The sequence below is a fragment of the Delphinapterus leucas genome, chromosome 9 (genome assembly GCF_059928025.1).
Source record: "Delphinapterus leucas isolate spDelLeu-1000000601 "Yukka" chromosome 9, BTC_Dleu_Yukka2, whole genome shotgun sequence".
Classification (NCBI taxonomy): domain Eukaryota; kingdom Metazoa; phylum Chordata; class Mammalia; order Artiodactyla; family Monodontidae; genus Delphinapterus; species Delphinapterus leucas.
The window spans coordinates 45,302,493-45,371,970 of record NC_143137.1 but is presented as its reverse complement, the minus strand read 5'-3'; the positions used below and the strand labels follow the sequence as shown (position 1 = coordinate 45,371,970).

General features: G+C 54.3%; 1 protein-coding gene across 2 annotated transcripts; it reads left to right on the top strand.

Annotated features, from left to right (window-relative positions):
• The first annotated feature begins 27,080 nt into the window (after positions 1–27,080).
• ADCYAP1R1 (ADCYAP receptor type I) lies at positions 27,081–66,322 on the top strand. 2 transcript variants are annotated; one of them, XM_022583933.3, is made up of 16 exons: positions 27,081–27,146; positions 28,638–28,743; positions 39,034–39,141; positions 41,167–41,187; positions 42,428–42,469; positions 45,010–45,119; positions 45,752–45,849; positions 46,330–46,462; positions 47,310–47,463; positions 47,896–47,956; positions 48,568–48,637; positions 52,580–52,671; positions 59,583–59,666; positions 62,836–62,965; positions 64,374–64,415; positions 65,619–66,322. In XM_022583933.3, exons 1-16 carry the CDS (start codon positions 27,096–27,098, stop codon positions 65,805–65,807), a joined length of 1,491 nt encoding a protein of 496 aa, XP_022439641.1. In that variant the 5' UTR covers positions 27,081–27,095; the 3' UTR covers positions 65,808–66,322. The 2 variants fall into 2 exon arrangements, with proteins under 2 accessions (XP_022439641.1, XP_089773670.1); XM_089917544.1 differs by lacking the exons at positions 41,167–41,187; positions 59,583–59,666 and adding an exon at positions 55,685–55,768.
• The last annotated feature ends 3,156 nt before the right edge of the window (positions 66,323–69,478 follow it).

Sequence of the window (69,478 nt, the reverse complement as noted above, 5' to 3'; positions counted from 1 at the left end):
TGTACTGACCTCTGCCCTCCTGAGCTGTGGGTCCCTCCTGACCCAAATGATACAGGCTTTTCCCCTTCTAGACTTTCACTGAAGTCAGGTGCATTCTTCCGTAAGCGCCCCAGGGGCAGAGGTCTCCTTCCTCTCTCTGCCTCCCTCCTCGCTCTGTCTTCCACCTGACCCAGAGAACAGCAGGGGTAGAGAGATACAAGGTGTTTCATAAATCCTTATAGTTTTATTACTGACCACTTTGATGTTTACCAAAAAACCTTACCATTTTGGTACGGATGAGTAGGGTTATTTTATTTTTATTTTTTAATTTTTTTTGCGGTACGCAGGCCTCTCACTGTTGTGGCCTCTCCCGTTGCGGAGCACAGGCTCCGGACACGCAGGCTCAGCGGCCATGGCTCACAGGCCCAGCTGCTCCGCGGCACGTGGGATCTTCCCGGACTGGGGCACGAACCCGTGTCCCCTGCATCAGCAGGCGGACCCCCAACCACTGTGCCACCAGGGAAGCCCGCTTACCTCTTTTTTACATAAAAGTGTGGGTAGGAAATGCAGGGCTGGTGTGGCCACTCCATAATCACGGGGGGCCCAGGCTCCCTCTCAATCACGTGTCTTTGCTCTCCTTCATAAGCAGCTTTCTTCTCTTTGCCCAAGACGGTTTCTCTAGTTCCCACCGTCACGCCCCCATTCCAGCCAGTGGGAAGGGGCAAGGAGGAAGGGGAGGTCATGGCCCTTCCTTTAGGGCACAAATTGGATGTCATTCACATCACTTCTGCTCACATCACACTGAGTGAACATCACATTGACCTGAACTTAGACACAGACTCATACCTGGCTGCAGGGAAAACTGGGAAACGTAGTCCTATGCATTTCATCTCCTCAGATGGTCTCCGGTTCTTCCACTTCCTCTTCCACCATTCCCTTAGCCCAAACCATAATCTCCTACCTCACCTACTGCAATAGCCTCCCAGTTGGTCTCCCCACATCCTCCAACCTGGTTTTTCCTTTGCATCCTGAGTGATTTGGTTTAAATGCAAGTGAGACCTGATCACCTGTTTAGCAGCTTCCCGCTGTCTCAGGATAAAGCCCCTCATGATATGACCTGGTCCTCTGGCCTCAAATCAAGCCTCTCTCCCTTGCTGTCTGTCCTCCAGCTGCACTGGTCTGAGTCCAGTGGGTTGAGTGCAGGTGGTTCCATGCCTCCATTCATGGTCTTTGCTCTTGTTGCTGTCTCCGCTGCAGTATCCTCTCCCCACCCGACTCCCCACATCTCCCCACTCCCAGTCCCATCAGATCTTGTCCCTCAGATCTAAGGTAAGTGGACTCTTTCTCTGGAAAGCCTCTCTGACCTATTGGATAAGATCAGGCCCCTTGTTATGTCGACTTATGGTACCTTTTCTTTTATTTCAATATCACAGGTTGGATTATGTTATTTGTGTGATCATTGCTTAACTTCTGTGCACACCATCTGACTAAGCTCCAGGAGGGCAGAGACTGTTGCAGCCCCCATGCCTGGCATGGTTCCTGGCCCATAGCAGGCCCTCACGAAATGCTGGTTGCCCGGGTGAACCGTGAGGCGTGGGAAAGTGTGAAGAATGACTGCCAGGTCTCTGGCTTACCATGGAGATGAATGTGGTGCCATGTGTGCAGACAGGGCCCTAGGAGGCGGGTGTAGGTTGGGGCAGGATCCTGTGTTCAACGTTGGAAATGCTGGGCCAGGGATGTCGACTAAGCTCTTGGTTAGTGACCCTGGACTTCCGGGGAGACGTCCTGCTTGAATCAACTGACATTGGATTCTCCACCTGGCTCAAGGTTATCGTGGGTCAAGGCGGCCAGAAAGGCAGCCATTTGGGGGCTAAAGATAGGGGTCCTGGTCTTGTGTCCAACTTCAGAGGAGAGGAATTGGGAAGGAAGTACCAGAAAAACTCTCTACTGCAATTTTCTTTACCGAGTCCTCTTTTTGGAAGGGACCGTTTGAGCCCTTTGGTTGTCAGGGAAGCTGAGGTTCTGAGCAGCAAGCACAGCGAGCTCGGGAGGGCTGGAATCTGCACTCCCTCACCTGTGTGACGGGGCACACTTCTCCCCCCCCCCGCCCCCCGCCACCGCAACGCCCCGCTCCACACCCACGAGCAGCCTAGTTCAGCAAACACGTACGTGTCGTCTTCTGAATGCCAGAGCCCTGGGGGTCAATCATGATGGTGGTGGCAGTAGCAGGGTAGTGTGGCTGCTGTTTATAGCGCACTCACACCACACACCACTGAGGCACCATATATCGACACACATTTAATCCTTTCAACAGCCCTGTGTGTCATTATTCTTCACATTTTACAGCTGGGGAAACCAAGGCAACAAAAACGTCAAAACAAGATCACAGCTACTTGGTGGCAAAAAGAAGAAAACTATAGCCCCTTTGCTTAAAAATGTTTAGAGGTGTGGGATTATTTTGTAATAGTGAGGCTAGCTATGATCACTACCATTAGATAGATGGGGAAAACGATCTGGTGAATATAACATTTCCTAGCTGCGCTAATTCTCTCTGCCTTTCTCTAGCCCTTTTCCTTTTGTACCCGCTAGGACTAATCCAGTTTTCCTCGGAAGAGACAAAACTAGTTTTAAGAAGACAGGCCACTGATGGGCTGGCTGCATTTCAGTGAAAGGTGATGGGTAACCATTGCCAAGGTTAACTTTCATCACACTGGTGGAATAATACCCTTTCACAGGGCTTGGTAGTTTAAAAAGTTCCTTTATAGAACTTAACCCTGTTAAGTATCATCCATGAGTCACATATGACTCTGAGAGGTTAAGTGACTTGCTAGGATCCTGGGGCTGGTAGGTTGTGGATAGGACAGAAACTTAAACTTTGTTCTCCAGACTCCCTGTCCAAAGCAGTCTGTCTGAAGTCACTTCATATCAATTCCGCCTGCATTACCTTCTCCAAGTGTCCAGATTTTTTCCCACTTAGGTCTTTCATTTTCCTCTTGCCTTTCCCCACCAGGTTGTTTAAAATCTGCGTCTGCTAAGTTTCAGTGGCTCCATGGATGAATCAGCTAATTCATGCTGAAGTGTTAATGACTGATAATGGCACTCGGGAATATATATTCCCTCTCCAGAGAGTTTTACGTTTTAAAACACTGAGTAATAACAATAACAAAAGATCCTCTTAATGGGTTCTGCCTCTTGGAGTTTTCAAAAATAGTTACCATTCATTTATCTTATTTTTTTCCCTCAGATCCAGCCCCTCCCTTTTCCTTCTGTGGCCACTGCCCTAGTTCAGTTCAGCCCTTCGTCATCTGACCTCAGGGCTGCTGAAGCAGGTCTCTAACTACCTACTCAGTGCCTCCTGTACACCCTCTGTCCAGTTGCCCAAATGATTCTGTTTAGCATCCCTTGATTTAAGCCCTTGCCTGGCTCTGCAACCTCCACAGATAAATCCAATCTCTTGCTATAGTTCTTCCTGCAGCTTGTGCTGGGACGTGTCTCTGGGTTGTGAGCTGTCAGTCTCCGCGTCACCCAATTTCAGCAAAAACTGCCAACCTCTCCAGGTGAGGCTTTCCAAGCTCCTTTCAGTGGGTTGAGGTGAGGGGAGTGCCCTTTTCTACCTGCCTTCCCTTGGGAACCCCCAACAAATGCATCCTCAGTAATTTGAGCATCTCTTCCTTACCCCCTCTCATATAGCCTGGAAGTGGTGGGAAGATGTTGGCTAAGCAGGTTTGAGGCTCTTGCTTTGGCAAGTCCTTCATAGACAATCTCTCTGAATAGTTTCTCAAGGGGGTAGGGAGAGGGCAGTGGTGGGAATACACAGGAGTGTTTTTAATGTCACAATGACGAGACAATGCCACTAGCATTTAGAACTGGAGACTGGACTAATGCTTAATGGTCTGAGTAGCAATGGACAGCCTGGCAATAAAGAAGTATCCTAACCCGAGTGCTCACAGTGTGGGGTTATGTGGCACCAGTACGGGTTAGAAGCAGCATTGTGACCCAGGTTAGAATGCAGGTTCTCTCCCCATCACACGAGAGCTCCCTGCACTGTATATTTCCACTTCCCTCCAAAAGAAAATGCATCCCAGTGGAGAGATTTTTGTGCAGCACTGAACAGGAAGATCGCCCAGAGGATAGAGGGCCTCTCCTTGTGACCTCGCTTCCTGTGGGCATCTGAGCCAAGTGAGGCTGGACAAGCTGCCCCTTAGTGGTGCAGCTGGCACAGCCCCTGGGATATGGGTGATGGTTTCTTCTTCGTCCAGGTGATCACAGCTCTGAGAGGTCAGTGGGTCCATCCATCCTTTCCAGACAGGACCACCTTACCTTCCTGGGAGTGAGCAGTGCGTGTGTCAGACATTTTTAAGTGCCTTAGCGCAGGGAAGCCTCCAGTTCAGCTGGGCACCATATTGATGGGAAGAAGACAGCCGTCCCTCCACTTTGGAGATGCTAAAAGGAGAAACAGGGGGCTTCCCTGGTGGCGCAGTGGTTGAGAGTCTGCCTGCCGATGCAGGGGACACGGGTTCGTGCCCCGGTCTGGGAAGATCCCACATGCCGCGGAGCGGCTGGGCCCGTGAGCCATGGACGCTGAGCCTGCGCGTGTGGAGCCTGTGCTCCGCAACAGGAGAGGCCACAACAGTGAGAGGCCCACATACCCCCCCCCCAAAAAAAAAAAGGAGAAACAGGGAACACACAAAGACTCCAATTTATTTGTTATTTGTATTGTTACAGAGCTCCTCCTCCAAAAGCTCTAGGCTCATTAAAGAAAAACAGTGACTTATTCCAAGACACTAAAACCAGCCAAGTCGAGGCCAAGACGGTGGGTGGCAGAAGGGCAGAAAGGAGTGCAGTTGAGGGAAGAGCAGAAAAGTTGGGAGACCCGCATGGGGTATGTGGCTATCACCGGGCTTACAAATATTCATCTATGTCACCAACTCCATTTGCCAAGATCACCGAGGCAAGCATCCCCGTGGCCATCTCCACCTCAGATATCACCAGGGCCACCTCCATGGTCACTCGCCCGACTCTCTCGCTCCAGTCTGTATCTCTATCTCCAACAGCGTCTTGAATCTGGGTCAGGTTAACCCCTGGTCCACTGACCTCCTTCCAGGTTCTCTTTCTCATGTTGGAAAGAGCTCAGGATGGCGCAGGGCTACATCTGAACAGAAGACCTTCCCACAGCAGGGAGGGGAGAGTCCGCTTGCTCTGGGCTTTGAGAGGGATTCAACCCGGGTCTTTGTAGCGCTTCTAGAAGCCAGCAGGCCTCAGAGGTGTGGGACTATTCTACCATTTTAAGGAATCCTACTGGTCTTTGGATTCTTTGAGGTGAATCCTATTTTCAGAGATCTGTGGGCTCATGAGGCACTGTCCGGAAGAATCTGTAGCTGGGACCGGGGCTCAGTCTAGAGGTTAGTTTGTAGCTGGGACAGGGGCGTACTCTGAGACTGGAATTGGGACCTAATTTGAGACAAGTTCAGGGTTCAGTGTCCAGCCCAGGTCAAAGGGCTGACTGGGATTGAGTCAATTTTCAGGGTAGAAGTAGTGTCAGGTGTCCATTAGTTGAACCTTTGTCTTATGTTCAGAATTCTCACCAAGTACCACCATTTTACTCTGGGTGAGTTCATTTTCTTGAGGGATTCCTCCATCCTCTGACCCCTCACCACATCCTCCCTTTAGCCCTGAGTCTCCTGGGGCTCAAGACCCAACCACACTCCTGCTCTAGGGTACGGACTTCAGAACAAGATGGAGCACCATCTGAAACCCAAGCGCTGCGCGGCCTAAGCCTGCTTCTGGAGGGGAGCGCAGAGCCAGGCCTGGCGGCTGGACGGCCAGCTGTAATGGGATTAGGGCCAGCCATGCCCACCCTTTGCCTGTAACCGCAAGCCCCTCCCTCCCTTTCTCTTTCTGCTCCTGGTTAGGAGATTGGCTCTACCTACCCAGCCAGCCTCATCGTCTGCGGCCAGGGCCAGCGCCTAGCAACACTCACAGGGGAGCCCTTTCCCACTGCCATCCTGGCCTCTCCCCCTGCCCCTCAGCTCTGAGCACCAACATCACTTGTGTTTTTTTTCTTTTTTTCTTTTTTGCGGTACGTGGGCCTCTCACCGTTGTGGCCTCTCCCGTTGTGCAGCACAGGTTCCGGACGCGCAGGCTCAGCGGCCATAATTCACGGGCCCAGCCGCTCTGCGGCATGTGGGATTCTCCCGGACCGGGGCACGAACCTGCGTCCCCTGCATCGGCAGGCAGACTCTCAACCACCGTGCCACCAGGGAAGCCCTACTTGTGTTTTTATCTCTGCAAAGAAGCCAACACTGCGGAGCCAGCTGGTCTCACCAGATTCTCCCAGTGACCCGGTTCTGAGAGTCTCTTCTGAAATTCTGGGCCTCCTCTCCAAGACTCCTGGGTCCTAACAGCAATTCTCAGCTTACTTTCTGAGATTCCAGAGTTCCATTCTGGAATTCTTCGAGGCCTGGCGTCCATTCTAGGAATTCATGAATTCTAGAGTTCCAGGATTTTATGGGCTAGAATCGTAGGCTAGAATTTGGTTACTGTGGGACAAAGGGGTCTTGTGGTTCCAGAAATGGAGACTGTGGTCATGGATCAGGGTGACAGAGGTTGGAAGATGAGGAGGGCATGGAAGTTGCGTTTTGATTCTCATTAAATGAGAACTTCTGAAGAGCACAGAGAGAAATGAAACCTCTGCCTGGGAAGAGGGAAGGTGGGATTCGCTCACTTATTCAACAAACATTGTCCAACCCCTTTGGGTGCCGGAAATAGAGCAACGAGCAAAGAAAGACCCTGCCCTCAAGCAGCTTCCATTCTCTTAGGGGAGACGAATATTAAACAAATAGGCAAATAATATGCAACATATCAGATAGTGGTAAGAGCTACAAAGAAAAAGAGGGAACAAAGGAATTATTAACACTTTATTGTATTTATTCTGTGCTAGACACTGTTCTAATGCTTTATTTATTTATTTAGTTTGGGCTGCACCATGAGGCATGTGGGATCTTAGTTCCCCGACCAGGGATCAAACCCAAGCCCCCTGCAGTGGAAGCACGGAGTCTTAGCCACTGGACTGCCAGGGAAGTCTAATGCTTTAAATATATTAACTTATTTACATTTATAATAATGTTAATAAGTAGATGCTACTGTTTAGTCCCACTTTATAGATGAGGAAACTGAGGCACAGAAGGTTAATTATTTGTCCAAGTGGCAGAGCCAGGATTGGAACTCAGCAGTCTGACTCCAAAATCACACGCTTAACCAGTGTGTTATCATGCAGAGTGAGGGTAGGCACAGTGATCGAGTGAGGACGCTATCACACAGCGAGGGCAGTGACATTTGACCAGAGCCTTACAGAAGGCAAGATGGCAATGCATGTGCATCTCTGGGGAAGGACACTCCCCTGGGGAGTAAGCCAGGTTCCATTTCCACTATGGAGGACACATGGGTTCTGTGCTCCGGGGCTGGAAAAAGGCTCCCATGGGGATCTGGTGGGAGGGTTAAGCTCAGAAAGATGCTTGCCTCTGTGGTCGTAAACGACCTGATTGCCCATCCCAGTCGGATTCCCCTGCATCCTCTCCTCCCTGGTCATGCAGACGGGTCCCCTCCTTTCCAAAGAAGTGTCCCCAGAACGCCAAGGAGAGAGCTAAAATAGAAAATCCCATGTGACAGGACTAGTCAGCCTAATTATGAGTAATTAGAAACACCTCCCCGCCTTGTCAGGCCCTGGGTGGCCCAGTGTGAAACAAAGTGATGACTTAATCCTCCCGGGAAGGAAGGCGGAGCGGTGGGCAGAGGTACGGGCGAAGGTGGCCAAGCATCCCCAAGCATTCCCACACACCTGGCCTGATGTTGGTCTCAGTCTGTCCCGCCTGCATACACAGGCAACTCAGCATGGAAAAGGGAGCACTGGGGACACTGGGATCGAGCTGAGTGAGCTTGAGTCCTGGCTTTGCGATCGTGCCAGCAGCATCTTTGGACGAGTTACTTCACCTCCCTGAGACTTGGTCTCTTCACGTGTAAACCTGGGGTATTCATCATCCCTAATCACACAGCTTTATGGCAATTTGAGGAGCTGGTAAAATAACCAAACATGGTGTCTGGTAAACAGTAAGTGCTCAATAAATGGTGGTGCTTATTGTTGTTCCAACTCTGTCATCTGTTGCCTTGGGTGACTTGAAAAAGTACTTTCCTTCCTCTAGCCTTGGCTTCCCCACTTGTACAATGGAGGGAGGAGGTGGTGACTCACTTATTCAATCAAAAAATATTTTCTGAGGACTGGCTTCATACCACGCACTTGGATGGAACGAGACTGACACAGGCTCTGACCTCAGAGAGCTTTCGGTCAAGAGGTTGTTCCCACCCCATCCCAGGTCTCCAGGTGATACGGACTACGGTAGACAGGATTGTAAGGTCTCCTGGGGTACAAGCCCACACAAGCTCCTCCACTTGGATGTGGACAGGACCTAGAAATATAATGGGATTTTACTTTCCTGGTTAGGCTAGTTATGTGGCAAAGGGGAAAGGGATTTTGCAGAGGTTGTTAAAGTCCCTAAATGCATTGACTTTAAATTTGTCAAAAGGGAGATTATCCTGAGAGGGCTTGAGATAATCAGATGAGCCCTTTAAGAGAGGGTCTAGAACTCAAAGACAGAGGCATCAGTCTCTCTCCTGTTGGCCTTAAAGAAGCAAATTGCCATGTGGTAGAGAGGGCCAGATGGGGCCCTAGAAGCTGAGGGCCTCAGCCCGAAAACCATGAGGAACAGACTCTGTCAACAACCTTGGAAAAAGACCCCAAGCCTCAGATGACACCCCAGGCCTGAGTGATACTTTGATTGCAGTCTTATGACACCCTGAGCAGGGGTTCCCCCCCTGCACTCCTGCCCTAGGGAAACTGTGATATAATCAGTGTGCGTCGGTTTTTTTTTTTTTTTTACATCTTTATTGGAGTATAATTGCTTTACAATGGTGTGTTAGTTTCTGCTTTATAACAAAGTGAATCAGTTATACATATGTTCCCATACCTCTTCCCTCTTGCGTCTCCCTCCCTCCCACCCTCCCTATCCCACCCCTCTACGTGGTCACAAAGCACCGAGCTGATCTCCCTGTGCTATGTGGCTGCTTCCCACTAGCTATCTATTTTACGTTTGGTAGTGTATATATGTCCATGCCACTCTCTCACTTTGTCACAGCTTACCCTTCCCCCTCCCTATATCCTCAAGTCCATTCTCTAGTAGGTCTGTGTCTTTATTCCTGTCTTACCCCTAGGCTCTTCATGACATTTTTTTCCCTTAAATTCCATATATCTGTGTTAGCATACGGTATTTGTCTTTCTCTTTCTGACTTACTTCACTCTGTATGACAGACTCTAGGTCCATCCACCTCACTACAAATAACTCAATTTCGTTTCTTTTTGTGGCTGAGTAATATTCCATTGTATGTATGTGCCACATCTTCTTTATCCATTCATCCGATGATGGACACTTAGGTTGTTTCCATCTCCGGGCTATTGTAAATAGTGCGCGTTGTTTTAAACTGCTAAGTTTGTGGGAACTTGTCACCCGGCAATAGAAGCCTGATCTACAAACCCTGCCCCTGAGTGCATGCAAGGCCTTGGGTCAGTGCCACCTGCTGGCTCCAACTGTCTTCCCGGTCCCCGCTCAGGGCCGAGAGCCTCAGTGCCCCGGTGAATTCCTCCCCTCGCAGACAATATGCTCCCGTCAGCCACGGCAAAGGACGTTTCATCAGCTGCCAAGCTGCCCCCGAAGTTGGCCGTCGAAGAGCGTTCCATTTGCCCCACTTTGAATATAATTATCAGCATCATTTGCACGACACTGAGTCAGGGCTCAGCCTGTCACAGGCCCCCGGTTATCCCGAGCTGCTTTCCTGGGAACAGCTGTATCCATGCCTCACGCTTGCCGCCTCCTCCCACGTGAATTAGCTGTAATTTCCGCACCTCCGTGCTTGCTTGCCGAGGTCCTTTGTAAACGCAAGGACTTGTGCTGGGCCGGGCGCACTGTTATTTTCAAGGCGGCCAAGTCAGGCTCTGAGGAAACTGTAACAAGGGCAAGTGGGACCTGGCCTTGACTGTGGGACCAGCAAGTGGGGAGGGGAGCGCAGGCAGAGGGGGTGTGGGTGTCCACCCCAACAGGAGATGGAGCCAGACTGAAGGCAGTGAGCTAGCACCTGGCAATCAGGGGGCAAGGCGTGAGCAATACGGCTCTCGGACACACACAATGTGGCCCGTTTGTAGGATGCCCAGGAGGGGGACTTTCCTGCAGCAGCAGAATTCTGCACACCAACTCCAGAGTGTGCTGAGGATGTTGGAGAGGGTGGAGGTGGGGGAAGAAAAGAAAGCCCTGTGGATAGAGGAGAATTGGAAATGGAATGGAAGTAGCACATTCTCCTTCAACCAGAGTTCCCTGCAGGGTATTCAGCTCCCATGCGTAAACAGCTGAGTCCCCTGGAGCGGGGACTATGGAAGGTGGATGGGAAATGTCTCTCTCTGAGGAGAACTGCCTGACAGCGATGAAGCTCTGCTGCTGCAGAGTGGCCCACTGCCTGGTTCAATTCTGTAAGAGAGAGAACACCTCTCTTGGTAGAGACGATGCACTTTCACGCCGCAGATCTCTGGAAGGTGCCCTTGTGTATGTGCGTGAACACGCTTGGACCCTATGTGAATGTACATTTGGGCATACGTAACGGATGGAAATGCACATGTGCGTGTGTGCAGAGTATAGTCGCGTGCAGCAGTATGTGTATTTGGGTGTATGCTTCTCCGGGCCAGAGGCTGCATTTGAGGATTTATGTACTTGGGGGAAGAAGACAGGGCGTTTGGCTCTTCATATGTATCTCTCACTTTTACCTCTTTTGGTACCTACTCCCATTACACCCACACGTTCCAGCTCCCGGGAAGTGTATCTTCCCTTTTAAGAGTTATGGTTCAGGGGAGAGAACTCAGGACTTGAGTTCTCAAAGACCTGGTATGCAGCCCCATCTCTGCTACTAGTTAGCCTTATAACTTTGAGCCAACCATTCCTGTTCTCTGACCCTCATTTGCTTCATCTGTGAAATGGGGTGCTTAGCTAGTCAAGTCTGCACTTAGAATTTAGGATTCCAGATCCCTGTCTCCCTGGTCCTTTCCCCCTGCTCTGACAATCCTCCCCTTGCTCATCCGTATCTACTGCCGTGCCCTGTGGGGGGCGGAACACAGAGGACTTGGGACTCCTCAGCTCTGTGGAGGTCCCAGGAAGCTCTGAAGACAGGAAGACAGGTCTCCCTTCCTTCTTTACTCCAGGTTTCTGGTGAGGCAGCTTCAAGTATTGTAGAGCTTCTGGAATACAGTTTGAAAACCATGGATCTAAATAGGCTGATGTTCATTGCCTTGGTTTCTTAGAAAATTCCAAGCGTCCTTGGGGTGGCTGAAAAGGCTCTGGAGGGTATTGGTTTATCTGATGAGGGTGCTGCCTCCTGGGGGAGAGGGCAGGGGGCCTACTTCGGGAATGGTGCTCGCCCAGGGGAGCCCAGGTGCTGCTACCTGGAGTGTCCCTGCAGCCTGCGTATCTGCGGGAGAGGGGACCTTTATGAGGCAATGGGCCTGGCCTACGCCCCTTCATGGGGCTGAGCCTTCCAAAGCCTCCCTGCTGCTCACCCTGTTGTGTTTCCGGGCCTTCCAGCGGGCACTCCCTGATGCACCTGGGCCTTCTGAGAGCCTGCCTGGCTGTCTGACTCCAGCACAGATGCAGGAGGTGACCAGAGGGGCTTCAGAATCAAACTTTCCCCAGAGCTGCACAATCTAGAACTCTGGCTCCCACTAGCTTGGGGGAGAAGCGACCCAGGGTCAGCATTTTGCTCCTTCATAGAAAGAAACCCATACTCCATAGACTGCTATTCAATGAATGCCCAGGACATTCCCCAAATATGAATTAAATGGGCAAATGCCCGTAACGCAGCAATTTCGCCTCCTTTTCATGTCCTGGAGCACAGAGAAAACAAAAACGTGTGTACAGCTCCCAGAGAAAGTAGAAGAGGATGTTTACGGTTACCAAGGGCTCTGAGGGACAGCACCTCGGTACGCCTCTCGTGGCTTCTGGACATATGAGCATGGCCGCTTGGGACGTGCACAGGTAAAGCGTTTAGCAGAGCGCCTACGGCAGTGGTTCTGAGCCTTGGCTACACACTACAATCCACCGGGGAGCTTTTAAAAAAATACTTTTGGCCAGGCCTCACCACAGACCAACTGTCTACTGATCTTGGTGGTGAGGCCCAGGCATGGGTACTTTTTTTTTTTTTAAATAAATTTATTTATTTATATTTGGCTGTGTTGGGTCTTCATTGCTGCGTGCTGGCTTTCTCTAGTTGCGGCGAGTGGGGGCTACTCTCCGCTGGGGTGTGCAGGCTTCTCACTGCGGTGGCTTCTCTTGTTGCAGAGAACAGGCTCTAGGGCGCACGGGCTTAGTTGCTCTGCGGCACGTGGGATCTTCCCGGACCAGGGCTCAAGCCCGTGTCTCCTGAATTGGCAGGCGGATTCTTAACCACTGCACCACCAGGGAAGCCCCCATGGGTACATTCTGAAAGCTCCCCAGGGATTCTGTAGCACAGGAGGGTTGAGAAGCACTGGCTCAAGACAAGGTGAACGTTCAGCAAATGTCAGCTATTCACGATAAAAACCCCTTGGTGTCCTTGAATGTGCTGTTCTCCCTGCCTGCGCAGCTGGGCTGGTGTGGCTGGAGAGGGGTGGGGGCCAGGAGTCGCGGAGGGAAGCGCTGCTCAGGAGAGATGAATGCTGGGTAGGGCAGCCTGGCATCCATCTCCCTCAGCCACATCTCAGAAAACTGAATTAAAATCTATCTTTTTCGGCGGCTGCCTGCTTGGCTGGCTGGCTTGTGGAAGCGAGCTGAGGCAGTGAGCACCTCCGGGTAGGGAAAAGCTGTTGAGGAGATGCCCCAGCCTCCCACCCTAGGGGAAAGAAGGCAACTCAAGGGGTCCTCTGGAAGGAGACCATTCCCAGGGGTGGTCCCTCGGCCCCCCGTCTCCCTCAAGCCAGGCAGGCAGGGTGAGGAGGGGCTGGCTATCTTGGAAGAAGAAGGAAACTGTGGTCCTGTCCTTGGGGAGGCCCAGTCTGGGGGACCAGACCTGGCATAGCTCAGGGAGAACCAAGATTGTTTGGAGAGACCAAAGCCATATGCCTGGATGGGCAGAGAACGGTCTGGGGCATGAAAGCCCAGCCTGCTTCAGCATGACAGGGGTAGCCCACTAGGTAGAACTACACTAAATTGGGCATGTGGACACAAGCTTTAGTCCCCAGTCTGAAAAGTGTGTCCTTGGGCTAGTCCTGTGGCCCCTTCGGGCTTGGGCACTTCATGCATAGAGAAGGGGACTAGCCAGCCTTCCTGGATCCCAGCTCTGACGATGTTCATTTCTGTGCCTCATCCAGGCTGATGCTACTAGGTACGGCTGGGATTAGAAGCCATCTACAAGGACTGCAACACCTTGGAGAAAATTAGAGAGGTGCCCTGTCCAGGACCAGCTAGAAAAAGCACCCCTTTTGGTGGACTCTGCATGCCTGGCTTGGTGGGTAGTGGGCAGAGCAGGAGCTGGATTTCCACCCTTACCTGCCCCATGCAGGGAATGGACTGCACAGTGGGGCCTGGAGCCCTGACTGACCCCTAGCTATGATCAGCTAGGTGCCTGCCCTCTGGCTAGGGGCCTTGCAGCAAAGGGAGAACGGGTGAAGGGAAGGGGTGTGAGGAGAGGACCGCGGGTTCATTCCTGTCCACTGGCTGCCCAGGCAGAGAGCAAGAGGTGCCCAACCTGCTCACTGCCCACACCAAGACATACATCCAGGACACAGAACAGAGGGTAGGGGATCCAGAGCCCAGAGAGGGACCTGGAGTATGGAAAAGGGAATAAACCCGGAAATGAAGGCTGACTCAGAGCCAAGGGTCCTCATCTGGCGGCCCGACCACTGACATTCCCAGGGACGGCTGGCCTGCTGCAGGTGACTCTGGTTTCCACCCTTCCTCACACTTCATGTCTCCAGCGTCCCAGGCTCCATGCTCCCCTCCTGACTCAGAGATTGCCGCAGCCCCTCCTTCCCCCTCACGATGTTTCACCGTTTACAGAGCACTTTGACACACAGCATCTCATTTGATCTTCAGATACCCGGGCTGGAGACAGATGAAAGGAGGCTCCCAGGGGTAATGGCAACAATCTAGAAAGGGGTGTACCCAGGTCCAGAGGGAAGTCCTGTCCATCTTGCCTGTCTGACTCTAGCAAGGCACCAGGCCCTCTTCTTTCCAGAGGGGTCTCACCCTATACTGATACAGAGAAGAACTAACATTCTCCTCCTCCAGGAAGCTTTTCTGGACTGAAAGAAATGTGATCCGTGAAGACCAACAGTGTGGTATACAGAGGGGGGCAGGGTTCACTGCGCAGTAAAGAAAAATCATCAACTCACTGAGCGGACCCAGGGAACTCCTCGCATCTTTCCAGATACTTCCTTCAAGTTTTCGTTATGGAGTCCTGCTTCACGCTCCAGTCCTCTCCTCCCCAGTTGGACTAGAATTCCCAAGGAAAGGCTTAAGTCTCTTTCTCTTCCCTCCTCCTCCTTGAAGCTTCCTCAACAAGGTGGCCACACCCAAGACTCGGGCCCACAGGGAGGCTGAACGATGACTTGAATGAGGAAAGACAGAGCCTGGTTGCAGAACTGTGGATGGGGCTATGGAGGGAGACTTGGGATGCTGACACCTGGGGTAGTGACCAGAAACCGTGAGCAGGGGCAGGTGGGAGCAATGAGCTGGCTGGTGGGAGTGGGTAACTGTTCTCTGTCGGGCTTTGGCTCCACCACCGACTGGCTACATTGTCTTGACCTGTTTAGTTCCCCGCATTAAGCCTCAACTTATCCATCTGTACTAGGAGGAGGCTGAGTGGTACTACAATAACAGTAGCCATAGTAATTAATTCATTAGTGAGGAGATAAAATCAGTGAAAACCTACTTTGGGATGTGTGTACCATTCTTGTTTAATGATGTTGTTAAGAGGTGGGGGGTAGGTACTATGATTCCCACGTACAGGGAAGAAGTTGAGGTTCAGAGATGCCCGGTCCCCTGCCCCAGCTCACAGAGCTAGCCCTGGCACAGCAGGGACTGAAGCCAGGCAGTCTGACTCCAGAGCACTGGCATCTTAAGTTGCTGTAGGCCGCCCCGGTAAGGCCCCCACCTCCCTTTTCTGGCCATAGAGGCGTTTTCTAGGGGATCACATTTGAAGACATCCAGGCAGGAATGCCGGAGCTAGCTGACTTTCCCAGGCCAGGGCTGCGTGGGCAAAGAAAATCCCAAGGGGAGTCTGGGACTTGCCCTGTAAGGAAGGCTTCCTGGAGGAGGAGGAGCTGGCTCAGACAGGAAATCAGGAGGACGTGGCAGGGAGAAGGCAGAGGGTTTCTCGCTCTGGGTATCTCGGGAGGGTCGAAAGGAGGGCGGTGAGCCCCGGGGAAGGCCCGGCGGTGAGCCCCGGGGAAGGCCCGGCGGTGAGCCCCGGGGAAGGCCCGACGCTGAGCCCCGGAAGCCGAACTACAGAGGGGAATTGTTGCCTCCGCATCCTCGCCCCCAGGTCTCCCAGCCGAAGCTCTTGCTCCCATGTGCCGCGGGCGGGGTCCCGCTCCACCCCATCCCCGGCCTAACCCCTCCCCCGGGCGCCCATTGGCCTGTACCCCACCCCCAGCCTGCGAAGTGCGCTGGGGGAAGGCGGTGGTCGCTCGCCTCCCTCCTGCCCCCGGCCTGGCTTCGCGGTGGAGGCGGCGCCTCTCCGCAGCCCAGACCCAGCTGGGCTGGCGCGCAGCGCAGGGCGGGCGAGGGCAGGCGGGGGGCGCCGCGCTCGGGCCCCAGGCGGCTACTGACGGCGGCAGCGGCGGCTCCAGGCGAGCGCGGTCCCCGCGTGCGCACAAGCTCACTCCGCCGCGCAGGGACCCACGGATACCGGCAGCCGGCGGACACACGGACGCGGAGACCCGGGCTCGGCGCGCGCTGCTGAGCGCACACGCTCCCCGTCCTCGGGCGGCTCGGGGCGCGGAGTCTGCCCCGGGCCGACCCGCAGCCCGCGGCCCCGCGGCGAGGCCCCGCTGTGAGCAGGTAAGGGCCGCCCCGCCGCCCCTGCCCCTCTAAGCCCTGTCCGCCCTCCCCCGACTCCAGAACCTTCGCCCCTTGGGGACCGCGGAGCCCCTCCTCCAGCTCGGCTGTCTCCGCAAGCAGCGTCCTTCACCGACGGAGAGCGGGCCAGGGCCAGAGCGGGGCCAACCTCCCGAAACCTAAATGAAGCCGTCTCCCGCCGCTGCACCCATCCTGCGCGACTGTCTGATACCCTCCCTCTCGCCCCCTCCCCCGCCCTCCCAATATCTGGGATCGTGCTCGGGGGCGACCGATCCTTGCAGCTCGCAGGGCGTGGGGTGGGCTAGCTACCTCGCGCCCCTCTCCGTGCCGGAAGGGAGGACCAGGGGCAGGGAAGGCACTGCGGCCGGAGGGACCCACAGGGACCTGTCTCTCTACTCCCAGGGCAGACGGACGCGGCTAGGCGAAGCTGGAGGGTCCCCAGGGGGCTGGGTACCGCAGTCCTCACGGGATTTGAGCGGTGGGCAAGCGGCGTGCTGTGTACAGAGTGGAGTATGGGCCGGCGGAGAATGTCCCCCTGTAGTGACACCTTCGGGATTGTTCAGAAGAGCGTCGTCTCTCGGTTTCCCGCGGCGCAGAGAGGCGGGGGTCCGGATGCCTGGGCTTCTGCGATCCCGCGAGGAAACGCCCCACGGGGGCCTGTGGGAGAAACGCGGTGGCCTCCCCTGGCTGAAGTGGGCTCGCCTGAGATGAGACCCCTGCCCACTGCTTTAAAGGCACAGGCTCGTGCTGCAGCTGCGGGAGGCTGGGGCCCACATCCTGGGCAGGCAGGACCTTTGCAGGTTGGGTGGCGGGTGGTCCGAAGGGGCCAGGGTGCCAATGGATGGAGCTAGACGCTCAGGGGAGAGCGCAGCCAGGAGCTGATTGTATTTCACGTGGAGCTGGGAGTGGAAGCTCACCCCTGGCCCGTGCTCAGACCCCCTTTGAAAGCTGCTGGGGGAAGGATGGAGGACCCCTGCTAAATTCTCCAGATGATTTCTATGCTCTTAGTGCAGGTACATGTCTCCCTTATCCGCTCCCCCCGCCTTCCCACACACACCAAAAGAAAATATACAGCATTTGGCTCTTCTAGTGAGCAGCGCTGCATTGGGGGCGGCTGGGGGATGGGAGGGGGCTACACAGTCTGTGGAGGGCAACCTGCCTTGGGACCCTCTTGGGCAGAGGCAGACAAGCATTGTGAAGGTCAGGCTGGAGGCTTTGAGCGGCTGTGGGCTTCTGAAGGGGATACAAAACTATGTATGGGCCTTGGTTGGGGGGCAGCAACGCTCAGATTTTCTCAGGGGGCCAGTCTGAGTTGGTGCTGGGTGCAGGTCGGGTTGGCAGAACCCCCAGTCCCCAGATGAATCTGGGGCCCCTCTTCTCCACTGACTTTGGGGAGGGCAAGTAGAGGTGCCAGTCTGGACACCAGTCAAAATTTGAGTATATGAATTAGAGAAACAACACACTGGGGCAGGCCCTGTCCAGATCTTCCAAACAATTCATCAACAAGTGTGTGTGGGGTGACCAGGGAGGTGAACCCGGTGCCTTCCCTCCCCTGTGGTGGGTAGTTCATCCATGATTCTGTGTCTGGCACAAGACCGTATGATTCTGTTTGCCCCTATGTGCAGTGAGAGGGGTTATCTCTGGGAAGCCTCTTGAAGGACTCTTTCCTACATTCTAAGAACTAATCAGGCTAAAAGTTTCATTAAGGTCCTGTTTTGTGTAAGGTTAAGGCTGGCAGGGCGTTGATTGGAGAAACACTTTGGAATACATCCTTTTTCGTGCGGCCACCCCTCTTTGCCCTGCTCCTACTTTGGGACACTTCCTCAATTTGTGTTGAATAAACAAAACAAAATGGGTGTTTAGAGATCAGTATCTACACCTAAGAGCCTAGGAAAGACAAGAGCTAAGGCCACAAGGTGGCTTTCTTCCTGGGGATGCGGCCTCAGGTTCAGTGTCCCAGGTCTCTGGCCTCTTAGGGGTGAAGATTTCATTGACCCAGGGCTGGCACTGTTAAGCAGAGGATACCTTGTGCTGTCTGCCAGAGGGCAGAACCAAGGTGTGCCAAGCACAGAGCACGAGCTCAGCTCAGTGCCAGGAAGGCCTTGCTTCGCCGAGAGCTACCCAGTGTGGAGCCGACACTTGGGGTGACCGTGGGTTTCCTATCTGGGGAGGTATGTGAGCAGAGGTCCCATGCCCCAGACAAGTGGGACAGGGCCTCAGCCACCTCTGAATGGAGGAATCTACAAGTCCAGGGCCTGACTGGTCTGGGCCTAGTGGTCCAGCTGCCTGGCAACATTCAGGCTGCAAACTCCTCAGCTGTGGCGTGTTTGTACTGAGCCCTGGATGCCGTTAGAGGCACATGGTGACAGCCACCTCCACAGTGACACACAGAGAGGGAGTGACACACTGCTGGGGCGGCATAAAGGTTTCCCATGACACCTGCCAGAGAACTGGGGCAAACATACAACAGCAGAGCACGACATACATACGGACAAGGGGACACACCCTCTCACACAGATCTCGACACACCTGGGGACTCAGACGTCTGCCCAATGAAGATCACAAATTCTTTCTTAATGAGCGTCCAGATGCACGTTGCACTGAGTGGAGAAAGCGTGTGTGTGTTGTTGCGTGAGGGTGGAACGAGGGTGGGTAGGCTTTTTCTGTAAAGGGCCAGATAGTAAATATTTTAGGCTTTGCTGGCCATACACTAGGTTGCAACTGCTCCATCCTGCTGTCATGACGTAAAAGCAGCCATAGATGATACTTATGCAAATGAGCAGGGCTATGTTCTGATCATCTTTATTTACGGACACAAATTTGAATTTCGTACAATTTTCCTGTGTCATGAAGTATCAGCCTTTTAATTTTTTCCTGACCATTTGAAGATTAAAAAACATTTTTGGCTCACTGGCTGTACAAAAGTAGGTGACGGGCCGGATCTGACCTGCTGGAAGGGTTTGTGAACCCCTGGGCTGTAGGTTAGCAAAGAGAAGTGGTTTAAGAGGTGGAAGAAGGGAGGGGCTTAGTCCTGGGGGCCCAAGCCGCCCTAGGGGGGCCTTGGGTGCTTCCCTTCACCCTGCCTGGAGCTCAGGGTGCCCATCTATGTAATGCCTGGCCTCAGCATCCTACCTTAGACAGGCCTCTGCTGTGTTCATGTGATAAATCTCCTGTACTAAGGACACCCGGAGACAACATCCATGCCTGAAAATGAAAGGACATCGTGTCGCTGAGCTCACCAAACAGGTCCTGAGCCCCCATTCCCATTCACCCCGTTTGGCCAGGGGCATGCCCATCTCCACCAGTAGGAAAACCTCAGGGAAACCTGGACATGCCCCTTGTTCCCAGACAGGCTTCAAACTCACAAAGAGAAGGATGAGGCCTGAAACAGCCGAGGCAGGAGTAAGGGGCTCCTCATCTAGGGCTGGTAGTTCTCAGAGGAGGGTGAGGCCAGTGGAGGTGGGTGCAGCCGGCGTGGGCTTCCTGGAGGTGGTGGCAGGAGGTTAGATTGGCCTTGTGGAATATCTGGACATTCTCATCCCAGCTCCAGGCATTGCCTTAGCTGTCACCTTTCCCCCGTGAAAAATGGGCATCAGAGAAGGGTGGCTGAGACAAAAAAATAAACATACAGTTCCTTTGCGGGCACTTCCGATGTGCCAGTTTCTGATTTAAGGTCGTGTGGTGAATCGGGTCCTGCCTTTGGTTTCTTCCTATCCCACCTGTCTGTCCCCTTCTGACATTTCTTTCCTGCCATTTCCCCAGAGGGGTGGGCCAGGGAGACTTTCTTTTCCCACTTGCCCAAGCCTCTGGATTCTGTCCCCCACTTTCCATTCCAGCTGCCCTTCCCTGCCCAGGCCCCCATCACCTCTACCCTGAATCCAGGATAGGTTTTCTGCCTGCGCTTTGCTCCTTCCGCTCAGCTCACCAGCCTTCTGAGGAATACTCCCTAAACGGGCAGCTTGGCCCTTCACTGCCCTGTAACACTCTTCAGTGCCTCCAGCCCTCTCCCGTGGAGCTAGGCTGCAGTGTCCCTGGCATCCGCAGACTAGCACCAGCCTTCCACCCTCTCGTCTACCCACAACTCCTGGTATCTTGCTGGGTCCCTCGACACCCCGCATTCACCTTCCTAAACCCATCCACCTGGCACTCCTCAGGGTTTGAGGGTCCCCACTGCATGTTCTACCTGTGCCAGGTGCCATAGCACCTGCCAGTCAGAGCTGGCCCGCCCTTCCAGGGACTCACAGCTACTCTGGAGGGACTGCTGGCTAGCAGGGGTCAGCGCAGGTGGCAGTGCTCGCCATCCCACCTGCCCCAGCCTCACGCCCCGCCTGGGAGGTGCTAAGCAAACTATCCACAAACCAGAGCCTGCTTCCTGTGCCCTCCCTCCCGCCCTCTCCCCACACACCTCCCACTGCCTTCCATCACTTCCCATCCCTCCTTTCCCCTTTCTGGTATCTTCTGTTTCCTCCTTCCCATTCTTCTCCCCTCATCCTCTTTCAGGCCCTGGGGGGCTGTCCCAGGCAGAGGACTCCCAGGACCCCTCCAGGACAGGAGATGTGCCTGAACTAGCCAGTGTGGAAGGGCTTTGCAGCGTGACCTTGGGAAAGGCTCTGGGTCTCTTCGGGCCTCAAACCCTCTCCTGTGAAATGGGATATTACTACCCGTGTGCATGTGTGCCCAGCCTTTCCCTACCCTGAGCCCAGGTTCCCTATGTGTAAAATGCAGGGCCTGGGTGGAATCATCGTAGGCCTTCCAGGGACCTGGCTTCTGTCACCTGCTGTGCCCAGGACTCCGGGGACCAGGCTTTGAAAGGGGAACGTTGGAACATCAAAGAGGAACGTCAGCGTTAATGATTAATCCATTGATTGCCAGAACACCCCTCACTCCGGCATTGGACGCTGACCTTTATCAGCTCTGACCTTACTGGGGAGGAAAGAGGTTCTTGTCTCCCAGAAAGAAGTTAAGTTCTCTCCCTTTGAGGGGTGAGTTGGAGAGGCAGTGCTTCATCTTTCAGGCTTCCCTCTCTGGTCCTCTGTACTAGGAGGGCAAGTGGGAGGTGAGTGCTGCTCAGGTTTCGTTAATAAAGGGAGCACGTGTAGAGCAAGGGAGGTGAATGATCCACCTTCCCTGGGTCATCTTTGGTGTGGTGCCCAGGCTTGGCACTGCCCCACGATGGAGAGGGATGCTGAGCGGCCAGAGGAGTCCAGTAGGAGATGCCTCAGCTCCATGAGGGCAGAAGAGGGACCCAGGGCTGTGTGGCCCCATGGAGAGGAGGAGTGAGATGCTGCCCTCCCACTGTGGGGGGCTCCCAGGAGGCAAAGGAGCCTGTGCTGCTCACGGCTGGCCTGGAAGGGTGCGGTGGAGAGACATCAGAGCTTCCCCGAGGGCCCTGGACTGGCTGCTGGAGAGGGGTGAGCGCCCCAGCCCAGGAGCTGGACCACTCTCAGCTGGGGGGGCTGCAGAAAGGGTCCTGCAGGGTGTGGGGCAGTGTGGGGGGTGGCTGCAGGGTCTCCGAGTCCCCTCCCACTGCCCGTGGAAAGTCAGAGCCCGGTGAGTCACCGCTGGCTCCGGTGTGCTGACTGATGACGCCGTCTTCCTGCGTGCCTGGCGCAGTGGCTCGCCGGAGGAAAACAGCTGCTCTTTCTGTTCCCGCCCCAGGCCAGTCGCTGGGCTTCTGGGGCCTGAGGAGGGCAGGCCCTCCCAAGTCTGTAAGGGGGGCACGTGCGTTCTTGCCAGGCAGGGCTCCGGGACTCTCTCCTGTGTGATCTTGGGAAGTGTCTCCCCTGCCTCTGGCCTCAGTTTCCCCACAGGAAACTCCGTACTGTAGGGGAGGTGACCTTTAAAGTCCTTTTCAGGTCTGAAATGCTGTGTCTGTAATTCACTCTTCTTAAGGAGGGTGCTTCAGATATAGAAGTGTGGGCAGAGGGTAGCAGAGGGCCTGGCCAGTCCCCAGGGATGTGAGAGGGTACTACTAGGGTACCAATGGACTCTGAGCTGGTCTTCCTTTTACCAATAACAGAGAGTGGCAGGAGCATAGGGATGGAGTGCACAAGCTTTGGAGCCAAGCTGCTTCGGTTCACTTCCCAGCTCTACCACATGCTTGCTGTGTGTCCTTGGGGAAGTTGCTTAGCCTTTCTGTGCCTCAGTCGCCTCAGCTATAGAATGAGGATAATGCTAGGAACGACTGCATGGGTTTGGGGCAGGTGAAATGAGTTAATGCATACTGATTGTTTGGAAGAGTGCCTGGCATGTACTGAGTGGTTAATAAATGTTAGCCATTAGCAAATAAAAGTGCAGCAGGCCTGATGTTCCTATTTTGAATATGACAGAGGGCTTATGGTGGTGGAGGTGGCAGCAGGAAGGTGAAAAAACCTGAACACAAAGTGGTAAGGTAATAATAATAGTTAACACATGTATAGCCCTTATTGGGAGCCAGGCTATACTCTGCTCTCCATAGTTTACTTATATCAATTGGTTGATGCCTCCCAGTAACATCTATGAAGTAGGTATTACTGTTATTCCATTTTCACATATAATTGAATTGAGCCACAGAAAAGTTAAGTGGCTTCCCTGAGGCCTTTAAGCTTAAAACCCTAGCAAAATGGTTCATGAGTCCACCACACTAAATGCCAGGAGGTAGTTTAATTGTCCTCAGATTAGTTGCAAAAGCCAGTTTATCCCAGCAGAGCCTGGACCCAAGAGAGAGCACCTGGGAGTATCAGTGACCAGGTCATCCAGAGCCACATGCGTGGCTGGGCTGAAAGAGCCCAGCGTCCATCCTCAGGGAGGGGAGGGTCCAACCCCAGGCTGCAGTGGCCAGGCCTGGCCCTTAGGAGGGTCACTGGCAGCTTGGGGGAGTCCGGAGGAGAGAGGCAGCTGGAACAGGGTGCAGGGGACAGGGCTGGGAATCGCTGACCCAGGGGACACATCTCAAAGTGCTTTCCTGGGACAGAGGAGCCAGGCATGTGGTCCAGAGGAGTGTGAGGTTTGGGACAGGTGGCCTCAGACCGTAAACTCTGAGCATTGTCCCGCAGGGGCTGTGCCCAGTGGCCTCGGGGCGGGGGTCAGGGGAGAAGAGGTGGGGGCTGAGGTCACCATCCTGGAGAGGCTGCAGGAGGTTGTCTCTGAGGTTTCCAGCTGAGGTCGGGAGTGGGAAGGTCAAGGCCTGGGAGCTCCCAGCTTCCCTCTTTCCATCTCTTGGCTAGTGAGTGTCTGTGTCCTGTTGGGCAGAGGGTGGACTGTAGTTGGGGAAGGTGAACAAGAGGGGGCAAAAGTGGGAATCAGGAACCCGGGTCTAGTGCCAGAGGAGGCCTCGTGTTGAGAGTACCCCAGCCCCTCCACCCTGCGGCACTGGGCTGGGGGCACGCTGCTCTCCTGGTTCACCGTGTTGTCTGAGCAGCCTGGTGACAAAGCAGGGAGCGGGGGGATGGTTAGGCGGGGGCCTCTGATTGCTTCAGCTTGTTTTTAATCCACTGCAGGGATAAGCAGCCCGCAAGTCTGGGCATCGTGTGTGTGTGTGTGTGTGTGTGTGTGTGTGTGTGTGTGTGTCCGTGTCCCCGCGCATGCTCATATGTGTGTGTACCTGCAGCCACATCTGAATCCAAATACATCTAACTGCCGCTGAGTATCTGAATGCCTTTGCAGAATGAGTGTGTGTATGATATATGCATCGATAATCTGATAAACACATGTGAAGATCTAAATCGCTGTGTGAGGCATCTGCATTTCTGTGAAGGCGTGTGGAGCTGTCTCTCAGTCCCTGAAGGAATCTCCACCTTTGTGTATTCCACACATGGGTGTTTGTATTGATGCCTTCAGGTGCGTGCCCTGGGGATAAATGTCTCTCTCTGTGGAGTTGACGTGCCTTTATGCTCTTCTTTGTAAACCTGTTTCTGTGTGTGTGTGTGTGTGTGTGTGTGTGTCAGAGAGAGAGAGAAAGAGAGAGAGACCACCAGTCCTCAAAACACAAACTCCTTCTCTGCATGCCCGCTGACACCCGCTTGTGCTCCAGAGCATCCCCAGCTGGGCAAGCCACTAGCTCTCCCAGGCCAGCTCTCTTGGTTCTAATAAGTTAAGGTTAAAATGGAGTCTTTATAATCCTATCTATACATGAGAATCACTTGAAGAACGTAAACAACACTGATACCCAGGCATTCTGACTTAGTTGGGCAGGGGTATTTTTTTTTTTTTTTTTGGCTTTACACGGGCCTCTCACTGTTGTGGCCTCTCCCGTTGCGGAGCACAGGCTCCGGACGCGTAGGCTCAGCGGCCATGGCTCACGGGCCCAGCCGCTCCGCAGCACGTGGGATCTTCCCGGACCGGGGCACGAACCCACGTCCCCTGCATCGGCAGGCGGACTCTCAACCACCGCGCCACCGGGGAAGCCCCATGGGCAGGGGTATTTTTAAACACTCCGCTGTGGTTGTGCTGAGCAGCCCATGTTGAGGACTGTGTTAAGAGGTCAGAGCTCATCTTGTGTCCCGGGTCAGGGCTCGGGGGAGGAGGCCGTGAGTCTCCATTTGTGGGGACCCAGTCCTGAAGGAAGGGGGTAGTGCTGTTGCCATCTCAGGGGGCCCTGAGCACTCTTCCCTCTTCCCAGGCCTCTTCCTCCAGGAAGCTTGCTTTATGTCCCAGGGCAGAGGTCTCTCCCAAGAGATGTGTTTCTGGTGGCACACTGCTGGGAGTACAAGGGCGACGGCCTCCGGGAAGGAGCACCGTGTGTCCACTTAGAGACACAGGCCATGCACCCATTTCCCTCCTCTGGCTTTGTCTGGGCCCGGCTGGCTGTGAGGCAGGCCAAGGAGGGAGCTGAGGTGGTGAGTCACCTTCCTCTCGGCTAAGAAGGCTGAGACCCGCAGAAGCAAAGGTCTTGACTGTGGCCAAGTGCTGAGGCCAGAACCCAGGCCCAGGCCACAGGCTGTGTCGAGGGAGGTGCTGGGGGTACCCAGGATTGTCCTGGGTGGAAGCCTCCTTGACTCCAGACCCCAGCAGGCCTTGGCTTGACATTGTCCTATGTGCAGGAGAGTCCACCCAGGTCTCGGAGGCCTTCTGCCTTAGTAGCTCCTTTAGGCCCTCAGTCTTTAGCATCTGCTGAGAAGCTGTGGGCCCGGCCTTCCTCTCTTCCAGCCGGGTTGGTAGGGAACACCAGCTCCCTGCAGACAGGGCCTTGGCCTCCCCAGGGATAGTGGAGATGACCGACCCCTATGCGGACCACTGGTGTCACATCATGCCAGAGGCAGCCTGTGGCCACCAGGTGTATGGAAGGTCCTGGGAGTGGGTACAGAGGCTGAAGCCTGTGCTTGGGGTGCCCAGGGGTGCTGAGGCCAGTGCTTCCCCAGCCTGCCCAGTCCTTCCTGACCCCTGGGGGAGAGGCTGGGCCAGCATCCCCACGGCTACCCTGGGCTTCTCAGAGCATCTCTTGGGGATACCAAAGCCTCCCTCAGTATTTCCAAGTGGGCGCCAAAAAGGCAGAACAGTGGGTAGATAAAACGGACCCCCTTTTCCTTGAACCTTCCTGCGGCTGGTTTTCTTTCTCCTTTTCGGGTGCTCGTTTGTCACCAGATTGAGCTTGGAGAGGCCAAGGGGAGCTTGTTGAGGCAAGGAGAGAGGGAAGGAGGCGTGGGAGGCAGCCACTGGGGGCACAAAGAGCCCCAGGGTACTGGCTGCTCTGCCCATTGATGGGGGGGGTGTAAGGACTCATGGTTGGGAAGCAGCCCCCATGGGCCTCTTAAACCAGCCACCTGTGGGTTAGTGGTGGCCCTGACATGGGCCTACTCAATCTTTTTAATAATAATAGTAACAAAAAATTTTAATTATTGTATAGTATTTCATTGTATGGCTATGCAGGGGCCTGTTAACAGTGCCTGCTCGAAGGATGGTTGGCTGCCGTAGTTTTTGCTGTTGATGCTATTTTAAATGATGTTGCAGTGAATATCCTTGCATATGCTTCTTTCTGTATAAGCACAAATCTCTCTCTAGGATAGACACCCAGATGCAGAATTGCTGGCTTGCAGGGAATATGTGTTAATCCGTTTTAGAAGCCGACCGGACTCTTCCTCTGGGCATGTGCTGGGGCTCCCTCAGGCTCCTCACTTGACTGCCCGTGCCCTTTCAGGTCCTTAGTAGCGACTCGGGCCTCAGAGCCACAGGAGCTCTGGGGGGAAGGTCCTTGAGGTCCAGGCACATCCTTCTCAGTAGTCACTCTTTTTGTCTGTTGCATTGGTAAAGGCTTTATCCTGGAGGCCAAGTGGGCTGAGGCAGGGTGAAAGGAGGCTATGTTTGTTGGGGACCGGGCTTGGCTGCTGGAACAAAGCGGCCCTGTATGAGTGAGTGAGTTAGAGAGGAGGGCACGTAGCAGCCTGTAGCTAGGTAGGCTGTCAGGCTGGCTGGGTGGCTCAGCGCCGCGGGTGCACTCAGTCATCCCGGCTCCTCTCGGTGTGTCGCTCCCCGCCTCTTGGTGTTGTCCTGGCGGCTCTGTCCAGCCTGGGTCTGGCATCGGGGAGGGGGAAAGAGCAGCAGGGGTGAGCACGTGTTGCCTTAGGGACAGGTGGCGCATAGGTGGCACGTGTCACTGTCACCCACCTTCCATAGGTGGGAAATTCATCATACGCCCGCACCTGAGAGCAAGAGGCACCTGGAAATGTCCTCTCCAGGTGGGCACGCACGTGCCAGCTAGAACTCTCTTCCTGCGGAGGGAGATTTGGGGACACAGTCACCTGCTGCAGAGGAGAAAGCCATTCACACCATTCTCGTAGGCGCCCGAGCCGGCGTGTTCCCTGCTGTATCGCCAGTGCCTGGAGGCTTTGCTGCAGGTAGGGGTGGGGGGCTGTCGCCGCCCCTCTTATGCCGCTGCACCCGCAGGATTCATACGTTTCCTTTCTTTCTAGCCTGTAGATGCCTGGGGCTGAACAGCAGTTGCTGTGAGTGAGAGGCGGGCAGCACTGGCCTGAGCCTCCTTCTGGGCTGAGAAGCATCATGGCCAGTGTCATACAGGCCTCCCTGGCTGCCCTCCTTCTGCTGCCTATGGTAAGGGCCCAGGACCCTCCCCTCCATGACCAGCTAGAACCCCAGGCTCACCTGAGCTCCCACCCCACATAACCTGTGTCTTTTGTGTGCTGTCAGCTGGTATCTCTGCCAGTCCCCCCCCAGACCATCTGGCACTTTTGGGTGAACTAAAAAGGGTGCCCCTTCCTCAAGACCCTGTACCGATTTGACCAGAAATTGTTACATAATTTACAAATCTATTATGACAGTAACATATGCGGCAGCCTTTAGAGTTGTGCAGTACACAACCTGCTCAAGTGTGTGCAGGGGCCCTCGTCAAGGCTGCAGAAGGCGCTTGTGATCCTGGTCCCCAGCTCACTAGTCTCTGGCAGGTTAGAGCTCAGAAGGCTGCTCTCTGCTCATGTCTCTGAGTGAGAGGGATGGGGTGCAGGGTTCCCAGACATTGGCCCCCGCCCCTCAACCTGGGAATTCTGACCAGCATGGATGCAGCTGTCTTCAGAGCCCTGGATGCCAGTCCTGCCTCTGCCCTGCCTTGCTGTGCGAACCACAGACCAGCTCATCCCTTTCCGTGCACACCTGTGAACAGCCTGAGCTAGACCGGATCCCTGAGCGCTGCCCTCGGCAGCTTGGGGTGCCTTGTGCCTGCCTCCACACTCGCCAGCATCCCCTTATGGAACCACCGCTGCCCTGGAGTTTTGAGCTGAAGTGACAACACTAGGACGCAGCTGTCGTGATAGCACCCGTGAGCCTTGAAGTTACTTGGTCCTACACTTAAACCCAGCGTCTGCCGCTAACCAGCCGTGTGACCTTGGGCAGGAGTTTCTAAACTTCTCTGCGCCTCAGTTCCCTCCTTTGTCACATGGGGCAGGAGTAGATGAGAGTGGCTACTAAGCCCCAGGGAATGCTACCACTGTCCTTCACCTGCAGCTCCCGGGCCCCCAGAGGAGAGAGAGGATGAGCTCTCTCAGCCCCTCCTCTTTCTCACCTCCTGCTTGCTCCCCTAAAGTGCACTGGTAGCCTCGTGGTCTCTGGAGCTGGACTGCATGGGTTTGAATCCTGGCTGTACAGTCTACTACACTGTGTGACCCTGAGCAAGTTTCGTAACGTCTCTGTGCTTAAGTTTCACATCTGTAGAATGGGAAATGGTAGAAATAGCGCCTGCTTTGTGGTACTCTTGATATATATATGCGTGCATATGACAGAGTAATGCACTCAGTCAGTACAGGGCTCTGTGTGTGCTTGCTAATGTTATTATAAGACATGGAAACTGAGACCCAGGAAGCGGGTGGGATCTGCCCAGGTCCCACACTGAGTTGGTGAAGCGGAAGAGTCCTCATGGCGTCTGTGACGAAGTGGAGGCAGGGTCCCCGCTGGCTCTGAAATCTCTCTGTCACTGTCGTCTTCCTGCTTCTGTCACTCCCCTTCTCCCACTGCCCCGGAGGCTTAGGTAGCAGGGCTTGTCGGTGAACCTCCCTGTTCCTTCTCACCATGTATCCCCTGTGCCTCCTGCAGGCTACCGCCATGTACTCTGACTGCATCTTCAAGAAGGGACAAGCCATGTGCCTGGAGAAGATCCAGAGGGCCAACGAGCTGATGGGCTTGAATGACTCCTCCCCAGGTGAGGAGGGTGGCGGGGAGGGCCACCATCCCTGGCACATCCAGGCCAGCCTTAGAAGTGATGTCCCAGCCTCTGGCCAACTTATAGAAAGTAGTGGAGGGTACAGGTCCCTGGGTCCTTCAGAAAGCCCCTTGGGATGATGGAGCCCTGGATCTGCTCTAGGCAGTGACACTGGGGTTGCCCTCCTTGGGGATGGCCTGCCCTGGATGCCTCCCTCTGGAAGGGGCTATTCCGGGTGACTGGACGTGGCCACCTTCACTCCCATGGGAGCTGGGATAGAGCTGGTGTCTGGGCTGAGCAGTGGCTGTCGGAGAGCTCGTTAGCAGGCCGCCTGGGCCTGGTGGTGGAAGGGACACAGCTGTTGCTGGTGGCCGAGCTAGAGAGCACCTGGTCTCCCCAGAGCATGAGGTGTGGGGTCATTCCCATCTCCTCGGCTCACTCCATCAGAAGGGAGAGAACAAGGCAGCAGGAGCTCCAGTCCTGTGCGTGTCTGGTGCTGCCATTCTCCTGGGGCTGCTACCAGCATGGGGGGCCGGATGCTGCTTCCTTGTGCTGGATGGCACCACGCACCGCAGGACATGTAGTGGCCTTAGCTGTCCCATTAGATACCCCTAACTGCCCCTGATCTCAATGACAGTCCCAAAAGCCTCACTTTTCTAGATGTCCCAAGGGAGTGGCGTGGCCCCGGCTGAGAACCAGTGGTCCTGTGTAACCCCTTTCCTCCCAACTCCCCTGCTGTGCAGATGGGACGCTGAGGCCCATAGAGCAAGGGCACCCTCAGCTTCCTGACTCCAGCAGGGCCAGGGAGAGGGTCTGTGTGGGACGTTGGGGATTGGGGGTAGGGGGCATCACTGGAGGACTCGCCAGATTCTCTCATGCCTCAGTCACTGGAGAGTGGGGTTCTCCACCCACCCTAGAGGGATCCACTTTTCCCCCCGATCCTCCCCATTTACAGGGAGCTCTTCTGAGCACCATCTGTTTAAATGCGTGATTAGTCTGCAGCCCAGTTAAATGTGATCGTCCCGCTGGGCTGGGCTCCCTAGCCAGTCAGCTCAGCAGGCATTAACTGGTAATGGAGTCATTCCCAGCCATGCTGGCCTTTCCCTCCAGGTGAGCTGTTGCTCAAGTCTCACTGAGGCCAAAAGTGGATTTGAGGCCTCACCAGCCAGGGAACCTGAGGCAGGGGGCCTAGATGGGTGCACAGTTGCAGGAGACTCAAAGAATATCTTGTCCAGGCCTCTCGTCTAGGGGATGGGAATGTGGAGCCTGGAGGGCAGTGACTCTTTAGAACCATGGGAAGGGGGAGTGTCAGGCTCAGGTGGGCCTGGAACCCAGGTGCCCTCCCTCCCAACCCGGGGCCATTGTTCCTGCTTCGCAGGTCTCAGGTATACTTGGGATCGAGTAGTAGGAAGTGTTCCGTAGGGATGGGTCGAGGTGGGATGTGGGGCTGGGACTGGGCCAGCAGGCATGTAGGTGAATTGCACCTGTGGAGCCCCGGGCAGGGAGAGGACAAGACCCCCCCGCCCCAGCCGCCTTCCCCCCAGGCGCATCCAGGCAGAGGTGTGAGCGTGAGTGAGGCAGATGGAAGGATGGATGCCAGCCCAGGAGGGGCAGACCAGTGCTGCCGGGAGGGGCTCCCACCCCCAGGCATGCTCAGGAGAGGACGATGAAGGGAATTCTCTGTGGGGAAGGATTCATGGAGAAGGTGGCCTTTACATCAGGTCCTTGGTCCTCAGACCTGGCTGTACGTCAGAGTCACCAGGGAGCTTTGAGGAAAATGTACCCAGGACACAATCCAAACCAGTTAGGCCAGCACCTCACTCCACTGGAGTCACCGTGAGTTTTAGAGGCTCCCCAGGCGATTCTGACGAGAAACTAGGCTAAGAAGCCCTGAGTTAGGCCCTAGGGAGGAGTAGGCACTTGATGGCAGGTGAGAGCTGAGGGATGGATGTTCTGGGCTGAGGAAACCACAGCAGCAAGAGGTGGGTGGGGAAGGGAGTGAGTCCCCCCCTAGGTCTGGAACCCTGAATTGGAGTCGGTGGGGATGGGCTAGAGGGACGTGTGGCTGAGGGCCCGGGAGCAGGTATCTGTGTGTTGCACGTCTGCCGCCACTGGAGTTGGAGGTCGGAGGGGATGGCAGTGGTGGCTTCCCCTGAGCTGCCATGCCTCCAGCTTTCCCCAGGACCCCGCCTGGACCTCCCTCTTCTAGCCCTGCCTCGGGGGCCCTGTAAGTCAGGTCACCCCCAAACCTGAACCTGGTCAAAGGACCCCAAGCCTGTGGAAGAATTTCACTGACCCATCCACCTGCTCATTCATTCGCTCACTTATCCCCTCACGCTCTCGTGCAGTCATTCAACTCACATGACGAGCTGGGATCTTAGGTGTCCGGCCTGGGCGGAGCGAGGGCAAAGCCAGGGGTGGGGCCTGCCGAGCTTCTGGGAGAATTTAAAGATGCTGACGGCCAGGCCCTCCCCACACCAGCGTGATTGGCATTTGGACCGGGGCACTTGTTGAGAGTACGTGTTAAAAGCCTCCCGACGATTCTAAAGTGTATCCAAAATTGAGAGCCACTGGGTTGGCCAGAGAATAGCCTCTACCAGGGTGCTTATGTCAACTTGGGCCAGAGAGCAGCCCCCAGCGTCCAGGCAAACCCGGCTGGGAGACAAGAGTCCAATCTGACTATAAGCAAGAATCAGCATTATGGTATGAATGTATGTGCTTGGGGTGAAATGAGAGAGGCCAGCCCTCCTGCTGTACCCCTTCTCTGCACCTCCCCTGCCCCCTTCTGTCCCAAGCACATGCACCATGCACAGAACGCTGGCCAGGGGTCAGCCGATGTCCCGGAAACACACTTGAAAAGGAAAATCTGTCAGCTTGTTCCAGTGACTGAGTGTGTATTCACAGCAATGCTTGTAGATAGATACATATATATTACTTGTGTGTCCCCATGATCTTTTAAATCCCATAAAGTGAGTGCATTGGAATGAAGACACTGATCTGTTGGAGGGGAGGTGTGTCTGTGGCATGTACGTGTGGTTGGGGGGATGGTGAGGGGTTCCCAGGATGACACCTGCATCCCTTCAAACCCATATCCCTCACTGATCCTGGGACCTTCACCACAAAGAGTGCTAAACAGACCTTGAGACAGCACCAAGTCCGGCTGTATCATGGGACACACGGAGAGGCTGAGGCCAGAGTTGGGCGTCGCTGGCCAAGTCACACCGAGGGCCAGAGCCAGCTCTGGGACAGGACCCAGGTCTGCTGTCCCAGCCAGGGAGGGCCCTCTTGTGCTGCGGTGCTCTTGTGCCTAGAGAGAAGCAGAAAGGACTCCTGTGCGTGGGAACCTGCGCCTCCTCTCTGGAGCGTCCCCAGACCCACACAGGGCACAGGCACTGCCTGCTGGGATGGCCACTTCTGTTCTCTCGGCTCAGCCCGGCCAACCTGCCTGTCCAGGGTGAGTCCTGACAGCACGTCCTCTTTGTGGGACTGCGGGCTTGCATCAGTCTGGAGGCCTTCCCTGCGTCTAAGTGGGCTGGTCAGGTGTGGTCCTCCTTGGGGGTCCCACGCCCCATACTCTGGAGAAGATGGAAGAGGGAGGCCTGAAGCGGCCTTGGCAGGGGCAGGAGGGAAGTGGCTTGGAGGAGAGACAGGAAAGCCTGCTCATTGCTATTCTGACCCAGCCTCTGAGGCCTGTCCAGGGTGCAGAGTGTGTACCTTAGCCCCCAGCTCCACCCCCTCACCGGAAGAGAGGCCTGGAGGAGGGCGGGGGAACCACTGCAAGGCTGGGCCCAGGCTCCCCATCCTCGGGGCAAGACCAGCTTCTTGTCTGTGCCTCCCAGCTGCTCTGAGAATGAACAGACCCCCAGCGTGGGGAGGGGGCGGGGCCTGTAGGGACCCGCCCTCTGTGGAACTCGTTCCCCAGATCTGACAAAGGGTTCTGTTTCTGTCCAAACCTGTTTCTCTTTGGTCCGTAGTTCTCAGACTTAAGCCTGTATCAGAACCTCACGGAAGTCTTGTTAAAACCCAGATTACTGGGCCCAGCCCCAGTTTCTGACTCAGTGGATTTGACGGAGCCTGAGTGTCTGGATCTCTGGCACGCTCCCAGTGGTGCTCTGCTCTGGGGTCGGCACTTTGAGAACCACTGACTTCCAGAGCGGAGGGCTGCATCTTTAGTCCTTCCTCCACTCCCCCAGCATGGAATTCACAGCTGGTCCTCATTTTATGGATCAGTAACATTGGCTGTAAAGTAAATTTCAGTAAATTGAATCGTTTTTTACCCGTGAATCGCATGCCGAAATGAGGGGCTTGTTCTAACGATACGCAGGCATCCTCAGGCAGCTTCTCAAAGAGAGGACTGCGCCTTTGTTTGAGTCCCCTTGGCGCCCCTGGTCTCACGAGTTTTGAACACTGTGTGGAACTGGACAGAATCATCACCATGACAACCCGAGATTAGCTCCTTATTTTGTTCCAGTCGGGGCTAATGGCTCTTGCGTTCTCTCTCCATTCAACCTGCCCAAGTGGTCTTTTCCCCTCCTGCTGTCACAAGGCACCGCCTCTCCTTGGCTGCTTTGTGTGTCAGCATCTTAGTGGGAGCAGCCCCGGAGAGTGTGCCCAGCATTCTCCCCCCGAGCGGGAATCCCCCGGTGCCTGAATTCCTCCCATCAAGTCCCATAGAGGCTTTCGGCGGGACAGACTGAGCCAGGAGGGCACAGGCAGGCTTCGTGTAGAATTGGGGCCCAAGGCGGGTAGATCGGAAGGCTTGGGGTGTCGGAGTGGAGAGTTCTCCCAGGGAAGAGGACCGGTTCTGATTTCCTCTGCACGGGGAAGAAGAGGACAGGAACTTTCTCGACCCCGCAGCCGTGTCTGATGCACTTGACCACCTCCTCCTTGAAGCAGGCTTTCCTGCTGCTGTGTCACCAACGTCTTCTGGTTTTCCTTGAATTTCTGGCCACCCCTCCTGAGTCTTCTTTCCCGGCTCCTCTTCTGAGTGGTGGCATCTCTACTTTTGGGGCCAGGCCCTAGTCTCTTCTCTTTTTTTCTTCTCAAATCTACGCCCTCTCACTGGACATATCACCCGGGTCCACGGCCCTACAGAGCATCCCTGTGCCGACCACTTCCCGTTCTCTTCCTCCAGCTCCAACTTCCCCGCTGAACGCCAGAAATTTGTCTAACTGCCTATCTGAAATCTGGCTTCACTTGGCTCTTCACATCATCTCAAACTAAACATACCCCAGATGACACTCTTGAGTTCCAGCTTGCCGATTCCCCCCACCACTTGCTTCTCATCCAGCCCTCCCCACTGTGGCGAGTGGCTCAGCTAGCCAGCCATCTGGACACTCAAACCCAGGTGCCATCCTTGGCCCCTCTCTCCCGTTTAGTGCATCAGTCACGGTAGTCTAGACCATGCTGAGGTAACAAATGAACCTTAACATCTCAGAGACTTAGCACCATAACATTTCCTGCTTGCACACGTCACCAGCCAGCGTGGTCAGCAGAGGTGGGAGGCGGAGTTCGACTCTGCCCGGTCCTTCAGAGATCCAGTCTCCTTTCATCTCGCAACACTGCCACCCTCGATATGCGGCCTCCAGGGATGCTGCAGAGAGGGGAGAGAGAGAGAGAAAGGGTATGGAGTCTGTGAGGGATGTTTTTGAGACCTGTTCATCACTTCCCCCCTCTTCCCATGGGTGAGCACTCAGTCACGTGAGATGGATGAGCACCAACGCTCCCTGGCACGCTCACCGGCTGGGTCCAGCCAGTGTGTCACCAAGTCCTGTCAGTCCTGCCTACAGACTCTCCTACGCAGAGCTCCTTTCTACCTTGGCTGCCATGGCTCCTAAGCGAGCCCCACCACCCTCCTCTGGACTGCTGCCATATCCTGACAGACATGTCTCCACGTTTGCTTTCCTGCTCTTGAAATATATTACCTTCCCACACAGCTGAATCAGATCATGTGACTCTGCGTCTTCAGACCCATCTGTGGGAGGCAGAATAATGCCCCCACCAAAGATGCCCACGTCCATGGGCTTCCCTGGTGGCGCAGTGGTTGAGAGTCTGCCTGCCGATGCAGGGGACATGGGTTCGTGTCCCGGTCCGGGAAGATTCCCACATGCCGCGGAGCGGCTGGGCCCGTGAGCCATGGCCGCTGGGCCTACGCGTCCGGAGCCTGTGCTCCGCAACGGGAGAGGCCACAACAGTGAGAGGCCCACGTACCGCAAAAAAAAAAAAAATATGCCCACGTCTGAATCCCCAAAGCCTGTGAATGTGTTGCCTTACATGACAAAAGGGACTTGGCAGGTATAATTAAGTTAAGATGGAGCAAGTAGCCTGGATTATTCAGGTGGATCCAGTGTAGTCACAACCGGCCTTATAGGTGACAGGAGGCAGCAGGAGGGTCAGAGGAGAGAGCTTTGAGGATGCTATGCTACTGGCTTGGAAGATGGAGAGAGTGGCCGCAGGTCAAGGGATGTGGGTGGCCTCCTGAATCTGGAAAAGACAAGGAAACAGATTCTCCTCTAGAGCCTCCAGAAGGAATGCTGACAACTTGACTTTGGCCCAGTGAGACTTCTGACCTCCAGAACTGTAAGATAAGAAATTGTGTCGTTTTAAGCCACCAAGTTTGCTTTGTTATAGCAGCAACAGGAAAGTAATACACCATCCAAGGTCTTCTCAGCATTTGGTGTTAAATCCAAACTCATTCCCATGACCATAGGCTATAAGCCCCGTGTGGGCACAGACCAGGGGGGTTTATTCACCCCAGTTTTGCTCTCCGATGTCTGACTTGTAATAGGCACTTAATATTTCTTGAATAAAAGTGAAAAAGAGGGAAGGGAAGGGGAAAGAGAAGACACAGAAAAGGTAAAAGGAGAAGGGGGGGTGGGAGAGAAATGGCATCTTGAAATCTTCTAGCCTCAACAGAACTAAGCTTTGTTGGGACTGGAGTCTGGAACAGATGGGGAAAGAGAAACTGGATGTGTGTTGTGGGCGTGGAAGGAAAATGAGTTGCTGTCCTTAGTTAGGAAAACCCAAGGCACTCTCAGGAGCCCAAATCCCATCCTCATCTCCCTGGAAAACGTTCCTGGGAGGATTCAGCTCCAAGGCTCCTGAGGCCAGAGCAGACCCCATCCAGAACAGGAGAGGAGACAGACCCCACCTCTCTTCCTCTGTGGGTCAGGCCAGGAGGTGATACCTACGGGAGAAATGCGCACAGGGCATCCTGGAAAGCCCCGAGATGGTGACCTGCGTCTCCTATGACCCCAGTGATGCAGGCCAGAGAGGTGTGTGGATGGCTGAAAGCTCCCGATGGGGTTGGGGACATTGTCCCATAAAGCAAAACTGTTTCACAGCATTTCTGACACCAAATGTGTGGGTTTTCCATACCAGGCAGTTCTCCGGTTTTCTACGGATACCCACTGGATGTCCTTACAATTTAATTCAAATCTGACACTAACGACCTGGAGTTAGCACAGACCCAACAGATTAAGGGTCAGCTTCAGGAGACTGCTCCCCCATTTCAGATGCCAATTGCAAGTCGTGGGGCCCCAGGTTACCCACACTTCAGTCTGTCTTGGCTACAAATCAGGAGTTCCCTTGGGCTTCCCTGGTGGCGCAGTGGTTGAGAGTCCGCCTGCCGATGCAGGGGAGACGGGTTCGTGCCCTGATCCAGGAAGATCCCACGTGCCGCGGAGCGGCTGGGCCTGTGAGCCGTGGCCACTGAGCCTGCGCACCTGGAGCCTGTGCTCCTCAACGGGAGAGGCCACAACAGTGAGAGGCCCGTGTACCGCAAAAAAAAAAAAGAGTTCCCATAGCCTCCTCTTCATCCTCCATAATTTGCTATAATGACTCACAGAACTCAGGGGAACACATTAGGCCGTGCCAGGGCCTAATGTTCCACATTTAGGGAACATCTGTTGACTGGGGTTCCCAGGGCATGGGCCAGACATGGCCACGCTCCATGGCCATTCCACGGTCAACACGGGCCATGGCGGCCAAAGATGTACTGTTAGGTCTCTTTCAAGGATATGTTGTCATAACCAGCCACGTGCAGGTTGGAGCCCTGCTGTGATGGGTGGACAGGAATCATCAGTAACAGACCTGGGACCCATCTCCCTTCATGTGGCCCCAGCATCCTCGTCATCTTGGTTTGTTGTCCTCAGAGCTTTCTATGATGCTTCTGTCTCCCAAACTCAGTCATTCTGGGAGCAGGATGCTATAGGCTAATGTGATTGGGTGTGAATTCTAAAGTAGCCAGGTCTGAGTTCTGAGAGATAGGGTTTTCTGCACCTGGAAGCTTTGGGTGCCTTCTGGTCCAAACAGGACCTGAAAGTCAGTCATGGACCCCAACAGAGAGGCTGTGAGCTCATGAGGCCCCGCCCCGGGCCCCCATCCCTGTCCAGCACCTGCCCGGGCTTCCTCTGTGTCTGTCAGTGGCCCTCCACTGGCCTTTCTTCTCACCTGCTAGGGCTGTGTTTCATCTCTCTTAGGGGAATGATCCCCAGGGACACCTAATTGAAATAATGCAATTAATGGTAATAACAATGGTGAGCCTGCCTTGAGTGAGCCTGCCGTTCTTCTGCGAGCTTTACACGTATGAACTCATTAGTCCTCCTAGCAGTCCTGTGGGCTGGGACAAGCGCTGGCTGTCCCTTACGCGGCAGAGAAGCCCTCCAAAGCCCTTATTATAGACCGCTCAGCAGGATGTGGTCCCTTTTCTGAAAGCCTGTACTCTGCCGTCAGACACGCCACACTGCTGCCTCCCTTCTCTGCCTTTGCCCCCCGTCATGATTACATCTCTGCCCACCTGGAAAACGGGGGGTTCCATGCTCCTCTCACATCACGTCCTTTCCCTGGGTGAGCTCTCATCCCAGGGCCTCACCCACGCCGCACATGCCAGAGTGAGAAGCAAGGGCCAGGCCTGAGGAACCACGTTACAGCTGAGGTGATAGGATCAATGGAAGGTGCTCACTGGGGGTGGCGGCTGTGTGGCCCAGCCAGATCTTCCTTTGGAAGAGCTCACGGTCACAGCTCTGTGCGGTTGAGTGAGGAAGCCACTGGGGAGGCCGTAACCATGGTCCCAGTGAAAGGTGGTCAGCCCTTAGCTAGGTGGGAGTGCAAGGATGGAGAGTAGGGCATGGATTCCACAAATATTCAGACGTCACACCAGCAGGACTTGGTGACCAGTCGGCTGTGGAGCACGAAGGAGAAGGAGACAAAGCAAGAGTGACTCCAGGACTCTAGCTGGGGTTGAGACCGGAAATCAGAGTTTGTAGGAGATGCTGAGTTGAGTCTTGGACACGCTGTGTGTGGATTGTCTTGGGCCTTTCAAGGTGGGGATATCCAGCAGGCCCCTGGCCATGGAAGGTAGCCCCCATGTTGTGCAGGAGTCAGGGTTGGCAGTTGTCTGTGTAATTCTGTCCTGATAGTCCTTGGACCTGGTGGTCTCGTTTAAGGGCAGTGGGGCAAGGGGCCGAGGGCAGGGCAGACACGAGCCCCTGCATGCAGTCGGGGTGGGCAGGGTGGAGCCCACTCCATAAGGGCGGAGAGGTCTGTAAGGGCAAGAGGCCTCTCCGTGGAGAGGAGGGGTGGAGTCAGACGAGGGGTGAAGCGTGAAGGGGAGGTGAGGTGGTGGTGATGGGAGTACAGAGGACTCCACAGAGAGGCAGGCAAGGGCTGGAAGGAGAGCAGGCACAGGGGTCGGAGCGTCCACTGAGCCCCCCAAATCTGAAAACCTGGTCGTCAAGCTCAACGTCTTCCTCCTTTCTCACAAGCTCGTGTCCAGCGAGCCGCGCGTCTTGGCGATTCCTCAATAGCTCTCAGTTTGTCCCTGCTCTCCTCCAGCCCTCGGTGCTCACCTGATGCGGGTGTGCCTCGCCAGCACAGTGGCCTCTCAGGTGCTCCCTGCTTCCTGGCTCCTTGTGCTCCGAGCCCTTTCATAGTTCGGGGCCTTGGCTTTGCAGGCCTCTCCCCTCCTCCCCCCAGCCCCATCTGGCCAATTTGTGGTCCTCTTCAGGTCCCAGCTCGGTGTCATCTTCCTGCTGCAGGCCTGCCCTGAAAGGCGCTGGGCGACTGCGGGGAGAGGGCATGGAGCGCCATCCTCGGGCCAGACGGTTCCTGCCCCTCCCCCGAGGGGCAGGGAGGGCCCACCGAGGAGGTCGATGTGAAGTGGGACCCCACCGCGACGTGGAGCCTGGGGACGTGGAAGAGCTCGTGCAGGGTGATGTGTGCGTGTGATGTGTGTGTGTGTGTGTATGTGGGCATCTCGCTGCCCTCTCACCATGGTTCCCTTCCTCACAGGCTGCCCTGGGATGTGGGACAACATCACATGTTGGAAGCCTGCCCACGTGGGTGAGATGGTCCTCGTCAGTTGCCCTGAGCTCTTCCGAATCTTCAACCCAGACCAAGGTGGGTCCCCCCCGGGGGCCTCTTCAGGCCACTCTGGGTCCAGCCTGCTCCCCTTGTTCGGACCTCAGGCTTTTCTGAGAGACAAGCACCAGGGACATAGGGCGCCCTGCAGGCGGATATTTCCCATTCCAGAGCTCATGTGCTGGTGGGGAGATGAAATCACGGACCCTCGTGCACACAGGGACGCAGAAGCACCCCTCAGACGTGGCAAGTCCACGTGGAGGCGCATTGTCGTGGCTGGGCTCTCGAACTTGGACTCCAGGTTCCTTAGCAAGAAGTCCCTTAGCGAGACTGGACACATCTTAATGGTCAGTGGTGTCAGCTGATGTTATCACCGTTATCACTCGCACAGAGAGGCCTGGGTGACCGCCTCTCCATGGGGAGGGGTCTGAGGGCAAGGGGTTCTGGGGAGCCTCTCCTTTGAGTGTGAGTCTGGTGGTCTCTCCAGGCCTGTTGCTGGCTTTGGTGGAGGCCTCGTGGGCTCCTAAAGAAGGTTGGTGGTTGATGAGCCCACACTGACACTGGGAAGGGACTGGAGCCAGACTGGCCCTCTGCCCCAACCCTGGGGGTGTCACGGAAGCAGGGTGGCAAGCTGAGGGGCGCTGAGTTGGGCCGGGCGGGGAGAGATGGCGGGGCTGGGCTCCAGGCCGGTGATGTACTGAGAACCACCCGTGGACCACTGAGCCCTGCGTTGGGGCCTTGGTTTGAGGAGGACAGAGGGTGGGGCTCCTGAGGAGATTAGAGAGTCTGAGACACGCGTGGGCGGCCAGGCTCGGGCCCCTTGAGACCTGGGTCTCAGCTTCGTCCTTCACCTGCGTAAGGCTTCAGCCAGTGTCCTTCCAGAAGCGGAGAGTCTCCAAGCTCCACCTCACTACAGAATCCTGCCTGCCGCTGTCCCTAATGTGTGTGTGAGAGGCAGCGGCAAAGTCTTTCACACCTGGAAGTCCAGCAACCTAGAGTGCCTGGACTTCTCTTTTTGCAAGAGGCGGAGGAGGGAGGTAGTGGCATTGTATCGGGGTGCCAGGGCCCCATCTCTGCCTCCCTGCCCAGGACCGGAGGAGGCAGGGTCTAGCTGCATCGCACCCCTGCCTCGCCTCCCCCCAACTTCCGCTCCGAGCAGGGCCTGTTAGCCACACCTCCCACCTCCAGAATCTCCAGCCAGCCCAGCAGGAGAGTGGCAGTTGAACTCTCCCATCCTGACAGCGCGGGGACTGGGTGTGACCCAGGGCAGGATGGGAAGTGCTGAAGCAAGAGGCCCAGTATGAATGGTGGGACGTCAGGCGAGGTGGCAGCCTGCTGATTCAGCCCAGTTTCTAATTCATTCCTATACAAACCAACTTAATCACTTCCTCCACTCACGTACTCCTTTCGTTCGGTCGTTTATTTAAAGTTGACGGAACAGCTACTCTGGGTCAGGTACCATGGCAGGATTACTTCTTTTCAACCACAAAAAAAGGTAAAATGAATCAGCAGTAAAATAAAATTTTCTTAAGCTAAACTTTCCTTCAGACTCTATGCCTCCGTCTGGCAATGAATGTGTTATTTACCCCCGCTTCTTAATGGTTCACTAAGGCAGGCCTTTTTAGCATCTCCATTCACGGAGCTGGATTAGTGAGACTTGCCTTAAATACTTAGAAAGCTGAAGGTGGCGTTTTTTCATTTTATTTCCTGGTTCTCAGGGCTGAATCTCATGCTCGTTGTAATAATTGTTGCTCTGCGGGCTATTGGAGAGACGGGAACGTTGATCGCTCTCCTCCTTACACATGCCTCTGATTTTTCTCTTTAACTGTGTCCTGTTCGCGAGGGAATCGTAGAAGTCTCCAGTGTCTGGTCCAGCCCCAGCTTGTGGTTCTCATGCCTCTGGCGCCCCCAGCAGAGCCTCTCTCCAGAGTCTGGGAGTGGGAAAGAGGAGGAAATCGTCAGCAGGGCCCGGAGAGAGCAGACCTGACTTTAGACCCCTCGCTCACCTCTGTGTTCTCTCTCTCTGTCTTTCTGTCCGTCTGTCTGTCTCTCTCTCTTTCTTAGTCTGGGAGACGGAAACCATCGGTAAGAGGAACCTTGGAGAGGACAGACTGCTGATCATCTGTCCCTCCGGCAGGAGCCTGGCTCTGACTGCTGGGAGTGGGTGGGGGTGGAATGAGAGGCTCATCAGGAGCTGGGTTCATCCCACCTCCCCCCCACCCCCTCCCTCCTTGGCCATCTGGAGGTGGGGGAGACACAGGAAGATGGAAGATGGAGCTCCTGGTCTCAGGGTGCTCATGAGCTTGTTTGGGAAGTTGACACCCACTCCCCTGTGGAGGGGTTAGCAAACAAGGCCACCCGTGTGCATAGGCCACGTGCATATGTACACGTACAGGCCTGATTGTGTGAGTGAGCCCACATGTGGAGTTGGAATGTATGGCAAGCTCCAGAGTAGAAGAGACCCAACCAGGTGGCGTTCGGGCAGAATAACGGTGATGTCAGGGGAGGCTTCCTGGAGGAGGTGGCATGTCAGCTGAACCTTGAAAACAGAATTTTGAGAAGAAGAGGGGAAATTGGGGTTCACTGCTAACAGGAGATTCAGCCTAAAGAACGGGTGGAGGAGGGAATAAAGAGTCAGGAGAGAAAGAGAAAAAATGTCTGAGGAGGAAGTCTTCGGAGTTCTGGGTTCCCTTTGATGGGAGTGGTTTGTGGGCTGAGATTGAGGGTTGAGCACCAAAGAAAGAATGCAAGCCCAGGACCCATATTGCTATTCTTTGCCCTTTTCTTGAAAAGACCCAGTTAATTAACTTACTTACAAAACAGAAATAGACTCACAGATATAGAAAACAAACTTATGGTTACCAAAGGGGATAGCGGAGGCGGGGGCGGAGATAAATTAGGCGTTCGGCATTAACACATACACACTACTTTATATAAAATAGATAAACAACAAGCACCTACAAAAAAAGAGGAAAGGCCCAGTTACCCTCTTCCAGTCCTCTCCCACTCCAGAGGCCCTCCCATCCTCCCGACAATGTCCCATTTCCACTCCCTGTGGTCCAGTGTGGAGAACTGAGTCATGGGCCACCATTAGCATCATAGAAATACAAAGCAAATGGGATGGAATTGGAAGGTGCAGTGTGTCAGACAGGTGTGTGTGGCTACTATGTGGGACGCAGCCTCTTGGCCAAGATCCCATCTCCCCCCAGCCCTGATCCTTCAGGCCAGGGGCAGCCTTGGCCTTCCACGGTGCAGAGTAAGCAGTGGATAGCCCAGGCGAGCTGATGGCCGGGTGTCCCGACTCATGCTCACACCTGTTTTGCAGGAGAGTTTGGATTTGCTGACAGTAACTCCTTGGATCTCTCAGGTAAGGGACGAGCTGGGGTTTACCATGGGCTGGCTGGAGGGAGGGCATCTGCTAACCCGTGAACTTGGGGAACCCCTCCTCCCAGGCCGGTCTATGCCTCTCTCTGGCTGTGTGATCTTTGGCAGCTCGCTTTCCTTCTCTGATAAAGCTGTGGATTTTCTCCATGGAAATTTGCACGCAAGTGCTCAGACAGAACACTGTGCATACAATTTCAGGGAAGCACAGATCTCAGTAAAGAGCTCCCTAAGTGGTCTCCGATAGCGTTGAACTCCCACATGTAGAACAGTGGTTCTCATACTTTAAAAATCACCTAATGGGCTTGTTAAAGCAGATTCCTGGACCTCACTCCCAGAGTCTGATTCAGCAGGCCTGGGTGGGGCCTGAGAATGTGCATTTCTAGCCAGTCTCCCAGGTGATGCTGATGGGCTGGTCTGGGGGGGCACCCACTTTGAGAACCCCTGCCCTAAGATTCTGTGCTCCTACAGAGTTGCCGGGGCAGAACAGCCTAGTGAAGTAGGTGCAGCCACTGCAGGGTGGTGACAACCTGGAGAGTACTGCATCTTCCGGAGATTTCTGTCAGAACGGTAGACTGGCAGATTCATGCAATAGTTCTGAACAAAAAGGTTTATACTTTTCTGAGCCCACGCTGTATTATACAAAGAGGAAGAAGGAAAATAAAAGAAAGGAAATGGCTTGTATCTCCAGGATACTTTTTTAAAAAAATGTTTTTCAAAGCGACTTCCCTTTCCTCTTCCCACCACCCCGATGTGGGCAAAGCAGAGAGGAGACCCAGGGAAGGGAAGGGCTTGGCCAAGGCCGTGGTCCCCTAGGACGTGCAGACTTTCTGAAAGAAACGTTCAGAGGGACTTGGAAAGAGGTTGCCAGTAGCAGCCTGAAACAGATTTGCTTGAAGAAGGATCCATTTGGCATCAAACTGTGGGACAGAAGTGAGCCCTTCTCTCCCTGGACCTGCCAGATGTCCTTTTTGTTCTGGGTCATAAGACTCAGAATCTGAGCAGCGATGGAGACCAGTCTCCCCGCTCTGGGCAGAGCTGTCTTTATGGCAGGAGAGCCCGCCCTCCGCTGCTTCCCAGAGTCCCAGGAAGTGCGTTTCTGACTCCTGGCTAAAAAGAACTGGCCTTGGGCTTCTCTGGTGGCGCAGTGGTTGAGAGTCCGCCTGCCGATGCAGGGGACACGGGTTCGTGCCCCGGTCCGGGAGGATCCCAGGTGCCGCGGAGCGGCTGGGCCTGTGAGCCATGGCCACTGGGCCTGCGTGTCCGGAGCCTGTGCTCTGCAGCAGGAGAGGCCACAGCAGTAGAGGCACGTGTACCGCAAAAAAAAAAAAAAAAAAAAAAAAGAACTGGCCTTAGATCTTCCAACTCAGGCAGCAGGACACGAGGTTGGAAAAGTGTAGGGGTCCCCTTTCTTGGCCTCTGCCCTTGCCCCCTTCCTGAGTGCCCCAGGGGTGGCCTCGGCCACAGAGGGGGGATTCTTCCAACAACATGGGTGTTGGAGCCTCTTTTATGCAGATGTCTCTTGTATACGATTTTCTGGCCCCTGAATCCTGAAAGGAAGAGCAACCCCAGGTGTCCTAACACACCAGGTAAACTCCCAGGAAGCCAGTCTGGGAAGGGGGGTCAGCCTGGGGCCACACTCAGGGGCTGGGCTGGAGGCAGGGGACGGCTGCTGCCTTCCCGCCTCCCCCAGACATCTGTGCTTCACCTTTAGACAATCAGGAGCGGGGAAGGTGAGATGAGCAATCATTAAAGGCCAAAAGGCACCCAGGCGGGGTGAAAACCAGACTGGACTCCACTCTGCAGCCAGCAAATGACTCCTGCCCACTCTGGTGTCCTGCAAAATGGCCTTTAAAGTCGAGCAAAAGAAAATTAAAGTATATTAGTGACAGGAAACAGACCTCTAAACCTGAAAAGGCAAAGTCTCTTTTTTTCTACACCTAAATATGTATCTTAATAAGATCTGATGCTGGGTCAGTGGAGGTCTGGTCCTTGTTAATTAAGCCACGTGTCCCCTTCACATGGGGTATTGCAGCTGCTGGAAGGCCCAGAGCTCCCGGTAAAGGCATCACCTAGAGCTCCAGGTATGACGAGAACTCCTGCTGCACCACCACCTGAGGTGACTCCTGGGCCAGAATTTTGGGGCCTGGAATCTGCATTTGTGATCCCAGGTCATTCTTCTGCTCGCCGAAGTTTGGCAAGTGCCGACCCAGGGCCTAGGGCAGGGGCTCAGGCCTTTCCCTAGGCGGAAGGAGGCTGGATTCGTTCTGGCTCAGTCCCCTCACCCCTTGTTTAGAGATCAGCTTGCACTTTGTCCTCCTACCCTCCTCATCCTTTGTATAAGGATAAAAGCAATTACTACTTTCCCTTGGACAGTGGAGGATCTCACGAACCTTCAGCTGCCAAGCTTCTCAGATGGGCATGTGGATTTCCAGGAATTCCCGCTTAAGAAGTAATTTTCGGTTAAGAATTTTGGAGCCCTTTTAAATCATTTCTGTGGCTTGCTGAGTTTTTGTTCTGCTGCAGACATGAGGGTGGTGAGCCGGAACTGCACAGAGGATGGATGGTCGGAGCCGTTCCCTCATTATTTCGACGCTTGTGGGTTTGATGAGTACGAGTCTGAGACCGGGGACCAGGTGAGTGTCTGCTCCTCACCTGGAGGTGGAGGGATGAGGCTGAGGAGGTGGGTGGAGGGGTGTGTCCACCAGAGGCCTGGACTTCTGATGGACGTGCGGAAGCTCCGGTCCCCAGGCAGCGTTCATGAGCACCTGCTGCATGAGAGGGCAGGACTTTCATTCGCTCATTCTGGGCTGAGAAACAACTGGTTTGCTGCTTGAGCTCCTCCGGCCCCCAGCCCGCGTCCTCCACCTCCCTAGCTACTCTTTCAGGATACACAGACTTTCTGTGGCCCAGCCATTGAAGGGTTAATGTGGGGCCCAGCAGGGAGCCTCCCGGCTCCTCCCCCAGGATGAGGCTGGGCCCCCTTCTGGCTGGTCAGTGCTCCTGCACTCTGCCAGCACTCAGCTTTTGCACAGTGCGGATTCTGCAGAGGGAGGAGGTGGCTCGGCGGGGGGGGGGGGGGCGCCTGGGGGTTGGGGGTGTCGGGGGGTGGAGGAACTGAGTGGGGTGTGGAGGAGAGGCCATCAACAAGAGCAGAGAGGAGGGAGGAGCTGGGCAGCAGGCCCTGGCCTGGGAGATCGGATGCAGTTCCGTGGGGGCCGGGGGCAGGCCCCATGTGGAGCCCTGCGTGTCCTGTGCTCTGCTCCAGGATTATTACTACCTGTCGGTGAAGGCCCTGTACACAGTTGGCTACAGCACGTCCCTCGTCACCCTCACCACTGCCATGGTCATCCTGTGTCGTTTCCGGTGAGACCCTGGGCAGCATTCGAGCGAGTGCAGCCCACCCCAGCTCAGAGCCCTTGCTCCATCCCTCCCACCTCCCACTCCTTCCCTGGATGTCGGCTCTGGAAGTCCCTTGGAAGGCATTTCCCCCACCCCTAGGATAAGAGATGGGAAACTTGATCCCAGAGAGGGCAACTGACTTGTCCAGGGCCACACAGCAAGGAAGACCCTGGGCAGGAGACCTACGTTCCTCACTTTATCTTCCTGGTCTAGATAAAGAGAGGTCACAGGAGAGAGTAGGTCACGGGGTAGTGGGGCCAGGTGGCAGGGGCCTGGGAGTGAGCAAGGGTTTAGAGCCTAGGTGGGAAGAAGGGGATGGTCTAGGTGGAGGACCCCCTTGAGACAAAGCCGTGGAGTCGGCCCAAAGCAGACCCTGAGGTGGAGGGTGGAAGGCTGTGGAGTTCCTTACTTCAAAGCCTTTTGCTTCCCTGGCCGCTGGTGTAGGAAGCTGCACTGCACCCGAAACTTCATCCACATGAACCTCTTTGCGTCTTTCATGCTGAGGGCCATCTCCGTCTTCATCAAAGACTGGATCCTCTACGCTGAGCAGGACGGCAACCACTGCTTCATCTCCACTGTGAGTGCGCGGAGCCCTGCCAGGACTGGCCCTCCCTGCGACGCCCTGCCGCCCAGGTGTTTTCCTACAGGTTAAGGCATCGACCCCAGTGAACACGGGAACCCAGGAATGACCATGCGGTTACTAGCAGCCAGTGAGACCCCAGCGGGACTTCACTTCCTGTCCCTTGGCCTCTGTGTGTCCTTGGCAGAGCAGTTGAGGAGGGTCGGGTGGAAATGTCAAGTTCCGCTTGACTAGGCTCAGAGAGAGGGCTGGCTTGGCCGCGGGTCGTTTAACCCAAGATGGAGCCAAGGGGCTGATTGGCTGGGGTTCCCTCCAGACCACCTCCCCAGTTCTGATACATTTGGAGATAAGCAGAAAAGATAGGCTTCGTTGGGGCAGGATGGAAAGAACAGCCCAGAGCACAAGACCTTGACCTGAAAGGGCTCACTTGGAGGGGGATCTATGAGATTTCCGGGGGGCCAGGGGTGTTCCCCTAACCTATGTGATGCCTGAAACCTCTATTTTACCAAGGAGCCTCCTGCAGGGTTCTCCTTATTCGCCTCTCCTGTGGGGACTGGGGACGGGACGGGAAAGTCGGGGAGAATGAGCCTGGGGAGAAAAGGGGGTTCCATGTTCTCTGACCTGTGCAGGTCTGCCTCCATGGCAGCTTCGACTCGGACTCATAGGATGCTGCAGTTTTAAACTCTGAATCCAGGAATATTGAGTCTTTCAGACCCACGGGGTGTTTAAGCCCGAGCATGCTTCAGCTGAAGGGTCCTCAGGATCCTCTCTGGTCCTGCTGGGCTGGATTTTCAGGGTTCGGTGGGGTCTCGTGCCACCCTCCCCCTCCTCGCTCTCCCTGCAGGTGGAATGCAAGGCTGTGATGGTTTTCTTCCACTACTGTGTCGTATCCAACTACTTCTGGCTGTTCATTGAGGGCCTGTACCTCTTCACCCTGCTGGTGGAGACCTTCTTCCCCGAGAGGAGATACTTCTACTGGTACATCCTCATTGGCTGGGGTAGGTCACTGGCTGTCTCCCAGACAGGTTCAGGCCTCATGGCCGGGGATGTCCTTGGTCCTGCCGTACGGGAGCGTCAGGTCAGAGGAGGGAGGCACTGACCTGCCTCACAGCTGATGGCACACTCCCGGTTCTTGGATGCTTTCTTGCTCTTCTCGTAGGAAGCCCACTGTCTGATGGAGGGGATATGCTCAAGAGTCCTCCTGAGAGGCGAAGTAGCCCAGGGTTTGGGAGAGACATGGACCCCCAGGAGGCCTGGGTGTGAGGGACAGTTAGGGTCCCCAGGACTCCAGGTCTGAGAGGGAGACATGTCCCATGGGTCGGGACCCCACCTCTGAGGGGTTCATTGGCCCCCAGAAGCCCTAAGTCTGAGGGGGACACTGGGCCTATTGGTTTTCCAGTTATCACAGGGCTCCTTTTCTTGCTCTCCAGGGACCCCAACTGTGTGTGTGTCCGTGTGGGCTGTGCTGAGGCTCTACTTCGATGACACAGGGTGAGTACATGCCCGAGAGCCAGGGCCGGAGCCCCAAGGAGGCTCTTACAGATGGTTGTCAGCGGCTGTCCTCATATCCCATGAACCGTCTCAGGCAAACCATCCAATGCCGGGCATGGCTGCACCCCCAGCCCTGGGCAGTGACTGTGCCCTGACCCCACTGCGGGTGGACCCACCCAGCCACATCTCAGCCAGGACTCGGTGAGGGAATGTGCAAGGTTTCAGAGTCCTGCTCTGCTTCTGGGCCCAACTCTGAGTGGCTGTTCTCCTTTTAGGGAGGGGAGGAGGAATATCGAGGGTGAGGTCGCATCTCCCAGAGCCCTAGGTCTGAAGGGGGAACATGGCCCTTGCCCAGGAGCCCGCTGGTGCCCTCACTCCTGGGCTCCAGTCCCTGCCTTGACAGGGGAGCAGAGGGAAGGACCAAGGCACTGGAACCAGGGCTGGGCTTGGGTGTGCAGCCCGCCTGAGAGCTCTCCTTCCAGCCAGCCCCTCCTCAGAGCTGCAGGAGGGGCTGGCTGGAAGGAGATGGTGATGCCCTTCCATCCCTTCCAGCCAGCCAGGAGAGATGATGCCCCCAAGCATCATCTCTCTTCTTTCTGTCTGTCTTGCAGCTGCTGGGATATGAATGACAACACGGCTCTGTGGTGGGTGATCAAAGCCCCTGTGGTTGGCTCCATAATGGTGAGTGTCCTTGGGACAAGAAGCAGGGAAGAAACAGAGGCCTGGGCTGAAAGGCAGGGGAGGAGGAGAAATAAAGAGGTCACCACACAAACCAACCTCCCGTGGCTGTGTTATATTCTGCAAAAAGGATGCACAAGTTATTTAGCTCTTCCGCGAGTGCTGGACATTTATCTTTATCCCATTTTCCCTCATTATGAAAGATGCTACTAGGAACAGTTCTGTGCATAGTTGTGAAAACGTGTGAATATTTCTTTAGAATTAATCCCTAGAGTAGAATTGCTGGGTCACAAAGGGTATTCCCATATCATTGTCTGCACTTGTAATTTCAATCATTTAAATTTTTGCACAGCCTTGTGGGAGATAATGGTAGCTTATTGTTTTAATGTGCATTTCTCCATATTGCTAGTGCAACAGAGCATTTTTTTCAAATATTTATTGACAATTTGTTTTTATTCTGGTTATTATCTATTCTTTGCTCATTTTTCTAGTCCAGTTGTTATCTTTCTTACTGTTCGATAGATAGTAATGCTTCATCTGTTATACATGTTGTAAGTATACTTCCAAGATTGCATAGCTTTATATAGTCAGACCGTCAGGCTTTCTCATCATGAATTCTGAGACTTCTTTCTTTCTTTTTTTTTTTTTTTTTGTGGTACGCGGGCCTCTCACTGTTGTGGCCTCTCCCGTTGCGGAGCACAGGCTCCAGACACGCAGGCTCAGCGGCCATGGCTCACAGGTCCAGCCGCTCCGTGGCATGTGGGATCTTCCTGGACCAGGGCACTAACCCGTGTCCCCTGCATCGGCAGGCGGACTCCCAACCACTGCGCCACTAGGGAAGCACTGAGCCTTATTTCTTGTTTATGGAAGTCTTTCCCAACCTTAAGATATAAAAGTATTCTTAATTGTTTTATAACAATTTTATAGATTGCATTATTACACATATGCCTTTAATCTATCTGAAATTTTATTTCTCTGTCTGATCTGAAATGATAGCTAACCTTATTTTTTTTCCAATGGGTGGACATCCACCCTCTCAGTTCTTTTTATTGAATAGGTCCTTCTTTCTCCATTACGTAGAAATGCCACTTTATCGTAAACACTCAATGTACTCTACTTGTATTTAGTTCCAGACTTCCTACTCCATGTAACTAATCTACTTGGTTTTTCCTGTGGCAAGTTACTGTAAACTGGCAGCATGTTTTGATATCGGGTGTGCTCATATCCCCTTCCTTATTTTTTTCCCCTTCCAAATTTTCTCGCACATTTACTTTTTCAGATGGACTTTCAAATTTGTCAAGTTGCAGATTTGTCAAGTTGCAAAAAAAAAGGCTGGTTGAGATTTTTATAGGAACTCCATTGAATTTATAAACAAATTTGGAGAAGTGGTTTTCTTAAAATATTGAGTCTTCCTTTCCAAGAATATGGCATGATTCTCCATTTATTCAGTCTTTCTCATAGAGTCATTTTTGACAGTTTTTTTTAGTTGTCTTGTTAGGTTTCCCTTTATGGTGTCTTTCCGTTTGTGCTCGTCTTGTGTCTAGGAATCATTCTTTCGTTATATTTTCTAGTGGGTGTATTTGTGCTGGGACTTAGGGAAGCTATTAGTTTTTGTGTATTTTTTTCTTTTCTTGGTTACCTTTTGAAGCTCTTTTATTGGTTCTTATCCATTTTCAGTTGGTTCTCATGGAAAATTACATGATCTATAAATGGAAATACATTTTATTTTTCATTTCCAGTATTTATACTGTTTATTCCTTGGTTTCTTTGAGGATGGTGTTTGGTATAGTTTTGGGGAGTTACCTTCACTGAATTAGCAAAGTTTCTATTCTTTTCTTGTTTTAGTGTTTATTTTTTAAAAGTCAGGAATAGGTGTTGAATTTTATCAGATGTGTTTTGGAGACATTAATTGATCATTCCCTTAGTGATGGACATTTATAATATTCCAGTTTATCTTCTTGATGAACAGTGTTGTGGTGGATATATTTGTGCATACTCTTGAGTTATGTGTGAATATGCTTTAGAGTAAATCCCAGGAGTGGAATTTCTGGGACAAAGGATGTATACGTTTAACACTTTCATGGATATCAAATTGCCTTCCACAGGCAGAGTACGAAAGTGCTCATTTCTTATGTTTTTGTTGATGTTTCCATTACTGAACTATTCACCAATCTTATGTGGTGTAAAGGTAGTTCGTTGTTTTAATCTGTTAATGTAACAAATATTGGTAGATTTTTTTTGCATTCCTGACGTAGAACCTTTATGGCTGTGATCTGTTTGTTCTTTGTTTGTTTGGTTTTTTTTGTTTGTTCTTTTAATGCACTGCTAAATTCTATATGTTAATATTTTGTTTATAGTTTTTACATCGTTCTTTGTAAGTTCTCCGGTTTCAGGCGTGTGCGTGGGTGTGTGTGCGCGCACACACTTTCTGTCCTTGTCTACGTTTTGTACTAGGGTTTTGTTAGCCTCATAGGTAATTTGGGAGGTTTTCTTTTTATTTGCTTTTAAATAATGAAGTAGTATGTAAATTACATCTTCCCTAAGGGTATTTTGAAACTGGCCAGTAAAATTATCTGGGCTGGTGCCTTTTAATGCATAAGTCTTTGAGTACTTTTTAAATTTCTCCTGAGGTCATTGCTCTATTCTGATTTTCTACATGTTGATTTGATTTGATTAATTTATATTTTCCCATTTTGTTTGATTTTTTTTCCTTGTGATGATTTAAAATATTCTGTACATATGTTGTCCTCTTTCTCATCCCTAAATGTGCTTAATTGCATTTTCTCCTTTTGGACTAACATGTGCAGTTAACAGTATTTACTGTGCTAAATCCCGGGTACTGATTAGACACTGAGCATGCAGTAGAAAGCAGGACTGACAGAACCCTGCCCTCTGGAGGAGGCTTTACCACTCTACTTGATCTGTGAAAACAAGCAGAGCAAAACCAAAAAATTTTATTTTTATCGATCAAGTCTACTTTTTTTTTGTATTTCTTTAATGATTTTTTTTTTGCAGTACGCGGGCCTCTCCCTGTTGCGGCCTCTCCCGTTGCGGAGCACAGGCTCTGGACGCGCAGGCTCAGCGGCCACGGCTCACGGGCCCAGCCGCTCTGCGGCACGTGGGATCCTCCCGGACCGGGGCACGAACCCGTGTCCCCTGCATTGGCAGGCGGACTCTCAACCACTGCGCCACCAGGGAAGCCCTCTTTAATGAATTTTTATCTTTAACTTCTTTCTTGTATAACTTAAATTTGTGGTACTCTTTCCCTAGATTTTGATTTGAATGGTTAATTATTCTATTTTCAATATTTATTATTTTTTATTAAGTTAGTGTTAGGCTCTCCGTTTCCTCCTTGAGCGCTGCTTTGCTACAGCCAGATGTTGCTGCTGTTATTTGCTCCCCTCCCTCTTCCTTTCTCACCATACACACAGCTTCCCGCTTTGTTTAGAGAGCTTTTGTCTGAAGGTAAACGTTATTGCTATCCCCAGGCAGTCCTTTAATTAATAATGCTTATATGGTTGTCCATTCTGGTTTTCCGTATTCAGTGACTCTGGACTTGGAGTTTCTCCAGAGGACAGCTCTCACCTCTGCGATAGCCTCTTCGCTCCTTGGCACTGTAGTTTTTCCATCACCCTGACACTGTTTGCTCTTTCTTTTCCAGAAATTGCTCCCTTTTCTGGCTCACTCATGATAATCTTTGCTATTTCTCAGTACTCTTATGGAATTCTTCTTCATCTCTCTCTTCTGTCATTTCAGTGATATGGAGGGAGGCTGGGGGGTGAATGAGTGTGTTCTCATGCTGCCATCTTAAGATTATAAGCCTAGATGGGATCTTGACTGGATGGGAGGAGGGCCCTGTTGGGGGAATAACAGACAGTGCAGAGGCCGGGGTGTGGAAAGTCTTTGCTCAGAATCATTTTCATCTGGTTTTTCTTTGCTTCTCAGGTTAACTTTGTGCTCTTCATCGGCATCATTGTCATCCTCGTGCAGAAACTTCAGTCTCCAGACATGGGAGGCAATGAGTCCAGCATCTACTTGTAAGTACCATTAGGTGAATGCCATGGTCAAGTCCAACAGGTGTATGGGCCCTGCACACAGGACACAGGAGGAGAAGGCCTGGGTGTCGCTGATGGGGTACCCTAGCATGGGCATTGGCAAGAATTCTTTTGGGTTAAAGTACCTTTAAAATATAGTTGCCCACCTCTCCTTCAGTCATCTTCCATCTCAACCCTTCTTGCTTTGTGGTCAGGAACATGACCATCTGGGTGTGTGTGCTGTGGAGGCACTTCCGGCCCCGGGGAGGCAGGTTGGTGCCCTGTGATTGGCTGGAGGGGCCAGATAGGCACAGGGAATCTGAGGACAGTCTCTGGCGTGGAAGCCGTATGTGTTGCGTCCTCAGTTTAAGAAGAGAGCAGGTTAGAAGGAGCTGAGGTGCTCTCGTGGCACCAGAGGGGGCTGGTCCGGCCTCCATCAGAGGCTGCAGCCTGGGGCTCAGAACCTTGATGGGCTGCCCAGTGGACAAGTGGGACAGCAGAGAGACTCCAGCAGAGGGCTCCTCCACCCTGCCATTCTCCCGGAGAGAGGGAGAGGCAGGAACTGCTCAGGGATCAGCACCAGATCCTTCCCTCAGGCTCCTTGAGGCTTCCCCAGGTCAGTGGAGATTGCCCTTGGTCTCTGTTCAGCCTGGGCACCTCTCCTGTGATAGTAGCCCTTCCGCTGGCGGCAGGGGTTAGCCTAGGGCCTGGTTCCGTCAGGCTTGCTCCTCCCCGCGTGTAGGATGATTAGATTGACCGCCCCTCCCCTCCTTCTTTTGGCTCTCCATTTATTGCCCTTTATTTTTTCATGTTTTGGCAAATGTTTACCAACCTTTGCTTATATGTGTATGTTATGTAGCTGAAAATTTTTCATCCACATAAGTCATAAACTCTTGGAGGCCCTGCCCTGATGGGCTGGTAGGGCCAGCTGTCTGCAAGTAACTGCCCCGGAGAGATCATTCCTGCCTTCTTCTCCAGGAGCCACAAAACAGGGCCCCACCGCTCCCCTCACCTTTTCTGGTCCAGTGTCAGAAACCACATCCTTACGTCTGGCCTGCTTATCCTGCTTGAGGGTGGCTTGGTTCCCACGCTAGCAGTCATCTCGGGCCTCTGAAGCTGGTGGGTAGCAAAGTCGGCCTTGTCTGTCCTTTGAGCTCTAAGCAAGCATGGTTCCCCCAGCTCCTGCCCCACCTTGCTTCCTGGTAGGATCTGTTTCTTCTTCTGAGGTCCCTGGCACCTCTCCTCTGGGGCCTCTCCTAGCTTCCCCTCACTCTGCCTGTGCAGGGTCATACATGGTGGCTCAGCTGCAGCCTGAGTAAGGACCCTCTGTTGACCCCCGGACATACTTTACCAGCTTGGACATCCCTCCCCAGGCAGCAAGAACCCCAGGGTCTGGAGGGAGGGAAGTGTGGAGCCAGGGTTTTCAAGGTAAATTGTAGACTGGGAGCTGTAGAGTCTTGTCAGGCCTTCCTAATGCATAGATAAGAACCATCTGTAATTAGCACAGGGTTTATACATTGAAGTACAAACGTTTAAAGAACCAGCTGCAGGCATGCCTCGTTTTATCACGCTTCACTTTACTGTGCTTCGCAGTTATTGCTTTTATTACAAATTAAAGGTTTGTGACAACCTTGTGTTGAACAAGTCTGTCAGCCCCATTTTCCCAATAGCATTTGCTCACTTCGTGTCTCTGCATCACGTTTTGGTAATTCTCGCAATGTGTCAAACTTCTCCATTATTATAGTTGTGGTGATCTGTGATCAGTGATCTTTGTCACGACTGTGGCTCACTGAAGGCTTAGATGATTAGCAGTTTTTAGCAATGAAGTGTTTTCAAATTAAGGTGTGTACATTTTTTTTTAGACATTATGCTATTGCACACTTAACAGACTACAGGACAGTGTAAACATAACCCTTATATGCACTGGGAAATCACAAAATTGATGTGAGTTGCAATATTCGCTTTATTGCGGTATTCGCTTTATTGCTGTGGTCTGGAACTGAACCCACAATATCTCAGGGGTATGGCTGTAGTTGGTTTACTCTTTTTTTTTTTTTTGCGGTATGCGGGCCTCTCACTGTTGTGGCCTCTCCCGTTGTGGAGCACAGGCTCCGGACACGCAGGCTCAGCGGCCATGGCTCACGGGCCCAGCCGCTCCACGGCATGTGGGATCTTCCCGGACCGGGGCACGAACCCGTGTCCCCTGCATCGGCAGGCGGACTGTCAACCACTGCGCCACGAGGGAAGCCCTGGTTTACTTTTATCATGTAAAAAATCCCCCTCAAATCTCAGCACAGTTTTTTTTTGAGAGAAATCTAAACTTGTGCTCGTCTCAAGCCCCAAAGATTAAACCTCAGGTGGATGTGGTCTGCAAGCCAGGTGGGAGGGCTGACACAGGACAAGGGGTCAGCTTGATCCCATTAAATGCAGCATCATGCTTGAGTGTTTCTAGGGTCCAGGAGACCCTACTGGTGAAAGTGAGGGACATTCAAAGTGGCCATGCCGCGAAGAGCTGCAGAGCATTTAAAAACACTTGCCATTCAGTACATGCACGTTTAATGCCCACACGGCAAATCTGGATTAACTATAATCCCCATTTTACAGCCAAGGGAACTAGTTATCAGTGAAGTTAGATGAATCCAGCAGGAAAGAGTGAAGCCATAGCCACAGTGCAGGCAGACCCTTGACTTCAAACTCGACTGCACCATCATTTCTACCCTCAGAGACTTTACAGACAAGAAGATAGTGTTAAACAAGGCTTCCTGGAAGAAGAGGCCCCAGTGGGTTCCAGCCTTGTAAAAAACTGCCCCACCTGGAGTGCTTTGAGCTGGGAGGTATCTGCTGCAGGTGGGGAAGGGGGTAGACAATGGGGGGGATTAAAAAAGGGGCATGACACGGTAGGAGAGGGAGATTTCGGGGCTACGTCCGAGTCCCCTTGGGTCAACAGAGTTACGTGTTGGGCTGATATCCCTTCATATCTGCCCACAACAGCTTTCCGGGTTTTTCCTGTTTCCAGAACAAATTTAAGCCTGGGCATCCCCAAGAAAGCCCGAGAGGACCCCCTGCCTGTGCCCTCAGACCAGCATTCACTCCCCTTCCTGTAGGTTGGTTCCAGCTGCTCAGATGATAAGGGTTTGCCCTCCTCCCTAGACCAAGACGGCGCTCCCGACCCAGCCGCAGAGGGACCTGTTGGGACCTGAGGCTCCGGCAGGGGGACAGTGGCCCTGAGCCACCTCCATTCTCTCACTGGCTGGTAGAAGGAGTGGCTGGGCTCAGGACTTGGGCAGTGGCCAGGCATGGAGTGTGGGCCTGGGTCGGGGCTAAGCCTGCGCTTAGGCTCGACTTGGTTTGGGGCAGATGGTTTGGGCTCAGGCCCATTCTGGGGTCAGGGTTAGCCTGCCTTGTCTTGGGGACCAGAGTTTACCTCTGTGAGAAGCCAACTGGTTGAGAAACAGGAGGGTGAGGTTTCAGGGCAGACACTGATTGTGCTGAGAGCATCTCAGGCCTGGCCCTGCAGGGAGCTGGCTTTATTCCCAGTGCTCTCCCTGCTGCAAGATGGGCATTGGGAGCTGCCTCTTGGGTCTGGGGTCGGGGAGGGAAACCCCATCTGTATTTCCCTCAGGCATCCCACAGAGCAGGTCCCCACGGCACCTTGGGGTAAAGGAAGGAGAACAGACACCGTGATGTATTGGGTTGGCCAAAAAGTTTGTTCAGGTTTTTTCCATAAGATGTTACCCGAACTAACTTTTTGGCCAACCTGATAGCATATAGCTCAGCAGGGCTGTGACCTACCCAGTGTCGGAGGGATGACATTCGCCTCTGAAGACAGACTCTTCCATGTCTAGGCAGAAGTGCATCCGGGAAGCTCTCAGCCCACAACCTAAGGCTCTCAGTTCACATGGGGCTCTATCTTCTCCTTCCAAAGCACTCTCTCCCTTGTCTGGGAGCACCCTATCCTGACAGCTCCTGTTAGGGATTGGCAGTAGGGAATGTTTGCCCCCATTTTGCAGGTGGAGAAACTGAAGTCCAGAGAAGGAAAGCGGCAACACCTAAAATCAGCAAGTCAGTGGTCAAACAAAGCTTTGAGCTCAGGTGTCCCGACCCCCAGGTCAGGCCAGGGGCACTGAGGGCTGGCTGGTCCTCAGTTGCGGGGGAGAAGGAGGGTGGGCAGGGAAACTCCAAGATCTGCTGAACTGGGCTGCTGGCTGGCGTACCAGTGTGGTGGGGAGTGCCTCCCTGGGGACTGGGCCGGGGCTCTAGGGGTACACAGCATCTTAGCACCAGGAGGGACCCTATGGAGAACGTTTAGCTCAGGTCACAACATTCTGTGGGGCTGCCGAGTGTCCAGTGCTATGCCGACCACTAGGAGCAGGGTGAAATAGACAGGGGTGCTGCCCACAAAGGGTTCCCCTGCAGGGGTCTCTGTCTAGCATCCAGGGGCTACAGCCCAGGCAGCCTTGCACGCAAAAGACACCGCAGCATTCGTGGAGTTTAGCTTGAGACCAAAGCAGGGTCAGAAGAAACCATGTGCTGCATCCCTGGGTTATAGATGGGCTGGAAATGGCTTTGACCTTCCTGCAGACACACAGCAAAGCCTTGGCAGAGTCAGGCCTGGGAGCCAGGGCTCCCTGACTTGCAGATGTGGGTGTGAGCCGTGCACCTGCTGTGGGGTTCTCCAAGCAGCCTCTATCCGCTACCCTTGTCTGAGTTTCTTATCCTCCCTTGGATCCAAGTGAGAACTGAGCTGATCAGCCAGCCTAGGTTTATCTCTTCCTGTTGATTGCATTTCTTTTCTGTTTTTCACTAACAAGTGACTTTTCAGAGATTCTGACGTCTTTCTTTCTCATGCCTGTCTCTCGCTTTTCTGCCACCCCTTTTCCTTTTTGTTTCTTTTCACTGGATCCTTTTGAACAGTCATTGGAGGTTTGGGGAAAGGGGGTCTCAGAGGAGAACAACTGAAGCTTTAGAGTTTGGGTGTGCAGGAAGTGACATCTGAGGTTTGGGCTCTTGGGCTCCTGGACCCTGATTTCTGTGATTTCCAGGCCAAGGTTGAGGGGTCAGGCCACTGGCTGTAGGAGAGGGTAGTCAACCTTTCAATCTGGGCAAGGTAGAGAATAAATTTGAAGACTAGAATGGCTTCCATTCCTGAACACCCAATTAAGCTCTTTTAATTATTGAGGAAAACATACTTGTATGTGTCCATCTGTCTCTTTGTATGTGTACAAAACAGACCTTTGACATTTCATTGAGGCACATGAAAAACTTCTCAAATACATGACTTCCTCACAACAGTGTTCCTGGAATTTTGATTTGCAGGTGGAGCACCTAGGGATGTTGTTAAAATGCAGATTCTGAGGCAGCAGGTCTGAGCCAGCCACTGAAATTCTGCATTTCTAAGAAGCTCTCAGGTGGTACTGATACTGCTGGTCTGGGTAGCAGAGCATCATAACATCCGTCATCTGTATAATGGTTCACTAGTGCCCATCTCACAGTCTGGTGTGAATTGAAACATGTTGTTAATTAAATGAGAGAACCACAGACATAACTGAGGCAAGGATGCTGGGTGGACCTCGGCTTGCCCCATCTTTGAAGTGTGTGATTCACATGTTCGCCTCAGCAAAATGACGTGTCACTACATGTCAAGGACCTTCAGACTTACTCTTAAAAGAGTGGGAATCGCAAATTATGAATCCATGAATGCCAAAGGTCTGGCCTCTTTGTGCGTATCTGTTCTTATTTGCACCCGACCCCCTCCGGTTGATCAGTTCGCCAGCAGCTACTAGGAGCTCCGCCACACGATGCCTGAGGAGGGGGTGTGAAATGGGCACCTCTTCTGCAGTCTGACGAGATGACACAGCTCTTACTCCATTTCTTCCATGTTTGTCAGAGATGGAAACAAATGAGTTGTGCCGACCCAAGCACAAGCAGGTGGAAATTGAGCCTGAGACCTCTCTGAGGAGGCAGAGCTCTGTGCCTCGCCCAGTGCCAGGTAGAGCTGGACGGGCATCCTGGGCCCACCTGTGGGTGTCTCCTTAAGGTGACTCGTTTCCGCAGGCAGCGGGGCAGAGCCCGAAAGGTGCTCTCTCAGCCTTCAGCCCCTGCGCTCTGAACTTTTATCGAGAAGTCTAGCCAGCACTGTGCAGTAGGACTCTGGGCAGTGTTGGCAATGCCCCAGACCTGTGCTGTCCAGCCCAGGAACCGCTAGCTGCCTGTGGCTGTGGAGCCCTTGTAGTGTGGCTCAGGCAACCCAAGAAGTGGATTTTTCACTTAATTTTAACTTACATGGTGGATGTGTAGTGTTTCATGGGTCTGCTCCATCCATCCTGCCTCTGCTCCCCTTAGGCCCACACTGAGGTACCCGGGGGCTCAGTCAGAGGAAGGTGCGGGAGGGGAGGGTGGGGGGAGGACCAGTGGGTGCTCCAGCTGGTTTTCACAAGCAAGTGCAGAAATGACCTGATTCCAGGGCTGGGCCAGCGTGAGGTCCATGGCGTGAGTTTCCAGCTGCCCATCTTGCTGAGGGATCTCCGTCAAGGCCATGCTCTGTGCCTGGAGCTGACTCTGGAGACAGTTCCTGGTCCCCTGCGTGAGCCCCAGTCAGGCCCCACCTTCCAAACACACGTGTTCCCTCCCTCCCGAACCCCACCACCTGTCGGTTTCCCAGTGTGAGGGCTCGCATGTACCTGTGCGTCCGTGCACACACGTATATATGTAGAGGTGTGTATTTCTGCGTCCAGAGCTGACCACGTCTCGGCCCTTGGCTTCCTCCTTCTCCTCCACGTGACGCCCCGGCCCTGTCTCTCTCTGCACCCTGGGCCTCTCTGCACGCCCTGTGGACCGGGTCGCCCTAAGTCCCACCTCAGTTTCTCGTTGCCCAGTGCCCGCCGCTGAAGTAATGCGCGTCTTGTCACACCCAGCAGCTGCGTGCAGAAATGCTACTGCAGGCCACAGCGGGCTCAGCCGCACCCTTGCAAGATGTCAGAAGTGTCCACCATTACTCTGTAAGTGTGCGTGGCGTGGCCGCGGCTGGGTGTTCTGGACGGGAGGGGGACGCGTGCTGCTGCCGCCACCGCCCAGAGCTTGCGTCCGCCCAGGCTGGAGGAGAGCAGGGAGCGAGCCTGTGCCTCCAGCCCCAAGCCCTTTCCCAGCTGTTGCATGTTGACATCTGTGTGTCTTGTGAGTTCTCTGCAACCTCGTGGCCTGGGGCAGGAGGGGAGGTTGCGGGCATGGGGCTGTGGCCGCTGTGGAGCAGCTGGGGCGCGGCCGGTGCTGAGCAGGAAGCAGCTTTGAAGCCTCTGCCGCTGCTGCTGTCGTGATGTGTGGTCTTCCGCAAATCCCCACGTCTCTGGGTTTCAATCTTTGTAACTGCCGAATTATTTCTAAGGGCCTTGAGCTTGAGTTCATTTAGGCTGTCCTCCTGCAGGGGGCGGGGCCCTCACCCCACGCACCTCACTCCCACCGAACATGCTGAGTGGCTGACTCCCCACACAAGCCTATTAGGTGGGTACTTGTATTATCCTCATTTTACAGGTGAGGAAACTGAAGCGCAGAGAGGTGAAATGACTCGCTCAAGGCCACACGGTTGGCAGGGTGAGGATTTGAACCCAGGGAGTCCTAAGCAGTAGTCCCTGGGGCATCTCTTGCTGGAGCCTCAGCTCCAACTTGGACATCCCTTTAAGTGGGGGAGCCCACTGGAATTCGGGGGGCTCTGACCGTTGGAGCTCTTCTTTGTACTCTTTAGGCCTCTTCTGCCCGGTGATGCCTCCTTGGGGCAGGAAGACAGAGGCTAAGGCCCTGTGCCGTGGTCTCTCTGGGTTAATCAGATCGTAGCGTTGAGTCTGTGACTCCTCAACGCGGGGTTCCAAGGTTCACACCATATGTTCCCAGCCCAAGGCCTCCGAAGGACAGAGGTCCTCGGACTCTGAGACCTAGTGACCTCCTCACCTGCCTCCACTGTCCCATCTACCAAAAGGAGTCATGGGGGTGCCCTGGGTCCCTGGCAGAAGTCCCTGATTATTCCTGGGCTGCACTGGGGCCACAGGGGAGGGAAGGCGTTGCCCTTGGACTATACTGTGGGATGCCCCGCTGCATTCGCCACATCTGCCTGGGGCCGGGAAGGGCCTGAAAGGTTGTGTTTCTCACGTACCAAACCCGTCCCATCCACCACCACCACGGAAGCTGGAGAAGTTTGGCCTTTCGGTTTCCAGGGCACTTTTCAAACGTCAGGGGCAGATCCCTGGAAACAGATCCATTCTGGGGAGAGGAGGCAAGAAGGCAGGGACCGCGGCACATCCCAGGGCTGCCTTCCCTCCTCAGCTTCTTGAGTTAAGCTGCTCTTTTAAAGTAACCCCTTTAGGCAGGGTCACAGAGGCACCCGCAAGATGTCCACACGCCTGCAGTTCCAGGCCACTGTCCTCTTCTTTTTGGACTTTCATTCTCCAGCCGGCACTTCCCGCTGCCCTCTGGGTGCCTGGAGATAAGCATGAGCAGGACCTGGGCTCCCAGGTGTTCATCCCGGGCCTGTGTGGTCATCCCTTCATGGACGCGCACTTTCCGAGTGTGAGCCCTGTGCATGGCGTGTGCTGGCCAGGGCAGATGACAGTTAAGTGAGGTCCCATGCCTGCCTTCAGAGAGCCACATCCGAGAGAGGACAGACAGATGAGAGGCTAGACCACTCCCAAACTCAGCTGGGCTCTGAGTGGGAGCCCATCAGATCCTGTTGGCGCCCGCTCTGGTCCAGGCACCCCCAGGTCCTATAGAATGGGCAGTCAGTGAGCACGGGGAGGATTGGTGGGCACTGGGCACTCGAGTGGCTGTTTCCTTCCGGGACTGAGCCTTGGTCCACCTGAAGGTCTCCCCAGGCTATTCCTTCCCCTTCCGCTGTGTCTCCTCCCCTGCTTTTCTTTCTTCCCCTTCCCCATCCTTTCCTTCTCGGTAGATGCTGCTAAGCCAAGGGCATCACTCAGACTCAATGGATTCTTCTTCTCCTGAAATCCGGAAGCCCCACATTCAGTAGAACATTCTCTCCCAGAAAGGCTGGGATGGGAAAGAGGGAGGGAGGGGCACACGGTGTGACTGCCCCAAGTCAAACGGCCACCCCCGTACCCCGCTGCCCGAGCTCTGCTAGGAGGGCCCAGGGGGCCGACTGCACCTGTAAGGCTGGGCTGGCTCTTCCAGGAGATCCAAAGGGAGCCAGTCTGCTGAGGTGGGCAGAGACGGGGTCCCCCCTTTTGGAGACCCTCTGGGAGCCGCCCTCCCCCTGGAGCAGGACCCACAAAGAGCACGTCGCCATGCCTACTCTTGATGTTTTCCCGTGGCTTCTGTTCCCCACCTTCTCAGACAAGAGCCCCTCCCCACTGGGCCCAGGAGCCAGTTGCAGTCAGAGGAACCTCAGAAGAGCTGGCCTCAGAGAGTACTGAGGTCCCTTGGGCCGTTTCTCCCTTGCCCGTTCTACCCCCACCTGAGCAGACAGCCTTTGCTTCCCCGACTCAGCTTCCCAGGTGGCAGGTTCCTCCTGCCAGATGGTGATTGTTTATGCTCGGAGTCAGTAAATCCTTCCTGGGACCCCTCCCATGTCTCTCCTTCTGTGGTCTGCCCAATGTTCCCCACCCGCCTCCCTGTCGTCAGCGCCTCTCCATCACTCTCCATGAGCATGCCTGGCTAGCCCCAGACTCAGGAAAGCCGACCGGCTCTGTGGTTCCCTAGGGGCTGCTCTTTCCAGGCACAGGGAGCTGCTTTTCAGAGCAGGAGAATGCTTGTTTTGCTTGAGGACACCTTGTGTTGTCCTTCCAAATCCCATCCCAGGGTTTTGCCCTGACTTCACTTTTCCCAGAGGTTTCGCACCTCCCACAAAGGGTCTGTGTAAATCACATACTCACATGTGCATGTTTAGTGGTTGTACAGGATACTGGCATGGCCTAGAGGGATGGGTGCCCTGCAGACAGGGGGTTGTCTCCCCAGCACTTCCCAGGGAGTTCTGGAAGCCTGGGCTCTGTTGGCTGCCATCTCCCCCAGGCCCCACGCACCAGGAGAGAATCCTGAGGGAGCCCATGGATAGGGGCCCCAGCTCCGGGGGAGAGTAGGGGCTGGGACTGGGCTTCTCTGCCCTGCATGGCTCTGGCCTCAAGCCCTGGCAGCCCCCGGAGCAGAGGTTTTGCTCTTTCCCCACAGACGGCTCGCCCGGTCCACCCTGCTGCTCATCCCACTATTTGGAATCCACTACACGGTCTTTGCTTTCTCCCCAGAGGACGTCAGCAAGAGGGAGAGACTTGTGTTTGAGCTGGGGCTGGGCTCCTTCCAGGTAGGTGTGGTGTGTGTGGAGGGCAGAACTCATGGGGAGCCAGGGCCCTGGCCTCTACCTTGTTGGTGGTTCTACGTCTTTAACCTATTCTAGGTTCCACCTCTGGAATAATAGGATTAGATTAGAAGGGAGCTGGGAGAGCCCTTTCTACTGTCCACCCTCTAGGCTCCCACGAGAAGACAAGCTGTTATTTTCTTGTTGCTGCTGCGTCTGGGTGTCCTGAACCAGACACCTTGGGCAATCAAAGGCGGCAGCTCCCCGCCCCTCACCATCGGCCCTGGGGGTGGGCAGAGTGGCCTCAAGAGACCTCTTTGACTTCAGCCTGTAGAACATGCACCCCGTGAGTGCTGGAGCTTTGTCTTACCCAAGTAAGACAGATCCCCAGCACAGGATCTGGTCACAGGGAGCTGAATGAGCTGAACAGGGGGATGAACAAACAGATATGTAAATAAGTGATCCAGGGGATGAGAGAGCCAGAGACTAGAAGTCCATGCATGAAGGAATCAGTAAACGGGGCTGTAAATGAGTGAGTGAAGGGGTGAGTGAGTCAGTGCGAGGATGCGTAGTGAGTAAATGAACAGGTGGGCGCATGAGTGGGGCAGTGAAGGCGGTGGGTGGCTCCCTTGAAAGTCCCCAGGATAGAGCGCCTCTCCCTAGCCCAGCTGTTTAGAGGAGTATTTGACCTCGATGGTCGCAAGGTTATTCTGTGTATCTGACCGGACTCTCTCCGTTGCCCCATTTTAATTCAAAGCCATTTTACCTGTTCGGGTTCTTAGCCTGGGAAGGCTGGGAGGTTTGTTGACGAAGCCCCAGCCTGGGGGTCAGAGCCTGGGGTTCCTGTCTCAGCACAAGAATTCTAAATGCACAGAATATAAGTCAAGAATGTGTGTAGAAGAGCTGAGCACCTACTCTGCCCCAGGCGCTTCTGTGGTGCTCTGTGTGTTCTGCGTACAAGGGTGTCTGGCCGTGGGAGGGTGGAGTGGGGAGGTGGTGGTGGATACAGACAGGACTGCTCTGTCCTGTAGGACTGCTGCCCTCAGGGGGCCTGCGGGCCGGCTGGGGAGCCCAGAGGACACTCTGGGGCGTGCAGGGAAGGCCTCCTCTAGAGCGTGGGTTAGAGCTGGCCCTTGGGAATGGGAAGGATTTGACCAAGGGAATGTGAGATCCAAAGCCAGGGTTGTCAGTGGGAGGGAATGCCCCCGCCCGCCACTTGGCTTCATGGATGTGGCCATCCTGGTGGAACAGAACTTTTCCCATCTTACCGCGGATTCCCAGGCAGGTGCCTGCATTCAGATCATCTTAGTTTTCTGCTTCCTGGTGTCACCCGCTGCTCCTGCGGCCTCCCACACACTCCGGGTGGAGGGCTCCTTGCTGGCATTCTCAGGTTTTGTTTGTCTTCTCTCCCTAGGGCTTTGTGGTGGCTGTTCTCTACTGTTTTCTGAACGGGGAGGTAAGATCCTGGCCTTCTTAGCAGTGGAGGTACAGCTTGCTGGGGAGCAGACAGGGCTGTGGCCTGCTGGGCGCACAGGGCTGATCCTCCCGACCTACAGGAGGGGGCCGGCAGCCGTGCTGGCGTCTCCTGACGGCCTCCACCCTGTGCCAGATTCTCTCCCACTTTGCCTGCTGTGCAGCTGAGGCCCAGCCTCCGGAGCCGAGCTCCCTCCATAAAGGCACCAACTGTTGAGTGCAGACCCACCTGGGAGGGCTCTCACCATAAGACACACCTTAGTCAGGGCGAACCGAAAGTGAGGAAGGACAAGGCACAGGAAATGGTACATACAGTTTCTGAGGCTGGTGATGGGCAGGGGTGCTGAGTGGGGAGCTATCCAAAGTTCAGCCCTGCCCCCAGCAGGCCGGCCTGCCTGCCCAAACCCATCCCCTGTAAGAGCGGGACTTGAGGGACCCTGAGGAGTGGCTTGGAACCTTCTAGTAATGCTCCATTTCCAGGCCTGTTAGGGTGAGGCTTTTGAGCAGAGTGCAGAACAGAGATGCTGAGATGGGGATGGGGGCTGAATGGGTGGATGGCTTTGGAGAGTGGGCAGAAGTCATTGCACCAAGTGCTTGGGCCTTGGCTGGGTGACCATGGCAGGCTTCCTCCTCTTTTTGCATCTGAGAAATAAGAAGATTAGCTCAGACCACCTACAGAAGGGTCAGATAAGGGTAGATATGGAGAGGCAGACAAGGCCCTGCAGGGAGTGGCTGGGACACACAAGAAGTCGGAGTACAAGTAGCTTGTCAGGACCGATGGTGGAAGTGGGAGCCGGAACTGGAGGTGGAGGGTGCCTGCACCGCACAAAAGTGCTGGCAAAGGGGGTGGGTATGTGGACGCTGAAACTGGGCATGCCCTGCGCACACCATGCTAACTGCAACACGGGGGGGGGGTCTTGGCCCAGAAGGGTGCTTTATTTACTGATCCTCAACCCTAACGGCGTATTGGAATCCCCTGGGAAGCTTTAAAACATATGGGTGCCCCACCCCAGAGATTTGGATATGGTCTGGGCACCTGGGTTTTTAAAGCTCTCCAGGCGATCCTCATCTGTAGCCACCGTTAATGCGAGTGCCCGCCTGGGAGGGGCCCCAGTGCCGGCAGGCGGGCAGGTGAGGTGTGGGAGGGTGTCCGCCCAGAAGTGACCACCCAAGTTGCCCCCCGCAGGTGCAGGCGGAGATCAAGCGGAAGTGGCGGAGCTGGAAGGTGAACCGCTACTTCACCATGGACTTCAAGCACCGGCACCCGTCCCTGGCCAGCAGCGGGGTGAACGGGGGCACCCAGCTTTCCATCCTGAGCAAAAGCAGCTCCCAGATCCGCATGTCTGGCCTCCCAGCCGACAACCTGGCCACCTGAGCCCACCCTGCCCCCTCCTCTCCTCGGAACAGCGGCTGGGGCTCGGGTGGGTGGGCGCTGGCGCACGCGTGCTGTGCCTCTTCTCTCCCTTCGGGCTGGCCCTGGGCTGGGAGCCCAGCTCCCCGAGGTGGGAGAAGGATGCAGGGCGCAGACGGGTATTTCCCTTCCCCGTTTTGGCGCTGGCCCCGCCCACCGTGGGCCCCTGGGCATTGACCCCAGACATGTAAATACTCCTTAATTTTGGGAAAATCGTCCCATCCCATCCCCTCTACCTTGTGTCCCTGCTCACCTCAGGCAGGTCCCCAGCTCCACCCGACCCCGTCCCCGCCAGCCTCAGTGATCGCCTGACCCTGTGTGGGAGGCCTTGTGAGCTGAGGCTGGTGACCTTGCTTTGGCGGATTCGGGGTGGGCCCTGCCTGACAGCCCCCCTGCAGTGTCTGACTCTCGGTATGTCCGGACTCTTTAAGTCTACTCGCCACCCCGTGGCTCTTTTCAGGCCTGGTCCAGTCCCTGAGGCTGCCAGAGGTCCAGCTTGGAGTGCTTTTCGGTGCAGGCGAGACCCATGCTCACCCAACATCTTGGTATCCAGGTGTCCAGTTCCTGGGTATCAGACAGTGGGAAAGCTCCAGGGCTCTTCCAGTCAGAGTCTTCAGTTTGGATGTGGGGCTAAGGCCAGAGAAAGTTCTGGTGCTTTTCATTTGGCCCAAGAAAAATTGCCAGGAGCCAGAAAAGTGGATGTGATTGGAATGGAGATGGAAAGAGTTTGGAGGGACCCATGGAAGAAGACCTTCACCACCTCCATTATTTTACCCCTGACTCAAGGTAGGCGGGGGTTCATCTGGTAGCTTCCCTTCTGTCCCTCCTGTCCCCAGGCATCAGTTGCAGAACACTGAGAGATGGATGCCTCCGAGAAACTCTTCCCCAACTGCACTCACCATATAGAGCCCCTAAGCCCTCCCCCTTCCCAGTTCCCCTTGAAGTCGAAGCCATGACTGGGATGAACCAGCCACCTTTCTGTGATATCAGTGAATCGCGAAGCACCTTACACCTCCATGTGCCCAGGGCCCAGGGCTCCCCTTCATCGCCCCCCCACCACCCCGGACCACGAGGAGCCCCAGTCACCAGCTTTCTCTGGCTTGGGCTCAGCTAATGAAATCGGAGACCTCTGCAAAGACTTCTCTCTGTGTGCTTTAGACATTGAGTCAGCACGGATGCCAGGGTGTCCTAGGGTTTGGGAGGGGAAGCCACACCTGCCATGCTTGTTAGCAGGGGCTGCTGATGGGAGGAGTGGCTGCACCCAAACTCCTGTCCTGGCTGCCCAGCCACAAGTTACCAGACCACACCCTAAGAATTTAAACTGGGGCAGAACCAGGTTCAGGACAGGTGGAGGAAAGTGCTAGAATGCAGTGGCCCATGTGCGGGGCCCACCTCATTTGTGTCAGCTTGTGGTGTTTCTGTCCAAGTGTGTTTGTGGGCTTGTTTCACGGGCACGTTCTGGAACGCTTGGAGAGTTTGGGAGGATGGGGAATGTTGCTTTGCTTGGTTTTATAAAGAGGAAGAGGCCCAGGGGACAAAGGGACGTGTTCCTGGAGAGGCCTTCGAAGTGGCTGGAGAAGGACCTAGTGCTTGGTTTACAGATAAGCTCCATGTCCAGTGAAGCACTGCGGACCCTGGGTCTTGGCTAAGCCAGAGGAGGACAGGGCCTGCTTTCCCTGCTCTAGGCACACACGGCGACTCAGGCTGGCCATGGAGTGTGTGGTGGCCTTCCCACTCTACACCTACCTGCCTCATGATCTCCTTCCCTCTGTCTGGGAGCCATGTGTGTTACCTGAGGGGGTGTCCACCCCCTCAGGTAACACACGTGGCTTGCATTTGAAGTCCTTGCGTTTGAGGTCCTGTTGGGAGACCTAAGTTGCTTGGAAGGACTCACAGGCTTGGATTCAGAGACACACAATCTGCCCCAGCTGGGCTCAGACTGCTGAGATGGTGGACACAGTGCTCCCTGTTCTGGGCCTCAGTTTCCCCATTCATGACATGAGGCGACTTCTAGTGCTTCTCCAGGCTCTGTGCTTCAGTAATTCTCCAGTTCAAAGCCAGGGCGGGTAAAAGGGCACGCATCATTGTTATGTGTATCATCTACGGTTCTGAAACGTCTGTGTTTGTGTATGAGTGGAGGGAGGTTGGATGCTGTGTATTCTCCCTTTCTTAGAAATGGGACATCTGTCTCTTCCATTTGGACACCACAGTGAGAGGGAAGGCTCAGGCCAGGGACAGCTGGACAGGGCATGATATGCCGACCCAGCTGTGTCCCAGCTGGGGCAGGGTGCCACGTCTGGGTGGGCAATGGCTACCCCCAGATCCTAGGAGCGGTACCCTGAGTTTGGACCCTGTTTCTTCATCCTCGCCCCCACCAGCAGGTCTGCTTCACTGTGGAAGAAGAGGGCTTGATCTTATACATACATCATCACAAAATAGCAAAAGCAAAATCTACCCCGAATCCCCATGCCGTGCTGCCCCCTGAGCTGTGGGCCTGCATCCTCGTAGAGGTTCCAGGTTCCTGTTGGTTGCTTTTTGTCTCTGAACAGATTATTGCCAGCCTTGTGAGCAGATGCGCCCGATGTATTTTGAATGCTCCAGGAGGTTAGGCAGCTGTTCTTCAGGGTCACAGGCAGTGGGGGGACAGTATAAGGTCTGGGTACCACCCTTCCCTCCCTGACCTGTTTTTTCAAACCTGTAAAATGGGCAATAAGACTAGCTAGCTTTTATAGCCCACTGTATCTCTGAGATTCTCGTCTAGACATCAGCCATCTCCTGGGAATGGGCTCCAGGGAAAGATTGCAGTATTCACCTGGACCAGGAACAGGTAGGAAATCAAGCTGAGTAAGGAGGGGCCGAAGGGCCTTGGGAACGGTTGGGCTGGAGAGGAGCAGAGTTATCTGACTCCATGTCTCTAGAAAGGGGTTGTTTTTGTGCTGTGTGATTCTAAGGGACAGAACTCACCCAGGGGAGGCCGAGTGTTCCTTGGGATGAAGAAATCTCTCATCCTCTGTCATGACTGTCCTGTCAAGCAGTATCAAGAGAGACTCTAGCCCTGGGGGAAATGGGACTCCAAGTCAAAGATGCTGAGCCTGTCAGGGAAACCGTGAGGGGTCAGAGTGTGGGAATCGGGGTTCAGGGGCTCTCTGGCGGTCCCCAGCACGACAGACTTCATGACTTCCCACCATGCCTGAGGCCAGGCCATGTTCTCTGTCTCAGTGGGCAGCTCCGTGACCCTCCTTGACATATCCAGGGGCCTGCAGTGATTCCTTCTCTAACCCACACCCCTCCCTGAACCGGCTTCTCTAGGGCATAGGGCCAGAGAGCTGGAGCTGGGGCCCAAGCCTTGAAGTACCCTCAAGTCCATTATCACCCGCCTCCTTCATCTGACCCTCTCCCTTCCCGGAAGGAAAGCTAGAAGAGGCTTCTTTGTAATTCTGTGAGTACCCTTGATCCACTCAAGGCCACTTCAGAGTGAAAGCAGGGAGTGCTTTGCCATCATAAGTTCCTACTTGGGCCCAGTGACCATGGATGCCTCTGGAAGAGCCCTGAGCAGGGAGCAGGGGACCTGGGCGTCTTCCAGCTTTGCCACTGATCTGTTGTCTGGCCTGGACTCCTTCATGTATCTTTGGGGA

Bases quoted from the DNA above. Each gene is read 5' to 3' on its own strand.
- ADCYAP1R1 (XM_022583933.3), top strand. From the start codon at position 27,096: ATGGCCAGTGTCATACAGGCCTCCCTGGCTGCCCTCCTTCTGCTGCCT. The intron at 42,470-45,009 runs GTAAGGGACGAG...GTTCTGCTGCAG, and splicing joins TAACTCCTTGGATCTCTCAG to ACATGAGGGTGGTGAGCCGG. The intron at 45,120-45,751 runs GTGAGTGTCTGC...GCTCTGCTCCAG, and splicing joins AGTCTGAGACCGGGGACCAG to GATTATTACTACCTGTCGGT.